Here is a 71,321-nt window from a genome sequence, read left to right as displayed (position 1 = left end):
CCACTTACCAAGCCAAGTGGGATCTGCTGTTCCGCTGATGATACTTCAAACTTGTCAAAGCACCTGACTGTGGAAGGAAAAATACTTTATCATGTCCATCTTTGAGATTCAGTGTCTGTGGCAGTCCTTAAGTGTTCTGAAGCGTCATTTTTGGGTGTCTGCACCCAGGTCAGTTCATCTACTGAAGAATGTTAAGGCTATGTATAAATTATGCCATGTCCTAGCTTGCAAAGTGGTACATGAAATACCTTTTTGTATATAGACCCTAGGCCTAAACAGCTAAGCTCCTTGCCAGGAACTATTTCAGCTTGCATGAGAACTAAGGCACAGTTTGGCTTTATAGAGTGTATGTACCACTGTTCATTTGTGTTTGATTTTTAAAATCCAGGGTACTGTAAAGACAACACAAACAGAACTTTCTGTTTGGGTACCTGTCATTGCTGTGTGAAAGACCAGAGCAACTTAGAGATGTTTTATACACACTAGAGATGTGATTTGTCCCTCTTGATCACAGTTGGTGGAAAACTTGGCTTCTGCTGCCTGGACTTGATCTTGAATCCTGGGAAAGGAAGTTAACTCTGTTAGCTAACTGTGTTAGCCTTGCAAGAGTCAAACAACAAGGAGCAGTTCAGGAGTGAATGCTGGGGCTCTCTCCATGCTACAAAGCTCATATTGCTGCTGCTGTAGGGATTGCTTTGTGGGGTGGAGCTCAGGAGGTCACCTGGGAGAGAGATTCTTCAGAATAAAAGGCTAAACAGTAAAACTGGTCTTTTGCCTTATTTTCATGAAATGTCACGTTAGCACAAACACACCAGCAGTGTGGGCTGCAGCATGGAAGCTCTGGCACTAAATCCATGGAGAGAATTTCAGAAAAAACTTTATTTTTTTTTAATTGGAATCAGCATGAATGTATGATTTAGTAACTATATTTTATATACATATAACAGCAGAAACTTTACATTCCATCTTCAAACTGCTGAAATAGAACTTCTGTTTTAAAATTTTTTTACAAGCCAGAAAAATAATTGCCACTGTTTCTGTGTGGTCATGCAAACTGTGTAAGTTACAGGTTTACTTCATCATGATGTAAAAATGCTGCTTTTAAGGAAGCAGTTGGTTTGCACTCTGACAAATGTAGCAAAATATTTTTAAATGGAGTGTAAGGCCATACCAATTTTTTCTGTGTGTGATATATATAATCATGTAGAAAAGACAGGGAGGTCCTTTTTTAAAGGTGGGTAGGGAGAAGACATGTAAGCACTTCATGATTAAGCTAGTTTAGTCTTTTTTGAAGAATTTTACCTCCTAAGTTTTAAGTACAGATACAGTACTTCATACTCTGTATTTCTCTAGTACCTCCTCTGTTCCTGAGGGGGGAGTAGCATAAAAATTAATAAGCATTGACTTTTTCCATTATTTTCTTTCAGACTTCTGTTGTTAATGAACCAGCAGAGGTACTCAGAGAGCACTTCACTCTGCCTTCTTACCTTAACACCAGTGATTGATTCTTGCTCTGTGAATACTTTTTCAAATTATCTCCTGTGAGATGCTGATAGTTTAGCACCTATCTTGCAAGGAAGAAGCTAAAACAGGGCATTGAAATAGTTCATATTCAGCTGTTTTAAAGAAGCTCTTGAAGTTAAAGGGAGAGGTGAGTTTTGTCCTCTTAACAGCAGCTGCCTCTTTTTTTCATATGCTTAAAAGAGTTGATTAAACTGGGGCAGTTTTAATGCCACTACTTCCTTCTGAGGTCTCAAAATTGAAGAATGAAAAGAAAATGCTCTGGCCTTGTTGCCAGTCCTTTCCTGATTAAGAAAAAGCTTGAGGAAAATAGCTATATTCTGATTTTTTTTCTTTTAACAAGCACACACACACAAAATAAATTGCAAAAGTAGTTCAAATCTGGATTTAGTATTTACAAAAGAGCATTGATAAATGGGCTCTGATGGATGGGGTGTGGGGAGGGTACCATCCTCAGTGGTCTGTCCTGCCCTGTTGCGGGAAGGTCTGTCCCACAGCTGAGGTCTTGGTCTGTGTTGGCAAACCCTGTGTTTTTTACCCTGAGCTCCACTTGAGAGTGGAGGGTGACTGGTATTGCCCTCTCTGGGGGGCGGGACAGCGACTGCTGGCAGAGGGATGGGGCAGCCACTAACATTTTATGCTGCGGCTGCTAAACCCAGCCCAGCTGCTAAACCCAGCCCAGCTCATCTGTTAGAGCCCCTTGGCTGTCCCTGGTATAAACAGTATCAAGGCGCTGTTGTATTTTGGAACAAATGAGCTTTAAGTCGAGCTTTGGAAACAAAGATTTTCTTCATACAAATGGCTTACAGATGGAGATACAGAAAATAGGACAAAACAATGCTACTACTTATTAGGCTTTTTTTTTCCAAAAGTTTTTTGGGATGCATTCTTTCTAGATACCAGATTTTTTGAGGTTTGACCTGTGAGGTGAATACTTCTGGGAAACTGAGGCAATGTTTATCAAGGATGCAAAACACTCTATAAGTGCTGAACTGTTCCTACTTCTATTTGGTTTGTATGTTTTCAATTAGAAAGTATTCCTGCTCTGCGTGCGTGTATCTCCCCTCCAAAGTAAAACCAAATGTGCAATGGTTGTCCCGAAGAGAAATATCTTAAGTATTTTTATTTTTCTTCTAAAGATAAATTCATTTACAAAACAATGTAAATGGGTGTGCGTTTATAGTTTGAAGGGAGAAACTCCTGGGTCTTCCCCTCCTTTTTTTTATATCACTTAAGTGTAAGTTTTTTTCATTACTCCTCATCTCAGTTTTAATATAATAAGCATGGTATGCTGTACACTGTGGTGGAATGTGAGTAGACAACACAGTCCATAAAATGTCACTGTCCACAACAACGTTATGCCTGCTTATAGCTGTTGTTTGATCTCAAGTGGGTGGTTACAAACAGCTGCTTCGGACAGGCTTGTGCATCTTCAGGATTCAAAGGCTGCTTCCAGAACGGTGTTCACTGCGATGAAATGCACTGTGACCTTTGCATGTCAGGCCATTTTTGGGTGAAGTCCTTAGGGTGTTGCTTCATCTTTACACCTCTCTATAGATCTCTTTAATTCACTGAAGTTTTACTGTATCTCAAATCCACATGCCAATGGCTTTTAGCACAGTTGCCTTCTACTTCAGTTGTTTTGAAACAGTCATCTCTTTCCTGCAGCTCGGTAAGTCCATGAAAGAGGTGAGCTCTGGCCATGATTAGTGCTGTCAGTCTGTCGTGGCCAGACTCTGGACCACACAAACTTATCTTTTTGTGTAAGAATTCTATTTCACAGTAGGCTTGAGATGCTCCAGGTGGTGCATTTTTCAGGATAATTAATTCCACGTGCATGTGGTGAGTTAAGTCACTTGGCCTTTGTGCCTTAATGTCTGTGTCTGTCACCTCGTACGCTTCTGGAGTTGGCCTGTGTCTCCTGACCTACCGCACCAGTTGCAGGGAGTGCAGTGCTGGTTGTACAGCGAGATGCTCTGACATCACAGTTAGCAGCAAGATGGAGCTCAAAGGCAGAGTTCAAGCACAACAGATCACTCTTCCCAGCGAGGGGAAGGTGGATTACATAGCCATCTCTCAAATTCTCACATAACATCACTCTTTGGAGCTTAATGTTTATTTTAAAAATTCCAGTTTGGATACTCCCAAAGCTGACAGATCCCCAAATTAACCTGCTGTCTTGACCTGATTTAAGGAAGGATGTATCAGACACATGCATTTCAAAACTCTGATTTTTCAACTGCCCTGTCAAGTTCAGTGAGTAACCCTGCTGTGCTGAAGGACTGCGAAGGGGCCATTCACCTGGGGGTGGAGATGCTGTTTTTGCAGTTCTCCACTTTGAGTAGGTTAACTTAGGGATTTGTCAGCTTGGTCTGTGCTGCTTCTGAGCTGCTTTTTGCCTGGTTACTTATGATCTAACCCTGGAATTGGAAGAATGCAAGTGTTTTGGACAGAAACATAAGCAGATTTGGGAAGAGGTGTACAGAAAGGAAACAGTACAAGTTCAGTGTAGGCAAAGGCAGAGCATTTCAAAGCCCTTGTTCAGTTGTTTCCCCAGCCTAGGCAAGCGTAAGGTAAAGGAACTTGTGCTCTCTTCTGCTAAGACTTTGTTGGCTCAGCCTCTAGCTGAGTATTTCTTGTAGAGCTGAGCTCTACTGCTGTGACCAATCGCACTGGCCACAGTTACTTGAATAAAATGGTGAAGAGAGGATATAACAATAGCCTAATTCAGTAACAGTGGGTGGCTTTTTAATTATTTCTCCTGATTAAAAAGTGGTATTGATGCCAAGTGGAGGCATGTATCTGATCAAGGACTTGCCAGGATCGTTCATTGTACTCCTGCCTGCGAAGGATGTACCAGTGTCCCTCACCTTAGCATGGAGTTGTTCAGCAAGATGCATTTCCAGCACTGCTCTTACATCACAGAGGCTGCCCCTTCTCTACTTCCTTTATTTGCTGGTTTCTTGAGCTTTGTTTTCTAGAGGTGATGCTACCCATACTGTACCATACCTCTTCCTCCATGGGACAAGCCAAGCCTCATGAATTCTCTTCCCAGCCCCTCAAAGAACAAGCAGCAGTATTTAAAACCTCAACCCCCAGGAGGAGCATGCGGACTGGGGTTGCAATTGTGACTGCATTTACTACAGTGAGGAGTAAGTACTACATGCTCCTGTGCCTTACCTGAGTCTTGATCTGCCATTCCTTTCTCATCTCTGATGCCTGCCCTCACTCTACTCTTGGGTAGGGAGCTGAACTTTTAGGACTTCTCTACTTCTAACACTGCAGCCTCAGAGGAGCAGAGCTGGCCTAGAAGCTGTGGTCACAACAAGCTTCACAAGCTTCAGAGCTGGCCCTGCTCCTCAGGGGCTCATGTGTTGGTTCTATAGCCCATCACAAGAAACCATGATGAGGATACTTTAAAAAAAAAAAGTGTAAGTGCATATCCAGGAGAGGTGGCTAAGCCACCGCCCTTGGCACAATCTGTTCAATATTGCATAGTTTTAGTTCACTAAAGGTCAATGTTTGGGAATTAGGTATCAAGTTAAGAAACACTGAAGCCCAAGCCCCAATTCTGCTATCATTGGAAGTCATGGCCTGTTGATCTCCTCAGGGCTATGACAGGGCAATGCTGACTTAAGCAACACTATTATCAGGCCTCTACTATCATAGTGACTGTGAGGGTGTCTTTGCTGCAAGGTTGATTCAGGTTTGGGCCTGGAGCTGTAACTTAGTGCCCAAATTCAGTGGTGTGCTCAACCCAAGCCAGCGGGCTCAACTGGGCTGCAGCCTAAAGTTTGATTCATGTTTTTGTCAGATGAGTAACCCAACAGTACCCTGATATCACCAAGTGCCTAAATAACACAGACATGTCCTCTGACAGACCCACTAGGGAAGGGGGTTTCAGCTTGCTACAGTGCTAATAATCCTGGGAGCAGCTTCCCAAAACCCTTAGTAGCAAAAGCAACTTGTGAGCTCTGTGCCCTTCAGACCTGGCAGCTCCAGGCCAGCTCTACCTGTCCCTACTTGTGCCAAGCTTGACTCACCTGCCCTAGCAAAGACACACTTGCAGCTCTAAGCCAGAGCACATAGTTAATGATGGTACCTTGTGCCCCAGTCAGGCTCAGCCAAGTTCCCTGGGTAGTTGAAGAGGGTGTCCTTGTTTGGCTTAAGCTACTTGTGCAATTCAAGTGGCAAATCTATAAATAGAAACTAATTTCAAACCAGGCTGATGGCTTACTTATGGTGGTATCATTCTATGCCCAGGTAAAGATGGATGATTTTATACTGGAAGTGCCAACATACTGGAACCTCAGGCTCGGAACAGGTAGTAGGGTTTTGTATTCTCTCCTTGCTGAGAACTGCTGCTGTCGGGAAGCTACTGAGGTCTCTTGCTCTTGTGTTTTTTGTGCCTGGCTGCTTACTGTTGGTAGGAGTAGTGGCAGCACTAAGCACAACCTGCAATCCCCAGCAGTGATGCTTTAAACGCTGATGGAATTAAGCCAACATGAAGCCATCCCTGCCTTCCCCCAAAGTGGCAACAGCACCTTGTGCTGAATCTGTTCCCAGTGCCTGCGCTCTCCCTGTGCGTGGCCTGGGTCAAATCCTGGCTAACCCATCTCCAGCACTGCTGGGAGCCAGCCCTATCCCATGATGGGCTTCAGCACTCTGTCTATACTAGACCCAGAAGCAGGAATATCACAAACATAAGCCTCCCTTACAATTTCTACTTGGAAGTAAAGTGCATGAGGACTGCAACTTAGGTTTGCTAAACTTGGTCATGACTACTTAATACAATCTTGTAATTCCTGCTGCCAGCTTTGACTCTTGCATCATACCTGTTAGCGCTGTCTGCCCTGGTTGCCAAGAGGAGACAGTGATGTGGCATGCAAACAAACATCTCCTATTGCTTTTTCTTTTCCTTCACCTTCTCTTCCAGTCTATGCCAGGATCCTCATTTGACAATTTAACCAGTAATTTCCTCTGCTAGGTGCTGCAATCATCCCTCTCTTTATAGACTGCGATGTGGTTTGTGTCCTTTACCATGTTACGGTACCAGGAGCTTTGGTCCTTTGCTGGCAGCATGATGCTGGGACATGGTGATAGAATGAGGGTAGAGATGAACCAGGAAAGCTGCAGACCCTACAACTGAAAAGGTCAGCCTTCCTGTGCATTGGATGCCTGCTGAAGGTTGATCATAGGTTGGGATTCCTCACTTGGCTCAGCCTGTGCTCTTCATTACCAAGCTAACTCTAGTATCTCCAGTCCAGGCTGTGCACGGCAGTGTTCCCTCAGCATGGGCTCACCTGAGGGCTGCTCGCCCCAGTGATTCAGAGGAGAATGACTCACCTAGTGCAAGCACCAGCATCTCCCCATCAGCTGCAGGCAGAGCCTGGATTAGCTGAGCGGATGCCCTGTGCGAAATGTGCAACAGCTCCTTACATGTTGCCTGGTTCACAACAGCTTATTTCTTCTGGGGCCCCCTGCTACATGCCACAGTAGAAGGAGGGAGACTGGGCATATAAGAACCTGATTTCCAATAAAGAGCTGCTATATAGCTGGGTCACTGAAAAACATGGAGCTCTACAGGGATAATAGCTAAAAAAAAAAAATCTGCTTTCTGACTTAGGCTGCTTTGCTTTCACACAGAGCATAATCAAAAGAGACCTTGTTGGCCACCCTCGCATTCCCCAGGAGTCCTCCTCATGCATGCTTTCCTATGAGAGCACTTCCCTGGTACCTCTTTTACCCTGCCTGCTTAGGAGAAATGGTTTTATTCACGTATTTTGCCCTGTATTTCCCAAGACACCTATCTGTGCCAAGCCCTTCAAAGGATGCAAAACTGAGGAACTTAGTCCCATAGAAATAAAAGTTCAGGTGGTGAAAGGAGGGAGATGGACACAGAAAAATGCAATATACTTGAAGAAAGAGACTTGTCTAGATTCATTTGAGCAAGAGTGATGTGCAACTGCCCTTAAGAAAGAATTGTTGAGGAGGGGATGGGAAGACTTAAAGGACCTAAAGTAATTTTGAAGATGCTAAAATTAATGAATATTAGCTTCTACTTTGGTACTCATCCTAGCACCCTGAAGAACAATCAAGTGTCTCAATTTTCTACTTTAGTATACTATCTCCATACAAATGATGGAAATCTATTGAAGCAGGAGCCACACAAGATACCGTTTCAGAAGAAGACAGGAGAGTGTAGGTGCTTTTTTAGGAGGGAAGGGATCAGATACTTCTGTCTCTGAACTGAGCTCTGCGGGATGCTCCAGCAGGGCAGGACCTGCTTGCAGTTACCCAGACAGATGCCCGATGTCCAGCTGGCAGGCAGTGACCCCAGACCTGCAGCTGCACTGGTAGGGTTGGATTTTGAGGGAGAAGGGGTCTGTGTTATGCTGTCTACTGCTACTGGAGGCAAGGTTTTAGAGCAAGGAATGGATTATTGAAAGAGTCTTATCCCTGTGTCTTTGGCACAAGGATAAGAACGATATTTTATTAAGGAATGGTAGTACAGTACAAAAATATGATTATATAAAGTCTGTGGAAAAATATGGCACCATTTAAAATAGCCTTTTCTCCTTTCATATGTTCCTTTCTGTTTAAAAATGTATATTATAAGTATTTCTGATCTTTTTTTCTACCAGCATTAGGCAACCAAGCAAGGTCTTCAAATTACAGTTAAGATAAAGGACAACCAATAGTGTACTTTGAATTGCCTTGGATTTGCCTTAAAGATCTTCAGAAGAGGCAGAAGAAAAAGAAAAAAAACTTCTAGGAAAGACTGGGGTAAGCAAAAAAAAAAGTTTCTGATCACAGGACTTGAGAATATTCAGTGTTGAAATTGTTTGATGCTTTTAGGAACAAAGTCCCCCAGCCCTGACCAGCCAAGGCTTCTAGGACAGGAGGAATGAGGGCACTACCAGACCCATGGAGCAAATGACCCTGCCCGTGTGTTTAAAGGCAAGCGGGTGCTTTGCCAGGGTCAAGGCTAAGCCTTGCTGTCTGTAGCAGACCATGTGTTTACTGGTCTGTCCTGGACCCTCCTCAGCACCTCCCTCCCTCAGATGGTACTGGGATCCCACATGGAAAGCTGCTTTAATCAGGAATTAAAGTGGGAAAAACTCATCTACCTGACCAAAAAAATATTAAGTTTATCCTACTTTTTTTTTTCTTTTCCACAGTTATACGTAAGGAAAAATAATTCCTGCTTATAAAGTGATACATTTCCAGCAACATCTGGAAATAATATTGTTTGGGCTAAAGCTCTTATTCCAAAGAGTCCAAGTGAATTAGGACCATGTTTTCTCTCTTTACTGCCAGATTGACTGCTGTCTGTTATATTCAGAGGATTTGCTTCTGAGCCTTGCTCTTGACAAGACCTCACTATTACAGAGTTAAGTTTCATTAATATGCCTGGAAGATACTCTGTAATACGAAATCCTGTACATTCTTACTAATAAATATAATTGCTGGCACTATTAAAGTAGCCTGCTTTGGAGATGAGATAGGTTATCAGAGCAAGTTCTGTTGCAATACAGAGATTAAACACAGCCTAGTACAAACGGAGAAAAATATTTGATTTTGAAAACTGCACAGACTTGCCAGGGACTCCTAGGACGGTCTAAGGTTTTTTCCACGTGGTGAAACTGTCTGGCAGGACGTTTGTGGGACAACCATCTCAGCACCATCAGACCTTTGCCAAGACCCCGGCATGTTTCACATTGGGATGTGAGCGCTGCTCACTGTCACCGTGCAGGCAGCCCTGGGGCTGGAAAATGGCCCGAATGGAAACTGGCTGCTTAATGAAGAGAAAATAATACTGCTTATGGTGAGCATCAAACACGCCTAGTGGTTGGCAGAGTTGAACTGGATGCAAAGGCAGGCTGGTAAGCGTGTAATTCTTATTTCAGTCCCTGAACTCCCATGGGCTCCACAAGCAGCTGAAGTATTTCTGTATGAGCAGGAAATGCAAGCATCTTCCTGATTATTTCTAGTCCTTAATTTGCCTTCCACTGGCCTCACTCAGTGCCAAGAACTGACACTGGAGCTCTAGTGAAGCAGTAACTGTGAGCTTATCTGCATCGCCAAGCAGTAGGTCTAGGATGAGCGTGGGATTCCTCTCCGGTCTTGAGGCCCTTCTCTAAGCTGGAGCAGAATGAAGTGAGGTGGGAACATGTTCCTTCTTGCCCTGGTCTTGCCCTTGGGATGTAGGATCAAAACTGACTTGGGTGGGAGGACAGTGCACAGGATTTGTTGACAACCTGTAGGCATCTCCCTAGAGCAGTTCCAGTTAGGAAGGAAACCCACAGCCCTGCAGCTGGCTGTGCCCTGGTGAGCCATCCCAGATAGCCTGAGGAGACCAAGAAGTTGTATGAACTACGACCAAATTACCTGACTCCTGGGCATAGGAGGCAGGACCTTTTTTGACCAAATGACAGTGATTTGCAGTTGTTCCCCTGTGTGAGCAAGGAGCTGCACTGCATGGGCTGCCAAGCATCTGCCCTGTTGCCGGGCAGGGAGGGGAATTCCCTGGATTTGCTCCTTCATCTCAGACAAGGACACACCGTTCAGAGCAATTGCGCAACCCACCATTGGCACAACCGGCCGTCGCGCATGCAGGGAGAGTTCAATAATTTAGCAAGCAAAACCAGAGCCAGCAGCAGATTTGGGCTCCAGCCAAGGCTCGGAAAGTTGTCCTAGCATCAAATAACGGTTCTGCTCGACAGCTTGAGATCTCCCTTCTTGGGAAAACACTGTCTGTTGGGGGAAGGAGAAATCCTCAGCCCACACGTTTTCTGCTGCTCCAATCGAGGGAAGGGGGGAAGGGGCGTATGTACTGGTTCACACTGGTATCGCATAACCTTTCCCTGTCTCAGCAGTGTAAAGGGAGTCAGAAAGCTAGGTGGCCTTTGCCAAAATGTTAGGAAATATTCCCATTTGCCCTAGTCCACTCAGTGACCATCATGTGTTTTTTCTTTTTTTTCTCTCCTTTTTTTTTTCCTTGTTGTTCATATCCTTTGTTTCTTTTTTTTCTTTTTTTCTTTTTTTTAAACAAAGTGTATTAGTGCTGGTGAAAGGTGCTGAATTGGCAACCTCGGAGATGGGTGTCCCTCTTCCCAGCCCAGGAGAGCCCTGGTGCTTTCTCTGGGCTTCCTCCTCTTGGCACCGACCCTGTGCTAGAACAGCTCGCAGGTTCCTGTGCTCCACTGCCCTCTCCCATAGCTGCCTCTTGCTGCACTGGTTGGGAGACCCGTGGCTGACCATAGGCTCTCCCACCTTCCATCCCAGGCTTGGATGGTGCTGACCTGGGCCAGACTGGACCTGACAGTGCTGGAGGGTGTTTTGCTGTGAGCTGCTCTGGGGGATGCAGCTTCTATAAGCAGGAACCTGTTTGTTCCTCGAGCGAGCATCTTATCTGCAGCCTGGGCCAGCTGAGGTGCAGTCCTGAGCATGAGACAGGAGTGATGGGAGAGGAGGGAGAGTGGAAGCACCCCTTGGGTGCCACTTATCTCTCTGTCTTCATTTAGTGCCTAATTCAGACCTGACCCCAAGTGCTTCAGTGCAGACTGATTGTCTCCCTTTCGTAGTCTCTTTTTACCCGCCTTGCTAAAGTGCAAATGAACACGACTGAACCACCCCGGGTTCTGCAGCGCAGCTCACGCCCAGGTCCCAGAGAGGCAAGTGGGGCATCAAGCCCTTGACTTGCTCACGTCAGTCCCGAGCCAGGCTTTTGAATAACACCCTGGAGGCGTTTGGCGCGTCGCCCCCAAATGCAACGCCAACCTGTGCTACCGCTTGGCCAAAGGAAAACCCCTTTGCTGACCCATTCCCACCTCCCTCCCCCCCTTCCCCATCCCCACCAAACTGTGCCAGCCTGCCCTGGGACTCTGCTGAGCAGCAGAGAAGGGCAAAGCAACCTGTTCTATCTTCCTATCCACGTTAAAGCTAAATGCAGCACCAAAATAGATACAAAAATAGAGTTTTGGGTCTATCGGCCCAGCTTCGCTATTAATATTACCGCTATGAAATGTCTGAAAATAAGAGCCGCTCTCTCTGTACACACCTTTCCCCCCACCCACCCCTTACCGACAGTATTGCCGTTCGCCCGGTCCTGTCGCAACAAGGCATGAATATGCCTGTTTTCTCTATATTTTAAATATAACTTCTGCTTTAACTCATTCAACACTTCCCCCATTGTAAACAAACATGGCAGAAAGGGGTTTGGAGACACACAAAAAAAGGAAAAGAGCTGTTTTAAAAAATCCTTCATCATTTCTAGTGTTCTGAATAGTATTTCTGACTCCTGGGACTCAAATCCTGCCAGGTCATTTAAAAGGACAGACGGTACCTGCGATTTCTGATGAAGGCCCTGATGTCCTTCTCGTGTTTCCCATTGGATGCTCTCTGATGGGGATGAGAGAGATAATGTATTTGCTTTCCTCTATCCAAAAGTCACAAAGTGTTTGATCAGCAAACCCGTGACTAAAAAAAGTAAATATATTAAAATAAACAACTACCCACAGCCTCTTTCTTAAGTTTCCCCATCTATCCAGTTTTCAAAGTGCAAAACCTAGAGACGCATAGAATTATTATCTTTGTGGTTTTTTCTTTTTCCCCTTTTGTTAGGGCTTTTCTTCCCCACGTGCTTGACTGGTATGGCCTTTCTATAGCAAAAGTCAGATAAAGCGTAATTGCAGTCGTTCCTGCACATGGAATTATGAATCATTCCAGTGACTTGAGAATCTAAGCTGTTAATAGCCTAAAAAAAAGGAATTTTTTTTGTTTATCTTTTTTTTGATTGTTTTCTTTTTGCATTATAATTAAGCATGAATATATATTAATATATTACACTGCTTGGATTGCAGCTGGAGCAATCCAAACCTTCCTATGCCGTAAAACTAACCCCCACCCTGCACTTCCCCAATCAAGAGCTTTTTCTTCTCCTCCCTGTGCTGGTTATCCTCAGTTCAAATGATTAAAAGTCCCTCCCAGCCCCCCTCCCCCCCCCCCTTTTTTTTTTTTTAGTAAATATTGCCACATTCTTAAATTCATGCATTGCTGCATTGCTATTGCACATATATAAAGGATTGCTCGCTCCCTCCCAGCTGCTCCCCTTCCCTCACTGGTTGTGCACATCCTCTCTGCGGACAATCTTGTAGATGATCCAGTAGAAAATGTTGAAGATGAGGAATGCCATGGGGAAGCCGATGCGTGAGATCTTGTCGATCTTCTTGGCTCGCTGAATGAAGAGCTTTCGCATCTCCTCGGGGGAGCGGGACGGCGGGGGAACCGGGTTGGCTGTGTTGTTGTTGTTGGCACCCTTGACGGAGATGCCATCCTTGGCTTGTAGGCAAGCTGGTCCCATCCCGTAGGCAGTGAAGTTGAACCTGCCTTCACCAGCTTCATCCTCCTGAAACAGATTCAGCATGGGACTCTACTTAAAATGAGATATAGACAGTGCACCCTCACTATAAGGCTCTCCACTGACAGCTCCCTGGTCTGCAAGGGAAAGACACCTCTGTCATGCCCCAACCTCAGCACCCTTGGACAAACCCTCTGCTCTTGAGAGATCAGCCTTATAGAGGGGTGCCAGCTGTGTGATGCACAGATGCAAATCAGGGGATCCAGGCACCCCATGGAGAACAGGACTGACTTCCACCTCATTGGGGTCTTTGACATACTTGAAGGGTTTATGGTACTGATTTCATTTTTCCAACTGCATCCCCTGTTTTGCCTCTGCCTCCCCCCTCCCCCCCCCCCCCCCCCATCAGCACCTTCTTTGCTTTGCCTGTGCGGTGTCAGCTTGCCCAGAAGGAGTGGGCTCCATGGAACTCACGTAGTGGAAGCCACAGCGTGTGACTTCCTACGGAGTTACATGGACACGCAGGTGCCGAGACCTGTCCAGGAAAAGACCTCTGCAGACAACGTGCAACCAGCCCTCCGCTCGCCTGCCCATGGGACCCCCCCCGAGCCCCACAGCCCCTCCCCACTAGCCATCTTTTAGGTGAGGTGCCCTTCTGTGCGTCAATGGTAAGCCATGGCTGCTTGTGCTAATTCCGATTACTGAGTGAGAAAAATAATTTATTTTCCAGTCTAAAGGCAAATGTTATTGCTGGGTTTTGGTGGGGACCTTGCAGGCTTCTCAGAACAATTTAGCCCTATTTTATCAAACACGGGCATGTAATCACAGGAAAACTCAAGTTTGGCCAAAGTAATACAACCAATGAGTTGCAGAGGCAGGGTCAGAAACCCAAGTCTCTTGCTACAGGTCTGTGAGGCTAATTGGCACTAATTATCTGTCATGGGGGCTGACCCACACTGTGTACCCCAGTGCTGACCTACTGACCCCCTCACACCTGCCCGGTGTGCCCTGCTGCCCCTTCCTCTCTTTTTTACAGAGTGTCTTTTCTGGATGGCCCCTGTATCGAGCGGGTAGCTGCATGGGATGGAGGAGCAGACGGGAGAGCACGCCAGCATATCTGAGCAAAGCAAAACAATCCAAATAAATTCAAGCCTTCTTTCTTTGGGTTTTTTTTTTGTTTTGGTGGTTTGTGGGTGTTTTGGTGTTTTTTTGTTTGGGGAGAGGGTGGCAAGCTGGTGAGTTGTGTGACCTACCAGCAGTTTTATTTGTTTCAGAGTCCTGGCTAATTCAAATTTGCAGGCCTTTGGGTAATTCTTTCCTGCTCTGGTTGTGTCCCCTTGGTGTATCTCTGGTCCCTGGCATCTGAGACTTGACAATCCTTAAATGTCTTTGCCTCCTAACTGCCTCTGTGAGGAGACAGTGCTCTGGTTGGGGAAACTGAGGTACCAAAAATTAGGACCCAGCTGTTCTCAGGGCTGACTGAGTCCAGGTGCTGATGATCTAGTAAGAAACACTTGGTGAGCTAGGAGTCAATGTTCACAGAAATTCTTCTCTTGGAGAGAATTTTTCAGTTAAAAGGCTGATTTTCCAATGAGAAGCTATGCAGGAGTTCGACTGTACGGGTGGCCAGAACCTGCACTGCGGAGGAGGCACCGGCATGAGGGTGGATGAGGACCTGGAGGGGTTTTGATTTGCGCGGACCTAATAAATGTGGGCATGGGCTGGTCCAGTCCCCAGCTGCCTCCACCAGCATGTACCACTGAAACATCCCACTTATTTTCAGCCTGGCATGTTATACTTAAACCAGCAGAGCTACCCAGACAAGTCAGGACATCGGGACAGAGCAATTAGGATCTTTGGCAGCTGCACTAACCCATTTGCATATTTGCAGTCAGCTCCTAGTTTTCTGATGAGCCTGCAAACCTTGCTCATTTTGCTTTTGCAAGTGTTTTTGTTTATGCTTTGTTCCAATTAAACTGCTGTGAGATTGGGTAGGGATTGTAATAGCAGCCTTGTGTTCAATGGAACATCTCTGGCAAATATCTTTTAAACTCATCTGTATATTAGTGGCTCTTTTCTCCTTATTGTTTTATCAACAGAACAATCTGCATACAACAGCACAGATCCAGAGACAGGATGTCTGAATTTAGCTGAAGAGATAAAAGCACTACGAGGCACCCGTGTTGGGTGGTTTTAGCTTTAGCTCTATTCAGCAGGCTGCATCTTCTGAACCAAAACCGCCTCGGTTGATTTTGAGATGGCAGTGTCTTGCTCTGGCCAGACAAAATCAACGAGTGCTGATGGTCTCATCTGTTACTTCTTTTCCCTTGCATTTGTTCAACATTTTTCATCCCTGGTCCTGACTGGGCTGGGGACGAGTGAACAATTATCTCCTGTTTTGCAGACAGGACAGCTGAAGCAGAAAGAGGCAAATCTACAAAGAGACAGGGATTCCTGCTCCTTGGCCCCCAGTGCCTCCTGGAATGATGGCAGTTTTCCAAGCACACACTGTGAACTGCTGTAGGACAGGTTAGACCCTGGGAAGGACTTTTAACGGCTGGGACAGTGAAGCAATGGAATGGGGGGGGTGGGTGGGGAGTGTCTCTGGGCGGGGTAGATCACGGAGGGCTCTTTAAAATACAGGGTAGGCAAATACCTGTGAGGAATATTTTAGGCAGACCTTGGTGGTCTCCTAGGGGCTCTCTTGAGATTCCCATCAGAAAAATTTTCTGTGTTTTTCTTTCTTAGCAAATTTACTGGCCTTTTAATGCTAGCTTGAGGGCAGCCTCTCAGGCTGGTGCTGAAAATTTGATACCACCTACCTGATTCTACTAGTTAATCAAGGACAATTTTTAAGTGCTTTTGCTCTTGTGATTACAATCACCTTTATGTTTCTTTCTGGTGCATCCTGTGAGGTGAAATCTTTGCTCTGGTACCTCAGCCTAAAATCTAGCAGAGTCCAGGCTGCAGGAGATGTGTGTCTGTGTGATGCATGCTGCTCGGGTTGGTGTCAGTCATGGCGAGTAAGCACGGAGCGAGGCTAAGGCTGAGAATAATGCTGTTTTCCTTCAAGAGGAATTTGCAGTCAGTCTGAGAAGCAGATGCTTTTGAACATGGAGATGACAGAATCAAAAGAGGTGTCACTTACCTCCGGGCTAATGTAGGCTGTCTTGTTGGGGGATGCTGTTCTCTGACAGACATCCCTCACACCTCCCTGCCCGCCTCCCCCCAGCCCTCACTGTGTCTTCTGAAGAGGAGAACTCAGACCAGAACATTGCTGTGTGAAAATTGTTCTGTTGAGAACAGCTCTTTTGGCTTAGACCACTTGGCTAGCTAACAAAACCCAGCTTGCTAGACTCCTGGGGTCAGCAAGACTGTTAGAAGAGACACAATTCACTGAGGTAGTGCTGCTTTTTGATGTGTGACCCTCTTTAACATCTAACCATATACTGACGACTTCCCTGGGAGGTAGTGGCTCGGTTCAGTTGACCATGTAGTGATGTTCTGCTGGGACAGATTCCAGCTGTGTCATTCATGCTTTATGTATTACCTTATGGTGCCTCCTCTTCCTTCTGAACCTGAGCAGCTCTTTGTGCTGCCGAGACACAAAGTTGACGGCAGCGTACTCTAGAAGTGCAGAGAACACAAACAGCAAGCACACGGCCATCCAGATGTCTATGGCCTTCACGTAGGACACCTAGGAGTCAGAGAGAGAGTGAGATGGTGTGGCTTCTTCACCCAAATGCCTTTTTGCTTGCTATTTTACATGTTACTCCCAAGGTAAGGCATTGATCAAGCCATTTTATAGTTCACATCTGCTCCTGGATACCAAAATCTAGCTCATTTAACATGAATGTATTATCAGGCCACTGAAACTGCTCCTGGGCTCTTAAGCAGCAATAATTCCACGGTTTTTAATTTATCCGGGTCTTGATTGTGATGGTTTATATGCAAGGAAAATAGTATTCCAATCTGATCATACCAGAAGCCCTTCATAACAGGGAAATTAAGTACTATTATAAAAGTATGATGGTCAGGTGAGTAAAAAGCTAGAATGTAGAGTGCGTATCCACGTGTGGTTGTTGCAGGGGTTTGTAAGGTACAGACCTCCTTGTTACTGGGATCTGTAGCAGATCTTGGGGTGAGTGCTGAATCTTAGGGGAAGTTTTACTGCTAGTCATAGCAACTCTGCTAAAACTTTAGCACGAGGGTACTGGAATTTGTTCTGCTTGCTCTTGAACTGGTATAGGGCAATGGCAGAAGAATGGCTCTTGCGTTGAGCAGGAAGATCTATGTGGTGACTTATTTATGTGCTGTCCCCAGAAAGTACACGTTTTGCCCCTCTGCGAAGATAAGTGTGTTCCCTACCTTGGGCAGTGATGCTCGGGAACCAGAGCTCTGCGTGGTCATAGTAAGCACTGTGGTGATCCCCAGGCCAACGCGAGCAGGTGCAGCATCCATATTGATCCAGAAGGAGATCCAGGACAGAATGACAATAAGGAGGCTGGGGATGTACATCTGGATCAAGTAATAGCCCATCTGCCGCTCCAGGTGGAAACGAGCTTCTATACAGGTGAACTTGCCTGAGAAAGATGGGAGATACATGGAAGACTACTGATACGGCACAGTGAACCTCCTGTTTTCAGCTATTGTTTGGGGACTTTCCTTGCATTGCCTAGAACCAGAGTCTTGTTAGAGGAGGAAATTAACAGCTGTTGCCCGGTTCTGAAATACAAATGTACAACAAGAAAGCTCTTGGCAGTATGTCCTTTGTCACTTAAATTTCAGCTGCTCCCTTGCATCAAAGGTAAAAGATGTTGTGAGAGAAGGTGCAGACCACACACTCTTAAACTCATGCAGATGTTACTGGGGCCAAGAAGGTTCCGCCTATTTGTGTCTATTAGCTTTATATTGGCTATATATGTGTATATTTACTGGTAACATATGTATGTGTATTCGCATTTGTATTATTCCTAGCCATGTAGGACAAGGCTTCTATCACCAGAGTGCCGTCAGACATAGCAAGAGTCTCTGGCAAATGCACAGGCCTGAATTCTTCTCTAATGAACCCAGCAGCTAAGGGTAAACAGCACTGACCTGTGTTGTAGTGCTTTGTGCAGTATCTCAAGTCTTTTTCTTCTTTGAGGATAAACTGAGGCAATGTCAGCCCATCAGCAACTTGCACGGCTCCTTTTTCTTGCCACTCAAATATGAGATCGTTCATCGTGTAGCCAACTGTTGAGAGGAGGGGACAAATACCATGTGACACATATTAAATACTGATCTAGAAAGGGACAAATTTTTAGAAGAGAGCTATGCTTGGAGGCAGGGACTTATCCTGGCCCTCCTTAGCAATGCTGTAATGAATGGGATTTGGGTTGAGACAGAACTGCTTAAGCATATGGTAAAAACTAGGGTAATGACCTGCACTGCAGCTGTGACGATGTGCAATGAATTGTCTGAGATAAATCACATTTCTTCTTGAATTTGGCTTGTTGAGCTGTTTGCTATTTTTTTCAAACTTGACCTCTTTCTCTGAATGAATTTGTTCATTGTCTTTCCCTCCTTTGGGATAAGTAACATGTACAAGGGGCAGATGTTCATTCAGAGAGAAAAATTCCCATTTGCAGCTGAAAACACTTTCACCTTTCCCCTCCACGGTGAAAGGCCAATGTAAATACAAGCAAGCCAGGGCTTCTCTCGGGGGATCTTTTCAGGTTTGGCTTCTCTAGGAAATGTCACATGTGCCGAACGGAAAATCCTGAGCAAGTGGTTCTTGAGTAAGCCTCCAGGGAAGGCTGAACTGGGAATGGGTTGCAGATGGGGATGGAGATGGCAGGGGAGAGGGAGAGGGAAAACACGTTGTCTCCTCTCCAGAATGGAGATGTACGGGGAACTCACAGCTTTCTAACTGCATGATGCACGTCTGCACGTCCATGGGGAAGTTCTTCAGGTCCATGGGGCAGGCCAGAGTCAGCGTAATCCTGAAGAGAGAAGACAGCACAGGGGAATGCCAAACAGTTTGTGGTACTGATGAGGGAGTGAACCCCCTCGGACATCCAATGTTACAAACAGGCTGGTACCTTGCCCGAGACACACTGGTGTGCTGGAGGGAATGACTCATTCACCTCTTCCCTGCCTGTGTTTTCACACGCAGTGTTGTAAAGCATTAGAAATGCCGAGCATTTGGATCTGTGATATAATTCCCGGCAGAGTCACCTGCTGCAGATGGCGTTTCATTGCAATGTTGTTTTGGACTGTGCAGAACAAAGAGTTCCCACACCAAACAGTTTCGCTGCTTCTCTCTTAATTTGTTGCCTCAGGTTCACGACAGTCTGGATTAGCAGCAAGCCAAACCCCATCCTCTGGACCCCCCCAGATACATTTCTAGAGACTGGGACTGTTTGGAAATCTTTCAACAGAATGTTTCTGTGTCAGGAAAAAAAAAGAAACAAAACCCAAACCCAACCAACTTTGAACAAGATCACATGTTGCCGTGAGGGAAAAGAGAGAGTTTGGTGGGATTTTCTGTAGGGAAAATGCCCTGTGGTAAGTCGATATGGACCTCTGTATCTTCCTGAGTTCCTGCTGTGCCTCCTGAGACCTCTACTTTTGGCTCTCGAGCTCCATTTTCCTCTAGGTGCAGGCTGTGTTTTCTGTGGTATATTGCTGTGCTGCCCTATACCATGATCTATGCTCAAAATGTTTGTTTGGTTCAACAAGCTGATATTAAATGATTTGATTCAGATAGCTAGAATCGTGTTATTTGGTTTGATAATGCTGAAAATGCTGTTCCCTGAAGTGTTTAGATTTTTCAGCTTTTTGCCTTGATGTAGAAATAGCAAAATTTCCTGGGGGACAGAAATTGAATTTTTCAACCTACTAGAAACTTAGCAGGAGGGAAAGATATTTTAACTTAAATCCTGATGTTGGAAGAAATTCTCTGCTTGAGTTTAGAGGCATGTTGGGACAGAAGATGTTGTGACAGTAGAAAGAATCCACCTGTTCAAGCTTCCTCTTTATTAAAGCGACTGCATTTTCTGTATTTAAACAAACGCCTGAGTAGAAGAGAGTCACCACTAGCCTTGGCCCACTTTGTTTTTCTCATCGCATCTCTGTCAGGGGATGCCATCTCTGATCAGAGAGATGAGCCTTCAATTAGATCTTCAGACAAGCCGCTTGAGAAGAATTTACTGTAAATATCTGCCAGATGTGAAACAGGGGTGACTGTGGCTGCAACTCAGTCATGAGGTGCTGAGCACATGCTGGACAAGTGTGTGCTGAGAAGGGATCAGAGAGTGAAATCCTCAAGGGTGATTTTGGGTGAGCACAGTGCTGACCATGCTGAGTGTTCGGTCCATGGGACGAAGTCCACCTTCTTGTAAGTGCCTTGACTGGAGTTTGACTATTGCAAATAGTAGTAGCAAAGAGCCAGTTAGAAAATGGCAGAGCACTTTAGATGGCAACTTTTTTTTTTAAGGGGAAAGACTATTTCTCCTTTTGGAAACTCTTTACATTTACATGGTGCTCTTCCATCTTCCCCCTTTTTTCTGTTTTCACAGGAAAATGTGCTTTAAAAGAAACCTATATTTTCATTTGGAAATGAGGTAGATAAGAAAGTTCTTTTTTTAAAAACAGTAAAAGTTTTTGCCTTGAAGAGAGTGATCAGCTCAGCCACATTGCTCCATGCCCCTGCTGAGTCTTTGCTCTGTTTCGCAGGGCATCCCCCGGGCTGTGGTGGCCCGTTATTCCTCCTCTGTGCTCCTGCAAACCCATCTGGAACAGGACTCTGTGCCATGCTCCCTGCCAAGATGCTGGTGGCGGTTTTACTACCTGCCTGTTTTTAGTAATTAAGAAATGTGAGGCTTCACATTCAGCCAACATGCATGGCAATTCTCTGACTGTTTTGGCCATCAGGGATCTGGTCTTTGGACTGGAATCACCTGGATGTTTGATGGAGGCTGTCTACTTTGCAGAATTAAGCTGTTTATGATCCATTTTACAGCTCCGTGCTGCTTTTTCTTCCCCATGGCTGCCACTGGGAGCTGCAATGTGAGATGGAGTGTGCGTACATTCAGCAAATTTACATTATACATGAGGTGAAAAAGTTTTCAGGATAGAGTTAAACTTTCCCTCTTTAAGCTCATGAAGTTTGATCTTAATTTCATTGGTTTGAAATAAAGAGTGGATGGAGTTGGAAGTGAAGTGAAGGTGGAGGATTGGATTGATTTCCTGTGGGAAATTCAGTGCAATTAATTCAGCTTCACTGACTGATTCTTGGATCTAGCGATAAAGGGATGAATGGGAAGAGTTATGCTGAGACAAAGCCATGGAGCTCAACTTAGCAGTTTCCCTAATTTTTTTGTCAGGAATTGCTGCCACTTTCAAAACACAGTTTTGCATAGGCTTCTACTAGTTTTCATGTCATACAGCTGGTTTTAGGCTTGTGTTACTATAATATCTCCAGTAATTTTACATTAGGGATCTTAAGGAATCTACTAGTGAGGAGCAGAAGTCCTTGGACTGAAAAAAATAGTGATGAGCAATTCCTTCCCAGACTAACCCTTGATCTCAGTATGCATGGTCTCAATATGCTGACACCTTCCTGGTTATTACTTTTCTGCCTGTTGTAGAAGCAGCAGCATGTGGTGACCATCTGGCTGAAGTAACCACAGCCTTCTGCTCCAACATGGATTCAACTACTGATGTAAGGAGGCATTTCCCATCCTCCCTTTTTCATTCAATTTTTTCTCTCCCTTCTGCAAATAAAACTGTTTCTGAAAATAAATGTCCTAGGCATAGTTGTGTCTTAGCAGATCTTGAGGACAGAGCTACCTGGGGGTGTGGAAGTAGCCCCAGCTATGCAGTCGTCTCTGCTGTCCCAGAGCCAGCCCAGCTCATGGTGTGCAATCTCCATGCCTTTTGAAAGCACCATCCTGCTCCAAGATCCTGACTTCTGGTGGGAGGCATGAGGAACAGGAAAATTTATCTCTGTTTCAAGCTCTTCATTAATGTGTGGTATAGAGTACTGCCAGGCTGCCCAGTCCTTTTGGATGTGCATCTTCTAATTTAACCATGAAGAAATATAATGGTGTTCTGCATGCTTTCTTTTAAATGGAAGCTACTAATGCAGAATCAGGACTTGAAGCTCAGGTAGCTGGTGGCTCTTTCTCAGAAGGATTCCAAACTTTTTTCAACTTCTTCTTGGGGTGGCTGCAGAAAGACTTCTTCAGTTACAGCACATGACTTTGCTCCCACAAGGATGTGCTTGGATATGCTTAGATATGCAAACAGGGAACTGTATACCCCACTGCACAGGTTAATGCTGGATGTAAAGGTCAACATGAGGAGCTGGTTAATGACTTCTTTCTTTCTTTTAGCTTGTGTAGCTGTATTTAATTAAAAAAACCCCAAACAAACAAACCAGTATTGGTCAGGAAAATAAGAATATATTTCACTTTTCAGTGATATTTGTGTGAAGGAATCTGCCCCAGAGGGAGGATGAAACTCTGTCACAGGCTGGATCTCCATCCATGAGGTATTTCAATATTGCCAGACAAAGCCACAGCTGACCTGATCTGTTGTTGTCAATTGTCAGAAGGAGGTTGCATGGGAGATCTCCAGAGGTCCCTTCCCACCACATTTCTATGACATTGTTAATTATTATGATCTCTCACTTTTAAACCCCCTCAATTTCTTTTATCCAATGGCATGCTCAAAGTCTTCACTTTCTCATTTTAGGCTTAGACAGTGGGAGTTTAGCTCTGCCCTCCCCCACCTCGGTGGAGCTCTCCACATTGAGTCACCTCACCTGATGCTGTAGAGGACATTGCCGTTTCTGGAGATCCTCAGAAGCTTGTTGTCTGTGGTAATCTCATGGAAATGGGCCCCTTTCTCATTAGCGAAGAACAGGTCAGGCTTCCAGATGGAGTCCAGCATAGAGGGGTCCAGGTCCAGAGAGTCATCAGGGTACTCATTGTACGCCAGCCGTGGGTCATTCCACTGCTGTCGCAGGAAGATGTTCACCCTGTAATCCTGCACGGTGTAAGCAGGGAGCAGAGAAATGCAGTTAGTGCTCAGAGCAGGCTGAAAGTGCTGAGAACTGGGGAACATGTACTAAAATCATTCTCAAAAACAAACCATGTCTAGGCCTTATTTCCCAAGCTATGGCAAGCCTTCTTGGCATTATTTCTCAAGGAACTGTCATTATTTTTAGCTCTGTAGCTTACAGCTATCTCATAGCATGAGCAGCTGCCTATCCTTGCATCCCTCCGTCACAGCAATCGTCAGCTGCGTGTGAAGTGTCAAGACCTCTAGTCTGAACCCTGAGGCTGAAGAAGTGATGTTCAGTTGTGGAGGTCGTAAGGGCTGGTGTCAGCATGATGATTGCTGCAGAGGATTAAGGGGGAAAGGAGACCGAAGCCAACTTCCTTTCAGTGTTGAGCCATCCCATATTGTGATTATCTATGGTTCCTCCAGACTTGTGAAAAGAAAAGGTACAGTGAGACAGGCAGTCCATGGAAGGGATATTCCCTCTATGTGCACTAATATAAGGGTAACTCAGATGAACTGATGGCAGCAGCTGCCCCTGGTGAGAGTATATGAACATGAGAGGGATGTACATGAAGTCTGCTCTCCTAATCCTAAGTGAGTGTTCTGGGTCCTGTCTCTGATGCCAAAATGCCATAAATGCTACAGATTTTATAGGATGGCCATCTTCTTTAATTGAAGCCAGTCCCCCAGCACTATGAAAAATGATATGTGTCTCATAACTGTGTGTCTTACAGCTCCTCTGAGTTCCCCAGGCCAAGGCTGGCTGCTGAGGTTGGGTTCAGACACTTTCCTGGACAATTAAAGGCAGTTTCTGTTCTCCCTGTCAGACCAATAGCTTCCCAGGGTGAACGGCTTGCCCCTTTTCTGCTGAATTTCACATAACAAAGTGAGCCAACAAATTGAAATGGGGAGAGGACGTGCCACGTATCAGGAGAGGGATAAAAGCTCCATGTCCATAAATTAATTGACATTTTCTAAGTATAGAGGCAGACTGTGTCTGAAGAGCAGCATATAATAAATCAATTTCACTGCCCTGGCCCAAACTAATAGTTGCTATCATGATTCAGGGTTTCTTTAGTGCCTTTCTAATACTATTGTACTTTGAAGACTTTTATTAAGAGACATGTAATGGAGGGTGTCTGACGTGCTTGCTGGTGTCTAATACCTGCTGCAGGCACTAGGACCTTTCTTTCAGTGAGACTATTTCACATCTCTGAGGAGATCTCCCTGTCTGTTCCATCAGGGAAACACAAAGCTCTGGAGTTGAAGGGTGCATGTGAAGGACAGTCTGATGTTGCTGCCTCAAGTGTTCACTTGACTATGAACCCACAGCCTCTTGTCTAGGAGGACATGACTCTTGTGGAGTCCAGTCACACTGGAGGGCTGGGAGAGGATTGTGTCTTGGGTGCCTTATGTTTTGGATGGGGCAGTTCATAGCCAAGCTCATGGTCTAGAATTTGGCCACTTAGTGCCGTCTGCATCCTCAGAGCACGGAAGCTGCTAATGACGTTAATGATTGTGACAACAGCAAATGGACCAAGGACTTGACACTAAAAGGAGCAGACCTCTGAACACGAGAAAGAGTTGCAGCACTCTCTCCTTCTGCTGATATTCCAAATGCCACTTTCACAAGTCCTAATGCATCCCTCTGACTTAATTATTCATCTCTGTCCATCCTGGGTAATGTGTCTTGAGAAAATGTGAATAGCTGTGGACAGCTAGGAACCAGGGGCTTAGTGCAGGACTAGCCAATCACGCAAACCTGGAAAAGAAAAGCAAACCTGAATCTCCACTTCCCATGGCATGCAGCAGCTCCCTGAACAACTTGTATACTTTCATTTCTCCCTTTTCTGTGTGTAAAGATCTGCAGCCATTGCAGTCAGAGGAAATCAATGTCACTGACCTAACAGGTAGAAAGCAAACGGTTGTTTTGCTTATTCAGCTACAAATAAGCTGGATGCTAGCAGGTCAGCTCCAGTTGGGGGCTTATGTCATGTATAACACAAATTAAACTCATGTTTGGAAGAAACTTCAGTGGTAGCTGCCCAGAAGTGTTCTCAGCCTGATGGAGTGTTGTAAGGGGGAGGGGGGAATGGAGCCAATCTCTCTACAACAGCCTGTGTTGCCACGGATAAGCTTTGTTGCTGGAATAAATTCACTGCTTCAGCTCCCAAACTTGCCAAAAGGAAAGGAAAGGGTGAGAAGAGAGGTGTAGTGTGGTTTACGTGGCCACTACAGCAGGCATAAGAGGCCATAGACAGAATGACTGCCATAGTCTTCATCACTGTGATGAAGGATCTTAATCACATGCTTGTAGGCCAAATGAAAATTAACTTCTCACAGTAGATGGCTGTGAGAAGGCCCCTTCTCACTCATCTCCAGGTGATGTTCAGCAGTGTGGTGAGTAACTCTGGTGCATGCTATTCTTTGTGCTTCTTCTTGGAGAAAAGTGTTTGCAATGGATATTTTTTGTTTTGGAATGTAGAGACTTGAGCAATTATGTTGTGATATAAAAAAAGGCAAGGCCAAAGAAATATAATACATGCACTGAATACAGTTCTCTAACTTTGCCATTTTATGGCATTAGTATTTTACTGTGTGTGTGTTTAGGAAGATCTTACTTCCCAGCGGGTTTATTCCACAGTCCCGGCCACTGAGAACTGTTGTTTCCTCCCGGATGCCTTTTCCCTTATGACAACCAGCTGCATTGCAGTGTAGTGTTGAAGGTGCTGAGCAGCCTTTTAGGTTTCTTGTGTCCAGGCTTATTTGTACACAAATGTAAAAACAAACACTGAGACTGCAAACTGGATGTGACACTGACTGAGAAGGCAGCAGAAGGCATGGAGAGCAAATGGGGTATGTCTATGGCTGTGACATAACCCAAGATAGGGGTTACAGTATTCTGTACCAGCTAAAGGATCCAGCATGTTGAATGCTTCATGCCTCGGCATTGCAGTCAAGCTGAGAGGTGATGAGCTAAACAACACTCATTCGTTGGCTACCTGGAGATATACAGTGTTCCTCCTGGATGCTGTTGTATGAGATCTTAATTAGAATCACCAAGAAGTCCACAGTTATTCTTAAATGATGAACAGAATGGACCAATTTCGATATGAACTTTCAAGCAAAAAAAAAAAAAAAAAAAAAAAAAAGGTTTTACTAGGGCTGCAAACTCAGCAAAAAAATCTCTTTCTCCATATCTTTCTTATCACTTGAGCTCCTCATTTGTGTGCCAATCACATCCAGGCATTGATTATCTTGTGCAGCCTGCTCCTCTGGCTGGCTTGGGAGTGGAGAGCAGCAACTCGGTGTTGTGAAGGCATTCAGGAGCTTTGCAGTTAGGCACAAAGGCATTTTACTCCCAAGGGGGAAATGACACAGAGCAGGAAGAAAATAACTGAAGTGATCAAAGTAGTTCAATTCGATAACGCTGAAATGAAATTCTGTTTAGTGGCCTTGCAAGGAGCCAAGGAAATGGAAGATCATTTCAGATCTTTCCTTCCCAAGATACCACAGTCTTGGCATCTGATGATGAGCGCGCTGATGAAAGCAGTGGCAGGCTGGAGGTAGTGCTGTGAAGAAGGGATGGAGGCTGTCAGGAAACTCAACAGGTTTCAGCCCCTGACTCAGGGGTTCTGTCAGACCAACATCTGCACTGAACAGTTTTGATAGGAGACTTCACTTTGGTAGATTTACATTTTGCTGATGGAAAAAAAAAAACCCAGAGTAGAGACTGAAATTCCTCAGGAGGGGATTCTGTTATCCCACCTGGACAACAGAGCACAAGGGGGTTTATGGTCATTGAGTTAATTCATTAGAAATGGAATGAACAAACATTTTTAAGGCTACTTGCCCTGCAAAGGATCATCACAACTGACTAACTGTGAAAAAACAAACAAAAAAACCCCATACTGGAAGCAGACCTTGGAAGGGTTAATAAGGGACCTCGTTTCTTTGCCACAGCTGTAGCCAAGTAGCCAGTTTGAAGCCTGGTGTGAAAGGCACAGCTGGGCCGAGGGGAGGAGGTGCTGTGAACAGTAGCTGTGTTGGAGGTGCTGCTGAGGAGGGAGGCTGTTGCTTGAGGAAGGTAAGTGTGTGGTACACGTGTAGCCAGCATCCTGAATTTCAAGTTTAAGAATTTAGAAGTGAGGTCTTGTTCTTCAGCTTGAGTTGTTTTTTTTTTGTTGTTGTGCTTGGTTTTTCTTGTGTGGATTTTTTTCCTTCCCTTCTCCATTCAGTGTAAACTCCAACCACAGAGATAGCCAAAACATTGTGGGTCTAACATTGAAACTGCAGCAGGCTGTGAGATGTGAAAACCTTTTCATTTTGTATTGCATGACTTGTTATATGCTTATCATCTCTGTGGGACTGATGGTTGGTTTCAAGAATGACTGACTACAGAAAATGGAGCTCAAAACCTAGCCTTTGCTACAGGCTTTGTGCATTGATACTTGTGTCTCTTGCTGACCTTGGGGTGAGTGGGCACAGTATTAAATGTGACCTGTACGTTTCCTCAGTTGTATTTGCTATCTGCTGCACTGTGGCTTGTGAGGCTGGAGTGAATTGCTTAGTCTGTTTTGCAGGATGGTTTGTTATCTCATTGGAAAGCTCACATACAGCTGTCTCTGAACAAGTATGTAATGTTTGGACAGTTGCAGCCTCTAGCTTCTCCTGTCCTTAGGAGATGCTGGGAGACTAATTGTGGCTGTATTGCAGCTGGCTGGAAGGTTACATTTTGGTTTGCTTTTTTTCAGATGGGATAACTATGGCATGAAATCAGCAGAAATAAATTTGTGTCTAGGGGAGCCTGTTCTGGTTGTTTTGTGGCTTTATCTCTTTACACTTGTTTGCTGCATGTGGGTCCTCTTTAAAACATGGGACTGGAAGGTGTCATCTTGAGCATTGAGTCCACCTCCTAGCAACTCTATGTGATGATATTTAAAAAAAATATTCCTCTTTCTCCATGTGCCTTCGCTGTATACAAAATGCTCCTAGCTGCCTAAGCCAGTGAGAGATCCATAAAACTGCAACTTCCATTGGAAGAGAGATCAAGGGCATTGCTTAATTCCACATTTGCTTTTTGTAGCAGAAAACTTGTTAGATGAAATGCTCAGATAATCCTACCAGTTGTCTCATGCTACAAAGAAATGCCAAAGCTGGTGCAGTTTATTCACTTTAAAATTAAGACCCTGTTCCCTAGGTGCTTGACTTCTGTTTCATTTTGAATGAAGAAGCTGTAGCTTTACTGTGGGTTTCCTACTCTGGTATGGCTGGGAGGAAGGTGCTTGTGCTTTCAAAGCACAAAAAGGACTTTAACAGCTTGTGGTGGTGGTCAGGTTTTCTTTTGTTTTGTGTTTTTAATAAAAATAAATGGATAGAGTGGATGCATTGTGCATTTGTCTTCCGGAACCCCTTGCTGTTGGATGTGCTGTTGTAGTAATGCTGAAGGTGCAGAAGGAGGCTACCTGGACTTGTCTGGCTGATGTAGCTGGTAGTATCTTTCCTCTTGAAGCACCTGTTGGGTTCACAAGGATTTGTTCCCAATTGCGGGTTCTCTTGTCCCTGGAGCTGATTGCAAGTGAGGCTGATTGATTGGACATTTATGTTGGATATAAGCTATGAGCCACAATCTATTATGTGCACCAGTAGAGGCTTTTATGTTCAGTGTCTAGTTCTGCAGGATGCTTAAAGGAGTTTACTTCCCTTGCTCTAAATCAGCTCTGCTTTGGAGGATGACTTTGTTTTTGTGGGGGATTTTTTTTTCTCTTTTCCTTTTTGTAGGAACTAACAGCCCTGCTATGGAGATATTTTAAGGGCTTCTCTAATTGCATGTCTACTATCCATAAAAACTTATGACTTTTCTCCTGCAGGTAGTAGTGCAATAGTAACCAAATATAAGATGATGTAGTACCTGAACCTGGCCAGGCTTAGGATGCCTAATGATTGAGTTTTAAACCATAATGTTGTTCTTTGTCTTTTGGCCAGTGAAGTGGCTGGGGAAGTGTTACCATCATCAGTCTCAAGGGTCAGTGATAGACTACTGCTGCCTTCTTTATGGTAAAATGTTGAATTGTGCCTCTGTCACCCAAGCTTTTTCCCTCTGCAGCTATTTGGTCACTTGCTTGAATTCAAAGTAGTCAGGTCTATGTCTCAAAATCCCTTCATGATGGGTCCTTCTGCCCTTCCCAGAAACTGTGGTAAGGAGCTAACACTGCTTCTTTGGCCTGCTGCATCGTCAAACAGTGAGGAGAGACTAGCTGCTCTGCAGAGTAAATCCCAGGTTAGTAAATCCCAAAGATTGCTCTAACTTTCTGGGCTCTCATTTTTAGATGTTTATGTACACGTGTTGCTTCTGTTCTCATCAGCCATTTACAAGTAGAATTGCTGTCCCCAAAGAAGTGTGTTATATTAGGTTGTGCGCAATGCTGCGTCAGCCTGACATCTGGACTAGCTTGTCAGAGCTGGCTTGGGTATTTCTAGACAAAGCAATGTGCCCAGAGGGTGTTCTTGAGTTCCCATGGGAATTTTTTTCTATGGAAAATAGACTATGAAATGAGTGGCATCTGGAGAGGATAGCAAGTCCCTGCAGCATGTCTTGGAGGTGAACTTCATCTCTCTCTCTCTTATATGCTAGTCTACGCTAATTTTATGGAGCATCCTGCTTACTGGGATCCTGTGGCATCTTTGTGTAACTGCTCCAATGCATCTTGCAATGTAGGACAGATATATTGGAAAACATGTCATTGTAATGTGCCCTGTACATTGCACGGGGATCCCTTGTGGGCTTGCCCTTCTCCCTTGCAGTCTGTGGATTGTCTCTGCTAGATTGTGTAGGAACAGAGTATTTATTGCCTATAACACCAAAGGAGGTATCCAATAAAATAGTACATTAGGAACAGATGTGCATTTTGGTTCTAGTTCTTTCTCTTTTGCTTTATATACAAATGAATCCATGAATACACTTATCTACGAACTCTGACAAATTCTGCAATCCAACTACAAAATATGTTTCTTTGTGCTTGGACAGAGTAAACAGCTTTTCTTTCTATTGCTGGAACTGAACTGCCCAAACCCTTCCAGAAGAATGGTATAGTGTCAAAAGAGACTTATAACCCCAGGTATATAGCTGTTGATCTCCTCTGACAGTGGTGAGCATGACAAGTAACTTGAACAAGTCAAGGGGTGTGATCTAGATGTAAAGCCTGTAACGTCCAGCCTGAATGCACAAAACACCTGAAGCTGGAGTCATGCATTCTTCATTCAATATTTTTCTAGAAAAAGAATTACCAAAGAGTAATTAAACATCTTATTTCTGGATTAGCTTTAATTAGCACTGAGGTAAGGCACTGTACCTCCAGAGTTTTCCTTTGCTGTTCACTGATTATGTCACAACCAATCTTTAATAGTTTTCAGATGGAGCAATTATCTCCTGTTCTAGTGATTCGCTGCTTCTAGTGTCTTGCTAATTAGCTACAGCCTTTAGCCATGTTCACTAATTGTGTCTGAAGTGAGCCTTAACTTGCACATATTAGTTTTGATTTTTTTTTTGTTAAAAATCATTGTTTAACAGAAATATGTCTCCAAGAATATAATCAATGGGAATCTGAAACCTGGTGCAGACTGAATTTGAGTTCAGCTGATTTCCCTTCACTTAAAGTGTTGATTCAAAATTTTGGATTTATGTGCACTTAAACACAGAGTATCTACAGCTGTCTCCGAGCTTGGAGCCTTGGGAAAGTCTTCAGAAAAGACTATTTTTTTCCTTTTCTGACCCTTATACTTTGCCTGTACAGTGTTTTTGTAGAGATGCAGGTAGAGACTGTGTTATCTTCAGCTACATGCAGTGCGAGTCTTGTGTTGACCGTTAATTTAGTCAAACCTTAGGTAAACTTGGGAACATGGAGACAATATTTTCCTCTGGTTGCACTAAAGAGGAGGGTGATGCTACATTTACTGGGAGTCCAATGAGGCTCAGCCAGTAGCTGAGCAGCTGTGCTGTGATTTTTTTACTTACCATAGTCGTTTCTGCAATCGAACCAAAGCTGTTGATGAAAATGTTGCAGCTGACATTCACTGGTGGGCCTGCATGACAAATACAGATTGGAACAGCAGCTCACCGTGTGCTTATAAGACAAAGTAGTTCCACTCCGCATTATCGAAACCTGTTATAGGAACAGGGTGACTGAAGGATGAGTATGGGAATAAGGTCTGGATGGCTTGTCTTGGTTCTGATGCTGGTTTGACATCAGACAATACTCTTGCTTCGCTTCTGTTCCCCTGTTTGGGAGAATGTTTATATATTTCTTCTGTGAACTGTTTTGATGAAAAGTAGATCACACCCAGGCAGGACAGCTCTCTAGATATTGCGGTATTGCTGTATGGGTGCCAAGCTCACCTTGAACATGACAGCAATGTATCCCAGAAAAGAACTGAGAGACTATTTACAAGCCCTCTTGTTTAGAACTGTATACTTTTTAGATACTTTAAATGAGTATTTTAATGTTTCTGAGCTAGGACCATCAGCTCCTTAAGGAGCCAGTGGAGCAGGGTGTGCTGTAGGGACGAGGCTGGGAAAGGAGGGAGTTCCCCATGTGATAATGGTGGTATCTGTTAGGGCTCACAGCTGGGTAAGAGACTTCAAGGCTCTGCCAGCAGAAATTCTGTGTCCTGTGTTGGGAGAGGGTACTCCCAGACTTTGGGCCATGCCTCTCCTGGCTTTATTTGCTTTCAGACCGAAGGCTTGCTTAGCCTGCTTATTAGAAAAGTTAAGGGGTCACCAAAGGAGGGGAGTGAGGATTAAGGGATTAAAAGATTGTGGTTAAAGGGCATGGGGGTCTGTCTGTTTGTGTGGTACTGGTGCCCAAAGGTATCAGTATGACTGGAAGTGGGTCACAATATTGCCTGGCAAACCTGAGGTGGAAATGTTGAATATGCACTGAGGGAGATGCTAAGAACACAACATATTAAAAAAGGAGAACAGTTTGGAACCAGAGCCATATCGGGTGCCTGGCAAACCAGTGGCCTGCCCACATATAACAAGAAGATTTCTGTAGAGCCTTAACAAGGGGAGGGGGGAAGCAAAAGGAGCCTCTGCTCTGGGGGGTCCCAAAGGACCTGCTGCTGCTGCCCAGAGTGTGGTGGGGAAAGGCAGCCCAGGCAGAGAGCAGAGGAACCTCACCAGGAATCAAGGTGCCCCTTTAACACTGGGGGAATTAATCTCATATCATACCTGTTACAGATGCTTCTGGGAAGATAAGATCTGTTGAAGTGGTGAGTGTGGATTTTAGATTATTTTTCCATCCTTTATGGAGATGAGGATGGTGTCTGCATTTCAAACACTGTCTGATGGCTCAGCCTTGCTTGGGGAGTGATGCTTGCCTGTTAAGGCCACATCTGCAGTCTGGCAGCTGCTGCAAGATTAAATACTTGGAGGGAGGAATGGCTTTAACAAGAGGCTTGTGCCTCTAATCAGTGCAAATTTCCTCCTGTGTGGAAATTAATGGAATATCCTGATTACTAAGTGACATTTGGAGCTTGGTTTGCTCCTCTTTGTTTCCTTTCCTCCTCTCCTGCTATTGGCTTCCTCTGAAACTTTGTGCCTGTCCTCTGCAGGAGTAGGATTGCAGCCATGTAACAGCAATGCTCTCTATGGCTGGGATCTTCTAGTTTTGAGTCCCAGGCTATCCAGGCAGGCTTCTGTCTAACCAGCTCCCAGGCAGCCCTTTGCCAGCACAGCAGCTCGCGTACTGTTCGACCCGTGCAGCTCTTCCTCCAGACTGTTAAACATAGGCATGGGCTAAAATAGCGGATATAAAATGGTGTCTCTCTCTGCTCCTCCCTTCACCAATCCCTGTTATCCAAAAGGCTTGAAAAGTTTATCCAGCAGCTGAAAGCACACTTTTGATCAGGCTTTAGCACTTGTTTTATCCCTTCCATAGTGTTCCTGCTGAGCCCAGGAGTAATAGTTTTCTTCTCTGGATCTCATGAACCATATAGAAGTCCATATGCTTGTGATTTCCCCTCCCAAAGAGCACAGCATAAGAAAAATACTGAGCTGACCTCCTAGATGACTGCATGCCCTCATGCCTCTGACATGCATGGAAGATTTTGGCCCTGTTCCTCCTCCTCCTGTGCTAATGTGCCCTAGCAAAGCTGAGTATGGGATGAGCTTGGCCCAATACACAAAAGAAGACTCCTTGGGGCAGCCCAGCTCTTGCTAAGGCACCGTGCTCTTCCCACTGTGTCCAAGGGGAGCTGTGAGCACTTTGCAGGGTTTTTTGTTTGTGGGTTTTTGTGGTGTGGTTGTTTTGGGTTTTTTTCTTAGCTTGTGTTAGGCTCTAAAGACTTCCCTGCCTGCCACTGCAAAATGCCACCTCTGCGGTGGACGCAGTTGTGAGGGAATGAGGTTTTCCAGCAGTAGGGTTAAGGGCACAGCCTGGGGGACAGGTCCCTTGTCCCACACTTGCCAGGTCCAGCTCTGTCCCTGCCTGGGTTACTGACTTCATCCTCCAACCTGAAGCAAAGAACGAATGCTTCTTCCTTGTTCTCAGAATGTGAATCCTCAGCTAAGTCCGGACTTCACAGCATTTATGAAAAAAGCTGCAATCTTTTTGTTAATCTTCCCCTCCCCAAAAATCAATCTGATATGGATCTTTGGTATTATTTTCATTTAGATCTAAGCCATTAAAATGCCCTTATGAGTTACTGCAGTTAATTTAAATGACATGCTTTGAGAGCTACAACCTCAAGCTCTGTGAAACGCCTCCTATGCCTCCCATATAAATTGGAACCTGATTTATGTGTGGGAGGCTAAGCCAGCAAAACTGCCCTGTGGGGAAGGTGTAGTTCATTGAAATAAAACTGAAATTAAATTATCTCAAATAAAAATGCAATACAGCTGCCTTCAGAAGGAAGATAATGTATACATTTCATTAAATATTAAAGTTTAATTTCTTTTGTGTGTGTGCATTACTTAGTGGTAGGCAGGTTTGCAGGGTGTTTTTTTTAACTCTTTGTGATTTGGATAAAACCAGCAGTGTTTTCTGTTGCCTAGTTGATTACTAGGACTTAGGCTTCCCACCTATCTTTGGGTTTATAAGCCCAGAACAGAGCTTATTGCTTGAAGCTGGGTGGCAGGTGCTGTCACCATGATTAGTGGGTCCTGGGAGCCCTGTGTTGACATTGCCAGTGACTCTTGGGGCAAAGAGGCATTAGTGGTAGGAAACAAAAGTAGTGAGTGAAATGTGCATTGAGGAGGGCTGGATGGTGGCAGAGAGGAGGCAGGTCCTGCTTAGTCGCTGGGTGTGAATCAAGCCCTGGGAAAGTGAGCTCGGTTAAAGAAAGCAAAAAAAGCCACAAACCCCACCCTTGTCAGAGTTGCTTTGGGGACCAAAGATGTCCTGTGGCCTTTTCCAAGGCCGCCTTCAATGCTGCCAGTATAGGGCAAACTGGGGAAATCGGGTGTGAAACGCAGCTGTTGGATGGGGGACAGTGGTGGGTCAGAGCTGCCCAGGCATCTTGCTGAATTCCTCTGGAGCTGATGGGAGAGATTTCTCTTGGCTTCAGTGGGTGTAAGGGGGGACCGTTACCCACTATGAGAAGGTGTTATGGGCAGTGACTTATGGAAAAGTAGAAGTTTTTCTCCTAATCTGTAAGAGGTTCAGTTCCTTGCTGGTCACCATTTGGTTTGGCGGGATCCCCTGTCCCTATATTGAAGCGTTTCCTGCATGTAAAGTTGTTATAAGATTGTTTCCATTCTGAGTGGAAATCAAATGCCTTTCCAGATATCTACAAGGCATCCATGTGCCAAATCTCTCATTATACATATTTCATGTGAACATACAGATTGTTCATATTCAATATACAGTTAGAGAGGCATTCATAAGGATTGCATGCAGGTTTTGGCCCCAAAATGAAACAAAGCCACAAAAACAGAGGTTTTGCATACCTTTAAAATTGGGCCTGATCCTGGCATCGTATCCTGAAGTTCGCCCCATCAACTTATCCAAGAAATCGGAAGGAGACATGGGTTTGGGGGCAGATCGTGCTGCTGCTTCAGCTTCTTTGGAGGCTGCCAGGCTGTTTTGAGTAGAAAGAAAGAAAGAGGAGACTTTAGCATACATCCCATAGTGGGGGGAGTTTGGGGTCCAGAAACCGAGCAGTCAGCATCTCATTCCCACTGTGAGGCAGGATGAGTACCCATGTGAATTCCTAATGAGGCTGGTCTCTGCTAATTTGTTTGCCTAGCCCAAACATCTCTGAATACAGAATCCCAGCTGCCACCAAAGCAGAAGAGAGATGATGAGTGGAGAAAATCCTTTTGTGAGTTTAGGTATAGCTCCTTGGCATGCCACTAAATTACAAATGTGAACTCTGGCACTGAGCTCCACAGGAAAAACACACTCTGAGCTTAGCCTTGGGCAGCAATTACTGCTTAATTACATGGCAAATAGCAAGGAGCATATTTGGTACTCTGACAGTCTAATTTTCCAAAAGGCAGGTAGGATCAGAGCAATCTGGAATTTGAGGCTGAAATGAGTGTCATGTGATTGCATAGCTCCTGCAGAACCCTTGGGACTAAAGGGGATAGATGCTCTTTTATTTCCTGCTTGTTGGTCAGTCCAGCATTTGCTATTGGTACCTGCAATGCAGGGGTCTGAGTTCAATACAGCAACGCAGTGTCTGGAGTGTGATCCTGAAATGATGCTCATGTTGGGCTGAGGATGAAAGGAAATTAAATCTTTTGGGGACCTGCACGGCCTCTGGGATGGAAAGAGTCAAATTACCAATTTATCTGTAGAAGACAAAAATCTAAGGCTGGTTTCTGACTCCATGAGAGCCTGAGAGATCTGCAGGGTGATGATCTGGGCTTAGGATGTCTCTGTTGTTGCCATCTACACAGGAACAAGTGACGTCTGGTACTAAGTGCTCATTCTCAACTTTGCAGGAAGTTTTGATTTCCAGGATGGGAATGGACACTATTCAGTTCCTTCTCTATGGTTATATTGCTTCTGCTCAAACACAGATCTGTTCCCAAGCTGAAAGTGTGATGTAAAATTGCCTAGGCTAGTGCAAAACATCCCCCCCCCAATAAAAAAACCACAACAAACAAACACACACCCCATCGGTGACATACAGTGTGCTTAGGGCAAGAGCTGTCTCTGCGGGTGGGTTCAGATGCCTGATGCTGGTTGAAGCCTACAGGCAGTATCGCAATGCAAATGTGTAAGTCAAAGAAAGCTGCTCAGGAGGAAGTTAGGCTCGTTGCTTCACCCTCTGCAAACACCTTGATTTATTTTTTATTTAAAGTGTAAAGGCTGTGTGGGAACTGTGAGAAGCCACTGTGGCTGAGCAGCTGAGAGGCCTAAACACGTTTACAACAGGCACAAGATATTTAGCTATGTGCGTCCTCAAAAATGACACCATGGAGTCCTCTTATGGTATGAGGACCTCACTTTGGGAAGCTTTGCGTTTCTTGTCGCAAGAGTCTGCAGTAGTCAAACCTGCTGTCTTTTTAAGAAGAGTAGTGCTAAGTACAGACACATAATCTAGCAAGAAGAATTTAGGGACAATTACTATATATGGCATTAACGTGACCCCCTGCCCTCAAAGACCTGTTCATACAAAGCAAGTTTGAGCTGAGACTCCAAAGACACAAATGTTATCTAGACAAAGCCTTGACAAGAGCATTTTGAACCACCAAGTTTCCTGTGAGTTTAAAAATAGATAGAATTCAAAAGGACTTGGGTGCCGTAATTTCAAAATCAGGAGTCTGTAGTAACCTGTATTGCATTGACTCTCTTCTCTAGTGTTAGCAGTGATGGCTTGCCAAGCCTTGCTTTTCAGTCCTGCAAACTCACAACTGCAGTCTGGCTTCTTTTGCAAGCTGCAACTGTATTAGGGTTCTCTGATAGATTTTCTTGTTGCAGAAGTTAAAAAAAAAAAAAAACCAAACCAAAACAGAGGAGAGAGAAATTCCAGAGCACTTCCAGCAAGAGTCTAAAACTAGGATTTCATTCACCTTCATATACTCACAATCCACTCCCACACTGGACCTTATCTGAACTGGCTGGTGCACACTCATGCTTGGAGGTGACCTGACAAGGTGTGGATCTAGCTCTTACTGTAGCCATGTGGCACTTCTTGTCTTGTTCCCATCTTTGCTCTGAGAAATTATGCAAAGACAAACAAGTGTGTTTCAGGGGTAAATGGGGTTGTGGAATGGATGATTTTTTTTTAATTTTTAATTTTTTTTTAGAGGGAAAACAACAGGGTGCAATTGATTTGCAAACTTGGAGGAAGAAAGCTGGGAGTGGGAGGATAATCAATACTGGGCTCGACTACTGCATTCCAATAGAGTGTCTGCATGGCAATGAGTCTAGAGAAAAGGTTTCAATTAAGCAGCAAATGACTTGGTAACCAAAGACTCCTGCCACTTCAGCAGCAAGATGCCAGATAGTGCAATACACTGATTTCTTCTCATTAACTGTAGACTGGATGAAGTATATGGAAGTGGAAAAGTGGGGGGCTGGGGGGAAGAAGCAATACAAATCTAATAAGCTTTAAGTGCAAAAAGATAATTAGAAACTGCAATTTCCCTGGCATTCATTTTAAAAAAATGAGGTGAAAAAGCACAGAAACCAGCGTTCAGCTTTCCTGTAAATTCAGTGCGACAACCCATGCTGAATATGTTTGCTCCATTCCAATGAGTGAGTCTGCTGGGATTTCTTGAGTGCCATTTTTTGATTCTTTCTACTTCAAAGTTGCAAGTAAAAGAATTTCATCGGCTCAGTTCCTACATGGAAGTATATATCCAAGACAAATGATTCCCACAAGCATCTGGGAGAAGATCACCCTCTCAGACCCACTGCTTTTTGTAACTTCATGCCCATCCCTATGAGTTTCTGTGAGAACCTTTGGGGATGTGCTGAAATTTTGTGCCTCGTGGTGTGTGTTAGAAGCTCTGTGAGGCTGCTGTTTGTTACCCAGGTGACCTCAGAACGATGAGTTCGAGTTTCTTCCAGTTTCTATTTAGTTACTAAACGATTTCCTAAAACTAGCTGGTAATAACTTCCCCTCTAGACTTCACAAGATAAAGGCAAGAAAGCGGGGGATGAGGGAATAGCAAAGCCTTTCCAGCAGCAGGCAGATGCGTCTGCTCTCTAGCTCAGAAGTAACAGTAAAACACAACGTTGGGAGCTACAGACAGGCTGGCCTACCCCACCATGTTTTGGAGGGGTGGATTGCATCTAACACAACCATGAAATGTTCACTCTGTGACAATTGAGCTTTGCTATGGCAGTTTAGCTTAGCACCCCAAAAAAGCTGTCGGCTTCTGCTCTCTTCCAGGTTTGTCTTGACCAGTGCTGTGCACTACCTTGGGAGCTTTCTGGGATTTTCTCCATCCCTTTGTTTTTACAGAAGCACCCTTGAAAGTCCTCTGGGACTGTTCATCTCCTGGCCTAGCAGAGACAAGGAGAGGGAAATTGCCAAGTGATTTGGAAATTATTGATGGAAGAGCATTGGAAATTTAAGGTGGGTTTTTGTGTTGTTCAGAGAGAAAACTTATTCTCCAAATAAACAAGAAGAATCAGAACACTAAAAAAACCCACCCCAAACGAACAAAAAAACACAAATGGAGGATGTAGTTTGCAGTGGTGCAAGAGCATTGTCTGAGCTGAGAGTGTCTTGGTGTATTTTAATAGCAGCCAGACAGTGGCTTATCTTATTTATGCTGGTGTAGTCCCTAGTGGATCTGGCTGAGAAAGTGCCACCAGGCAATCATCACAGCAACAACAATGGCAAGGATCTCTTCAAAGGGTCTTTGAATATCACAAATGATTATGCTAGTTCATGCTGGCATGTAAGCAGATACCACCAAGCCCCTAGGAGATCTGGCCCACCAGCAGGCATGTGAAGGTGAAAGCTGGTGGAGATGAACAGCCGAGCTGTTCAAGACACCAAGAAATGTATTCCTTAAAATGGAGCAGTCAAGCTTTGCAGACTTCTGCAGTTTGGACGTTTCAGTTTTCTCGGTTCCCCAGCTCCCTGGTTGGCTCTTTCCTTCTCCCCCCTTTTGTATGGCCCTTGTGCAATATTTTCATGGGTTTGTGGTTGGTTTTTTTTTTTTGGCTGTGCCTGTGGTTGTCCATCTAATTAAGTCCAACATCACAAACTGCCCCATTCTGGTTGAATGCCGATACTGAGAAATATCTTTTTTTCTTTGCAAAGAGTAGAGATGAAGGAATTTAATTAGCATAGGGCCTCTATTCCCCTGTCAGATAATTTAATTGTTAATCATTAATTCTGAGGGTAAAAAATAATGTCTGGCAGCAGAAGCACAAACTGTTGCAAAACAAGTGTTTACAGAGGAAATGTATCTCAGCAAAGTGTGGAAGGCCCAGGTCCCTGTGAAAGCAAACTGGTGCAACACCAGTGGCTCAAGAGAACAGCCCTGGGTTTATTCCTCTGGTTGAACTCTGTGCAGGTTGGGGAAATAGAAGATTTCTGATCATTTGCTCCAGTTCAGTGCTGCTCAGCAAAGGTTTCTGAAGTGGTTTGGTGGTTTTGTTGTGTGGTTTTTTGGTTGGTTTTTTTTGAAACACAACACAAGCCAGAAAGCTTGGCAAGGATGTGTTGGGAGTAGCATTCAGGTGAGCTGGCTCACACATTTGTCCTTCAAATGTGATGTTTTCTGTATGCTGGTATCCCAGGAGAGAGGAATGTCCATCAGACCTTTGAGGCAGGCTGAGGTGATCAGTATAACTGTTTCTCCCCACCCCATTACCCTTAAATCCAGGCCTTTCTAGAGCAGTGTGGGGTCTCGGGGACGCAGGAGAATTCATCAGGTTAGTTTTATTGACTCCAGCAGGCTCTGAGAGGCGTAGTCACAAAGACATCAGACAGTTGGGTGCAGAAACACATTGTGTCATCCATGATTAACCAGCGTAATGGTGGCTGTCCCCCTGCTCTTCTTGCCTGGGTCTTCCAAATCATCTCCCTGGTCCATGAGATGGTGCCTCTTGGGTGCAGAGGCCCCTGAGCAGGGACTGGAGCTCAGCAGAGCCCAGCCTGTGTTCAACCTCTGCTGATGCTGGGGCTGCCTGTTCCCATCTTGTCCTCAGTAGCTGGAGGGAGGAGGGACAGAGGAGAGATTTTCCTGGTGAAAAGGAAAAGGGACAGTCCTAAACTCTGTACCCAGACTATTATTTCTGACTGCATGTCAGCATGTTATCTTGAGGGAAATGCTGCCAGACGCTGGCCTGGGAAGGCTTGGCAGAGACTGCAAGCAGACTTTTTTTTTTTTTAATGATTAGATTTACTATCAAAATGAATAGTACAATCAATATTGATATGCAATTCAATTAAAAAGGATGAAACTCATTGTCTGCATGTTTTTCTCTGTCACGTTGTCTGAATTCTTGGCCTACAGCAGTGGAGGTGGACAGGATGAAAGAAGAGTGGAGGTGTGTGGGGAGAAGAGAGCCCCAGTGCTATATTTTTGGTCTGGTATGGTGCAGAGTAGAAGGAGCTCTGAGTGTTACAGATATTCTGGTTGCACGGTACTGATTGCAATCCTGTTGTGGTTTAACCTGGCAGGCAGCTAAAACAACTGCATGGCCATTTTGTATGCTCCCTCCCCACAGTGGGATGGGGGAAGAGAATTGAAAAGAAAAAGGTAAAACTTGTGAGTTGGGACAAAGACAGTTTAATAGGACAGAAAAGTGAGAATAATTTTAAAAAGATAAAAATACACAAAACAAGTGATGCACAGCATGATTGCTCACCACCCAGAGATGATGCTCAGCTAGTTCCTGAGCCACGCGCCTCCTGGCCACCTCCCCCGGTCATATACGGAGCATGACATCATATGGATATTTAGTCAGTTTGGGTCAGCTGTCCTGGCTGTGTCCCCTCTAGCTTCTTGGGTACTCCCTGCCTTGTCCCTGGCAGGCCAGTATGAGGCACTGAAAAGTCTTTGCTTGGCAACAGCTGAATATTAGTGTTATCAAATTATTCTCATCCTAAATCAAAACCACAGCACTGTACCAGCTGCTAGTAAGAAAATTTAACCTAGCCAAAATCAGGACAAATCCATGTGGTTCTGCTCAACTGCTGGTGATGACAGCCCATGCAGTATGGATGTGGGGTGTGCTACGGTGGTGAATTTGCAAAGCTAATTTTCACAGCTGAGGAGGAAACATGGACTTGGTGGTTTTCTTAATTCAGCTGACAGCTCATGCAACAGAAATATGGAGTGGACATAAATGTTGGGCCAGGACAGCAAAATAGTCATATACAGTGAGACTGGTGAAATATGGAGTTTGAGAACCTGTAAGAAAGGAGATCTTGCTCTGAAAAAGAAATGTACAATAAGCTGTTATTTATCCCTATTCATGAGAGAGGAGGGGGACAGGAAAGAAAACGTAGGCTTGTAAAGTGTTGCCATCTCTGTTCTTTGTGCTCTGTTGCTGTGAGCTGTTTAAACCAATTCTAGCTTTTGCACCAGAAGGAACTGCATTGCAGTACTCACAGGATGTAATCAGTTAAAGTTTTAACCCAAAGATCCCCAAATGCTCTCAAAGCTCCTGCACAACACCTTACCACTGGTTCCTGTGGCTGGGAAGGAGGAGGGGAGCTAGGAGGCACTTTTCCATGGCCTCAGAGAATTAACCCTCTATGTGCATTCCCATCTAGGGAAAGCCACAACACCTTTACTGGATTGAGAAAAATCTCTTCTTCAGACTGCAGCAAACATCTCTGTATTCCACTGCCACATTCCCGCAGCCCATGGCTCCTACTCCATATGGCAAACCACCCTGTCTAGAACTATAAAACATCCCAATTACACTGATTAACTCTATGGAAAGACACCAGCACTTGGAATAATTGCTGGCATTGCCTGGACAGAGCAATAAGAAAATAAATGACTAGATGACCATCTGGGGGTGAGGACGTGGAAATCTGCGCGTTGCATATAGTTCAGATGGGAAGAGCACAGGGAGACCAACAAATTGCATGGGAATAGTGCTCAGTTGCATGCAAGATCCTTGCTCTTACAAGGACTGTTGTTCAAACTCTCATATATTGCACGGTCACTCTCACTGTGTTTAAATTCAGTTTTGAAGCCACAGGTATTCTCTCTAATGACATTCTCGACTAATCCCTCTTCCAGAAGGGTCTACAGCTCTTGGAGCATAAGTAGTGACTTTCTGGAGATCTATGATCTTAAGCTGCTGAGACAGGTTTGAAAATGTAACTCAAACAATGGAGAAGCACAAGTCAATGCTCAGGTTTTAATCACTTGTGAAATAAATCCAACAAACACCAGCATTGACTTTTACATGTGCATACACTGAAGGGTTTAAAAAAAAAAAAAAAAAAAAAAAAGAAAAGTTTGTGATTGCATTTTTCATGGAAAAAACAAAGGGGGGGAAAAAAATCCCTGCAAAGACAAAAGCATGTGTCTAGCTTCACACGCACTGAATATTCCCTTTAAAGTCAAGGGGGGCTAGTCAGATATTTAAAGTTTATGCATAAACAGCCTTCCTGAATGCAGTAAATAAAGGGGGAAAGTGTCTTTACAAAGACAAGGCTTTGTGTTCTAGGTAACAATATTCTCTTCACTGATGTGCTCTTGATTTAGTGTTTGGATGGAGAGCTGTGGTGGGAACCTCAATTGACGTCAGAAGGTTTTAGATCACAGACCAGACAAGTGTCAGAGAATTACAAGAAATTGCGGATGCTCTTCTATCTATAGCTCTGCAGTCGCACTATCAGTCGCGTTTTCATCAGTTCAAATATCTTGCTATGGCAGCTTTTTAAAAATTAGTTTTAGTTTAAGGATTTATGCTGCTTGTTGAGGTGGGGTAAGAATACTGTAACTACTTTTTTTTCTTTTTTGGTAAATCAGAGGTGGTATGAATACAGGTCTCTTTTTTTTTGAGAGCTATAACATGCAGTGCAGCATGGTGGTGGGTTTTATCTTCTGAAACTTTTTGCTACAGATCCTTTGAAAAGGCCTCCTGAGCTAACGTACATAACCTACCTATGAAATCAGGGATCCCTTAGTAAAACTGGGGGTCTGACGTGTATGGTTTGTACTGTGTAAAGTGAGTTGCATAAGAGAGCTCATTTTGATATTTTCTGATAGAATTAGTTGTTGTCATTGCAACGCAAATACTCTGCTGGAGATGAATGCTCCCTCTGTGCTGTCTGTGATTCCTGGTGTGATTTATCGGTTTATTCATGAACTATAATGAAATATAACTTCTGGAACGAATGGCTAAGCTCTGGGTCCCCTGCCTGGGAGGGCTCTTCTCCTCCCCACCCCAGCTGCCCTCTGACTTTAGTCTCTTCAGCTCCCTGACAAACAAAACCCCCATCTCTTCAACCCTGGCAGTGCTGCAGGGCTCGTGTTGGTGCAGGAGAGCAGGCTGTGTTTGATGAGGCTTGTACTTTGTCAGCCGTGCTGCTGGGAGATGATTCTAAGCCCATAGCTCTGTGTCAGGGTTTGATGGATGGGGCTGGAAGCTGGAGGATGCTTGCAACTCTCAGGCACGTGGGGTGGCAGGTGAAAGGCACACATTTTGGTTTGTAAACCAAATCTTGGGAGCTCTGGTGCAGGAAAAAGATCTGTGTGTGTGTGTGGATATGCCAGGAATTGTTGCCCTGCTCAGCAGTGCTTCCGGAGGGTAAAAGCACTGGGAGTGAACAGAGACAAGACCCCATGAAAAGTCACTTTTCTGTCCGTAGCCTGTCTTTGCAGTTCTTACAAGATGAGAAAAGGCTGCCTTCACCCAGGAACTGAGAGCATCTTGCTTCCCTACTCCCAACTGCAGTGATACATGTGGTGCACAGATCCTGCTGTAGTGGGGGACTTGACCCAGCTTGCACAGGGTTTCTTGGCACCAACAAAGACATTTGGAGCTCAGGATTTTTTTTAAAGTGTGCTGATAACAGCTGACCCTCCCATGCTTTAAGGTTTTATACCTCCCCCATAAGAGAGGGGAGGAGGATCCTGTGCTTGGGGCTTTGTACAAAGCATCTCTTTACTTGCATCATCTGAAATAAAAGAAGAGAAAAAAATTCAAAGGAAATCGGTTAAAGGTGAGAAGTGATGAATTTGGTTGGATTTTCTGCATAATTCCTGGCTCAGCTGCATTTTGCTGTTGAACCAGACGTATGTGATAGTGGTCCGATCCACCATTGATCCCACTTCTGTTTCTATTTATTGACCGGTGTGTTTGCCCCAGCCCTGCTGGGGCTGGGAGACAGGATCCATATTCTGGGCGAGTGGTCCTAGGGGCAGGAATTGCTCGCAGGGCAGGCGTGTGGGGGGAGCTGCTGCCGGCAGCTTTCGTCTGAAGGCAGCGTGTGTGATGATTGATTGCACTGCAAGCCCTGCTGTTCCATGCATGCGACACTCCTTGTCTTGGCAACCTCTTGGTAGTTTTTTCCCCGCTTCACCCACCCTGCAATGAGGCACTGATAAAAACAAGAGTTCCCTGTCTGTCTGCTAAGGCGTTTGCTGGTTTTTGTTTTTTTTTTTCCCCTTAGTGGGCTGTGAGCCACAGTGGAAAGATGAAGAGGGAGAAATCAAAAGGAAAGCAGGTGCAGAAGTGTGGGTTTCTTTTGTTTCCCCCTCCCTCTCAAAATCCAAATTTCATGGGGTTTGGTAAATTAAGATTTCTCCTGCTTTTCTCAGTTGGCACTTAGATCCAGCAGAGATGTATTTACAGGATGCCAACTGTGTCTATGTACCAGCCAGATGTGGTGCAGTCCCCAAATCAGCAGCTTACCATGGTGCATTATATGGATGAAATAATTGTCTGCATAATGGGGAGTGCTCAGCGCGTGTAAATGACGGGTGCATCTGTCTCTATCTATTTCTGTTCTCTGCAGGCTCTCTCTGTGCTTCGGCCTTTACTGAAGGGACAAAAACTATATATATATTTTTTTTTTTTTTATTTTTGTGCGTCAGTTTCTTGAAGTATCAGTAGAGATTTAGGAGCAGCTTGGAGGTGTGTATCTGATCTATAGCACCAGTGGGATCAAAGCATGCAGACCTCCAGGACCAGGTGAGGTAGAGCATATCAGCAGTTTCCCAGGAGGTTAAGGGCACTATATCATTTCGTGCCAACCAGTCATCTTGGCTAAGAAATACCAATGTAAACTAATTCCCCCCAAGGGGAGGTGGTCTCTTTGTCTGGCTTTGTAAACACAAATGTAAATTGTTTGGACAATTTGGGGGAAGGGTGAGAGAAACAAAGAAAAGGTGAATTTTTAATTTTTTTTTTTTCTTTAAAGGGAAGTGATCTGCTGAATTGGCAATATTCCACTATACTGAGTGCAATGCAAAAGTTGCTCTTTTCTGGGCTATGCAAGTCAGCAGCCAGACAGCCTGATGTTGAGTTGTCTGGTCACGGATGCTAACGATCCTTCTGGTGCCTTGCACTGGAGTAGCAGGAGGAATTCCTGCTTCTCTCGCTCCTTTCTTTTTGTTCCATTTATCCCAAGTTATGTTGTTGTGTGGTTTGTTTTTTGGTTTTTTTTTTCTCCAAACTGAAATTATCAAAAGTTCTTGGAATGATTTTTTCGGTCAATCAAAAAAATTGAATCAAACCATGGTTGGGAAGGTATGCTGGAACAACAGTTTTTAGCATGTGAAAGAACATGATGAAACGTTTTTCTTGAAAAGCGTGAGGTGCATAAGTGTAACTATACTTCATAAGAATAGAAATCATTGTGCTCTTGCTGATAGACAAAGGTCAACAGAAAGTATGCAAGGTAATGATAGCAAATCAAAAAGGTAATTTACCGGAAATAGTGAAACCCTGATTTAATGTGCCAGAACAGTGAGAGTTGATACAGGCAAATAAAACAGACTGATAACGCATTTTGACTTCTACCTATCTGTTGTCTTAATACTAGTCACTTTGGGCTTCTCAGAAAAGCCCCAGGTTATAGAAAATGAGCAGGTGAAAGTCAGTGAATAGATTTAGATGATTTGACATATTTAAATATTGTGGGTTTGATTTGGATATTGTGATTCTTAAAGCATGATTTACTTTTAAAAACCCTTGTCTTTCATCAGTACCTAAATAGCAATTGTATTCATTAGGTGGTCTGATGTCTTGTTCCCAATACTGAAATTTGGAGAGCCCTTTTAGTCTACATGCTAGAATAAAATGATAACAGACTTCTCTGCTGGTCTTCTATCACAGATGAATGATGACTGGTTGGTGCTGGAATAAAAGTAATTTAATTTTGGACACTGATTAACATCTTAATTCAGATGCTGGGATCCTTTTCTATCCAGGTCAGCTCATGAGGATTTGGTGAGATGAATTTCATAAGCCAACAAGGAAAGTGTTAGCCCAAGAACAGGGGACTTGCAGTGTGCAGTTGCTTACAAGTGCTTTCTTTTGACTGGAATCACTTGGTCAGCAGCAGAATGAACTTAGCCTTTAGTCTGTGCTATTAAATCTGAGACACTTAGTCAGAGGGCCCTTTGTTGCTGACTTGCTCCATACATAAGTGTTTCCAAAACCTCTTTCGTGGGAGAAGAGGAATAAGGGAGGACCAAATTCCCATGCCTAAATTCTTGTTATTGAAGGAATTCTCTGTAGACAATCCACATGATGTAATGTCCTTACCTATAAGGGCAGGATCCTAGCATTCCCTCCACATGTTCATCCCTTACCTGAAGGGAACTGCTTCTGGAATTTAAACAGTAAATGTGTGTTCTGCCAGTGGGACCTGCTGCAGTATAGGGTAATGTTCAGTGGGACTCAAAGTGGAGAGCCAGTCTATATTACCTAAAATCTGCACAACACCAGTGTCTCAGATGAAGGATATTTATTAGTGCATGTAAGAAACAGCAACATTTTTGTCATGTTATTGTTAAGCAAGGTGATTTTCTATGGCTTTCCTGCTCATTGCACCCAACATAAGTGGAGGGAAATTGGGTTTGCCCAGACATTTGTGGACCCTTTCTTCTGATCTATCCAGAGAGCAGGTCTGGAGTTAAGACAGCTGTTTAGAGAGGAAGGTTAAGATTAGACTGTGTTAGAAAAATGTTTTGTGTAATTTATGTTGATTTGACTTAACTGCCTAAGATGCAAGTGAACGGCTGTGGATGGATGGAAGTGTGTATAAAGTCCCTGCAGAAGGCAGGGTCCCAAACACTTTGTGCTTCTACTGGGATGACACCAAATTAATCTTTCATTGTGGAATGATTTACAAGGGTTTCTAGGTGGAATTGTCTACCTCATCACATTTTCAAACCTTGAATATGTAACCCTTTTAGCAGGGTCTCTAATGGGGCTATTATAGGTTGCAGACCAAAGAAGCTAAAGAGTGTCCTTAGAGCCATCTAGTCCAAGCCTTTGCTAAATCATTTTTATTTCATGGAGGAGCTGACAGACTCGGCAGAGGCACAACAGGTCATAAGGTACAATTTATAGTAGATTTTTAGATAGCGTGAGGAAAATACTCTTTAACTACTGAGAATATCTGCTATGTTGCTTAGCTTGTGGCTCTGGAAGTCTCTGGTTAGCGCTTTGTTTTCAGGTACCTCCGTAATGCTATCTAGCACTGCAGAGCTATAGCAGAAGGTTTGGAGATAACGTGCACGTTCCTTTCCTTTTCCTTCCCCTGCCTTTTCTTGCCTTTTCAAGAGGCTGAAATCAGCACCTCTCCAATCATCTACTTTACTTGTCAAGTCTGTTTTAGGAAAAAGTGTCTGTCCGTAAAGTTAAGAGGCATCATATTCACAATGGCATTTTCTTACTGTTTTAAAAATTGGAATCTAAGAGCTCCGTTACTGACAGGAGGAAGTACGAAAATGCCAGTTAGAGCAACCCAATAAGGGCTGAGGCAGGCAGAAACTTTCAGCCTGTGAATAACTTGGAGCAGTAGCCTTGAATCACTTCTCCTAGGTGACAGATTGCTATTCAGAAGGGGTCAACTCTGATCTTGATTCAGTGAAGGTCATGCTGCTGATTCCTGATATATAGAAGTGAGTTTAGGACAAGAATCAGGCCCAAATAATTTCAAAGCTTTACAGGACAGTGTCCAGTTGGGTAAGGTGCTGGTTCTAGGCTACCTTCTGTCTCCAAACTTGTACAAGGTGTATTCCTACCCCCAGGCTTACGCAGTGGTGTTTCTGGACCACTACGGCTATCAAAATGTGTTGATACAACAGAAAGTCCAGGCAGGATCATCACAGGGTAGGGGCAGCTTTTTGTTCTGCATGAAGGAATTCACAGCTGAACCAGGGTACAAACATGCAGTTAGGCTTAGGGAGAATGTTTGTGTATGTCTCCACAGATAGAAGCAAGACATCTGGAAGTCCCTGTGTAAATATTGTCCAATCTATTTTTATCTTCAAGAAATAGCATTTTGCCTTACAGTGATATGTGTAAGGAAAAACTGGTCAAGCAGTCTGTCAGAAGACCCTCTTCGTCTCCCACCCCAACCCAGTCTCCATCCCTGCACCTACCCAGGTTCTCAGTAAATGTCTTAGTCACAGCTAAGTGACTGCAGTCCGAGAAGGCAGGTAGCAAAATGGGAAACGCTCTTCCATAAAGAAAGGCATGTCAGTATAAGCTGCTTATTGCAAATTCCTTCTAAAACAGCCCAACTGTAACAGAAACAAATATCATATTGGCAATACCATAATGTTTGCATTCACACACCAGCTGTTACTCTTTCCTACAGGGTCTTGTTTTATAAAAAGCTGGTGAAGGACATTTTTGTTAAGCAACAGATCTAGTCTTATTTCTGATATTGGCTATATCTAATTTTCCTTCAGGACTTTGGATTTTTCTTTATTTTTGTGGTGTATGTGCTAACATATTCTGGAAAGAGAATCCATTATATTTTTGACAGGCTGAGAGTAAAGCGTGGTACACCCTGCAATTTAAAGCAATGCATACTTCTATTAGGGATTATTGGATTATCAGCTCGTGAGTTTTCTAAACGTTATGTATGACTGAGTGCTGGAGTAATTGGCACACTAAATTTATGAATGACTGTTAATGAATAAACTTTGCTTACTGAAACTGAAATAGCAAAGCTATTCCTGAACCAGAAAGGCTTGTGGATTTTTGGTCTGTAATAAATTGAACACATAGCACAAAGCGGGGGAGCAGGGGGGCAGAAAAATATTGCTTAGAGTCAGTTCTGAGCAGGAATTACTGAGTTTTTCTTGTTTGAAAAATTATTGCAATGCATAAACCAATTTGGCTTCAACATCTATAATTTAAGGCATTTTCAAATTTTCTTAGATGTTAATTTTGGGAAAACTAGACTTCCAGAAATATCTTTTGTATGCAATATAACAATCATATATAGCACACATATATGCATATAATTTATAACAGTATAAACATTTACATTAGAACCTGAAGGGACTGGTTTACCAAGGTTTTGAGTGCTCAGGACTTTAATTGACGTGTTGAGAATCTGTAAGTGCTCACATATGTTGTGTGATGTGTAAGTGTGCATCATAGGACAGGATCAGCAAAACAAATATGTAACAATTGCACTTGTTCAGGCAGTTCAGAGGAGAGCTGGTCAGATGCCTTAATGCCATAGAAAACTCAAGCCTGGAAACACTCTTTATTTTCCTTTTGCTTTCTAGCTTATTTACAGACTGCATTCCAGAGCATTTGTGTTGTTCAGTCTTGGTTTTTTTATCTCTGTGCCTCAAAATTATTTAACTAATGAGTTTATTGCTCATACGTATGCTTCCTTAGTCTACCCTGCTATATTGTGCAGTGCTGCAATATACTTGTGACTAAATAAGATGAGAAAGGATGGCTCTGAAGTATTTGGTGTTGTGCATTGCCTTTCAGATATTGGTGATTTTAGTTATTTCTAGAACTTCTTTCTTGGTTTACCTAACAGATAAACATTAAATACTTTGAGTTCACATTACAATCTTTCTGTCTTTTGATTTTCTGTCGAATTACAGGAAAAGGGGGGATATCCTAAATTTTAAGCCTGGAAAGACTTTAGTGTTCAAAAGGAAAGAGACCACTAGCTAGAAAAGTCTGGCCAGTATCAGCAGGTCTTCTACTGTGATTCATAAAATAATAAGTATTACACCAGTGATGTATATGTAAATAATGTCTGTTCTTTCGTCTTAAACTATGAGATGAGACTTTGGTATAATACAGAAATGCAGAAGTAAGAGCCATGCAACTGAAATGAAGTCTAAGACTGATGAGCAAGTTCAGGTCATGAAAAAAGGTGGGAGTTTTGTGGGGGTTTTTGTTTGTGGGTTTTTTCAATTGTGTGTATATGGCATCTATCACTTGCTACAGCAAGCAGCACTATTTATGCAAATACAGAAGAGCTGCTACCTTACAATATTTTTTTTGTCCATTTAATAAAAGCACTGCAAGGAGAGATGGACCAGAAACAATTCTTTACAATTAAAACTGTTCCTTCTCCTACCTTAGCCTTACCGACAAACTGAACACATCTAAACCAGAGTCAAAATACAGCTAGTCAATAATGGATATAATTGTAAAAAAGCTCCCCTTTGGCTTTCTTCCCCTTGCAGAAGTTAAATGATGTTGAAAACAACATGAAGGAAAAAGTTGGTAAGGAAGGTGATTATTTCTTTGTTTCCAGTGACTTAGACATAGCAAGCTGAGCAGATAAGGTGAGCCCTCCTTGAAAAGGAGTCCCGCGACTTCTCTAGATACCATAGCTAAGCAGTGAAAGCATCCCACGGAACTCACCTTAACCTGCAATCTGAGGATGGGGAGGGGGCGAAGTGGGAATATTTACCCGGGCAAATTCAAGTGCAGCATTCCCAGCCGCCACTAGTTGTCACTTTGCAACCAGCCGGGGTCGGTGTTTTCAGCACTGCGGTTAGCGAGATTGCGGTGCTAATTAAACGGAGTAACTCCCCTAAACCGCCGAAAGTCCCGAGCCCGGGGCTGTGCGAGATAGCCGGCCTCAGGGAACCGAGAGGAGGCGAAAAGGCAGCTCTAGAAAAGCAGAACGCCGCTGTCCTAAGGCTGAGGCTGTACCTAGGGCTTGTGCCCCGAGCTTGGGGTGGGCACGGCAGTCCAGCCCGGCAGCGCCTGGTGCGCACACACTCCTCCCGTAAAGCTGAACCTTACCTGAAGAAAACGATCGTCTCCCACACGTAGACTCCGAGCGCGTTGACGTTGCACATTTTTCCAGCTCTCGTTGTTGGTGTTTTTTTTTTTTTGTACTCCGTGAGGGGTGGGCCGGTGGGGTTGGCCAATAAAGTAACCCGGCACTTGGGGAGAATCGCTAGGGGAAGCGAGCCACCCCTCCCGAGGCAGGCTGGGCAGCGGGAAGGTCGGGGGGGCTCCGCTCAGCACCCTGGACAGTAGCGGGGGGGCGGGGGGAAGGTGGCTCCGCACCGCGGACAGCGCCTGGCGGGCGCCCCGATCAGCACCCTGGACAGCGGCGGTGCGCGTCGCTCCGCGGGCGCTTGCCGAGCGGCCGGCGGCTCCGCTCCGGCGCTGCCTTGGCTCGTCCCTCCTCTCCGCCTGTGCCCCCGCCACCGCCACTGCAGTGGTGCTCGGGCCGGAGGACCAGGCTTCCCGCACCGAAATCTCCCTTCAGCGGGATCTCACTCCGGACATCAGGCTGGCGAGAGGGGGAGCCGCAGGGGGTGTAGGTTTGCCATCAGGGTGGCGGGGTAGGATGGGAGGTGGGGGGACACGACCCTCGACAACCCAGGGCTTTAATCTCCGCTGCTAGCCAGAGTGTCCTCCTAATTACATCCACAGGAATTTGTCAGTGTGGAGCCGTGCTGCAGTCCCGGTTGTGTTGCTTTCCTGCCCGCCGTTTGGCTGCTGTTGATTCCTGCTTCCTGGGCTATTTTCCTCCCGAATAAGTTATTGCTGCTGTAGGGAAGGTGTCCCATTGCTCAGGGCTAGAGCGGAGGGGAGCGAAGGGGAAGTTTCTTGGGAAGCACTCCCATTGTGCTCAGAAAGAAAGTGGCTCAGTGTCCTCCTAATGCATCTCATTTCCCCTCTGCCCTCTCTCCCCTGCTAGGACTCGCCAGATCTTGGGAGTTTCTTGCTGCATTAATTTACTAAACTAAAAAAAAAAAAAAAGAGGGGGGGGGGGTGAGGGGGGAGGTGGAGAAGAGGGAAGGCAGAGGGGAGGGGGTAACTCAGCCTCTCCACCATCCCAAGGCCCTCCTCTTAGCTGTGCTCATTGGTCTCGGGGCTGAAAAAACTACTCTAGGACGTGGTTGGATAAACGCATGTTGTTCAGCAGAAGCTGTTAACCTTTAAAGCGCTGATACGTTTTGGTTTATTTCAATGTTTTTAACCCGAATTGCTGTCTTTTTAAGAAGTCTCTGAAATCGTCTCCCTTGACAGGGCAAGAGTAATGTGCTTTAAGTCTCCATCTCGTGGAAGACCTGCTTGGCTAGCAGTTGCTACGTGTGGCTGTTGGCTTTTAAGGAACGCCTCTGTGGTGTTGGTTTTTTGTTTGTTTGGGTTTGGTGGGTTTTTTTTCTTTGCTTTGGTTTTTGTGGGTTTTTTTTTTCCTCTTTCGCGTTTGATTTTGCAAAGAGGTTTGGCAAACACCAGAGCCATCAAGGCCAGGGCAGGTAAGGAACATTTAGCAGTTTCTTACGGTAGGTCCGTCACCCTGGGATTCCTGTGCTGGCAGGGTGCTGAGTGTGGTGGTCGGGGCGGGGAGGAAGGGCTCCTTAGTCACTTTGTCAGCCTGTCACTCTGCTCGGCTTCTCAACAGCTCCTGACAATTGAAGTTAAAACTTAACTCTCCTAAATAATCTAGGATTTCTTTCTTCTCTCTTGTCCCGGCATAATGACATTTAAGTTCCCTTTTGTTTACTTGTTCTGTGCTTTGCAAAACTCCCTAAGGCAAAGAAAGAGTTGTTTTTAATCCCTTTTTAACTGTTTTTAATCTGTGCAAAGACTCGTCCCCTTCCACATTGGGAGGGTGGAGGTGAAAAGGACTGCTTGTTCCACTACTACTGTAGCCCCCCGGCTAGGAGGTAACAAAGTTTTTCTTCTCTCTTTGTATCTCAGAGGACATTATTGCCATACTGAAATTCACCTGATATTTTTGATCCCCTGTTTTTATTTGTTTTAAAGCAGTATGTTTAATCAGCTAAGCAGACAGAAAAATCTTTTGGGCTATCATTCAAAAGAAAAGGGAAGATAGACCTTCTTGGCTTCTAGCCATTGATACAAAAGGAGTTTAATCTGATTTACTCCAGCTACTGGGTCTCAATGTCTAGCTGGATTAATAACAGGCTCTGATTTCAACTCATGGAGATTCCTGGGGATGCGATTCCATGTAGTGTTTCCTGCCTGCTGCTTGCTGGCACCTCGCTGTACTTTCTCTCCTGGTATTTATTCCCACATGGATGAGCCTCCATCACTGTGTTTTTCCAGCCCCCAGTGTGCTGACAGACCAAAGGAGGAGCTCCAAACTGGGAGTGTTAACAGGACCTGCCCAGAAGGAGAGAAATGGTGTTTCCCTGCATTTTTGCTGGGAAGCAGGACAAAGAGCAGGAGGCAGAATCAACTCTTGGCGTCTGTGGGTTAAATCTAGAGGCTAGTCAGCCTTCTGGTTCCCTTAGAAATAGGCTCTGTAAGAGATATAACTGCCTCACGTGGTTTCTCCCTTGCTTTTAAGTTTGATCTTCATAACAAAGGAATCTGGACTTGTCTCCTCTTGTCCCCACTTTCCCTCCTTGCACTACCTCGGGCTAGGGGAGCAGGGTAGCGGTGCATAAGATTGAGAAAACGGATGAATCTGTGTGTTTATAACACAAAGAAGCTTCACAGCTATTCCTGTCAAAGGGTCTCAGAACTGCTTTTTCCAGGGAAAGAACTTAGCTGCTTTGCTGTCATCTGTCCTGCTGATGATGGTGACTGAGTGATTTGTGCGGGCCTGGGGACTTCCACTGGTCTTCAAACATTTCTTTTTACTGCAGAGAAATATTATTATTTGCTTTGATGTTTGGGGAAACAGAGGCAAATCCAGGCTGCAACAGATGTTTGCAGCAGGTCTAGACATCAAGATGATTTAGACTAGGGAGTAAAATCAAAGAAAATGTGAATGTAAGAGAGATGAGTTTTGCATGTCTTATCAGGAGGACCCCAAAGGTACCCATGCCTTCTGTGTTATGTATTTTGTTGTAAGTGGAAAAGGAAAAACTGCATAAAACTTTCCTTGTCTACTCCTCTTCCCCCCCCCCCCCCCCCCCCCCCCCCCCTTCTGGGGATATCTGCCTGTAGTTTGTATGCTCTTGTATATCCTTCTCCTGGTGCTAAGGCAGTTGTTGCCTGCTTGTCTTGGTACAGTATGTGCTGCTTGTGTATGTCAGACCTTGGTCCAGGGGACTCCAGATCCTTGGAGCTCCCATCCTCTGATTTAACCAAGGTGATTCAAAGAAAACAGCCAACCAAGCCCCACTGAAACCTATCTACAGGGAAATCCATGGTGAAGTTACCCATATTAGTTCTGTGCAATGCCTGATTTCTAGTTTCCTTTTCTTCTCTAAGAAGCTAAGGGTAGACAAACTGGAAATCAGATCTGGAGATCTAATAATAGCTGGAAGTTAATTTTATCAGTGTTACTGTAAGTAACTCTTGTCATCAGGTGCTGGTTGGCAGGACTCGTCTCCTTGGATCTGTCCTGGCTTGTTCTTACACTGGGTTTTAGCTCTCTGCTTGGTTTTGCTGTAGTGTTTTGTGATTTTTTTATTTTTTTTTTTTTTTTGTGGGGGGTGGGTGTGAGTGTGTGTGTTGTTACTTGCCAGGTCTCTTATTTGGATTCTGCTTGAAAAATGCTTTTGAAAGGCATTTGTCTTAGGCAGTGCTTGTAGAACTGACAGAATTGAAGATAACTTATTATGATATCAAATGAGGCTCTTTAAAATTAGAATTACCTGCTGTGTTTTCACATTGTTGTTTTTTTATTAGTTTCAAAGTGGATGACTCTTGTAAAACTCACTGTAGGTAAAGTTTTCTGTGAAGCTTCTATGTTGTCTTCTTTCTGGGCTGTGAGCGATGGATTCTGCTCAACATAAGACAACACAAAGATGGTTATTGCAGGGTAATTGCTGGAGTAGGATGAAATGTCCTCTCATTTAAGGGATCAGTGTTTACATCTAAACTTTCAGGTGCAGGTCAATATTTTGAAGTTACTGCTGACAGTGAAACACCACTGGTGCAACAACCAACAGATGGGACTGAATTCTGTGCAGTTCTAGGCTTACTTTATTGGAAAGGAAGTTGTTGGGGCTGCAGGATTTGGGCTGAGGACACTTGTTCTATGACAGAGGGCTAGATCTTGACTCTGTCTTAGCATAATAATCTCATTACTGTCTTTGCAGGTGAATTTGATTTTTATCCTTCCTTGTGGTGATTCAAACCTTTCAATTGGTACTGATGGCTGAGGACTCGTCCAGCCAGCGCAGCTGGTGGTTTTTCTGTTTCTCTCCACTTGTTCTTTTGTGGTTTAGATGGGCAATTAGTTTTCTTTTTTCTTTTCTTTTTTTCCAGGCATCACTGGCTTCTGATGTTTTCTATATGAGATCTTAATCTTCAGTGATATCATGGTTGGCTATTCTACAAATGCTGATTACTTAGAAACAGGATACGACTGTAATCAAGAATGGGCCACTGGGTGGCTGGTGGGATGAGATGCAGCTGTGGAGGGAGATGAACATGGAGATACGACAAAGAATTTGTGACATAATGCTTTTGCCTTGGAGTCTCTGGACACGAGGGCTAACAAAGTTAGAAGTGAGTCTTGCCAAGGCTGTGAGGGTTATGATCTTGAAGGGTTCCTGCAAGCTATGACCTTTCAAAAGTGTGAGCTGCTGTTTTATGTTCCTGGGCAGATATTGTACCCCCAGCACAGAAACATAGAACTGCCATGAGATCCCCTGAAAGTCAGATATGTAGACTGAACAAAGGGATGAGTTGAAGTCATGGTTAATTTTATAAGGCAATTGTATAAGATATCATCTCCTGGCCTATCTCTTCTCCCGAAAGCTCAATCACCATGTCTGAGGCTTTCCAAATTCTATTCTTCATAGACTGGCAGGTAATAAATGGATAATAATAATTTAGTGATACTTATCAATTACTAGTCAAAGGCTGGTTGTGATCCAGAGCAGAGTTACTGAAATGCACCTATAAGCATAAATCTCTGTTCCGGTATGTCTTTTCTTGATTCCTTGTACAGTAGGAGCAGATCAGGCCTTTTGGTAGGAAGGATCAAATCAGAATTCTTGGGGAGTGACACAGGAGCCATGGGAAACATAATACTTAAACAAAACCAAAAAACTCACCCCCCCCCCCCCAAAAAAAAAAAAAAAAAAAACCCCAAATAAAGAAAACAAACAAAACCTCTGAAACCAGACCACAGTGCTTTTAATATCTCTTTAGCACTCAATTAAAATTTGGACATACCTGTGGAAAAGGATGTGCATGAAGATTAATGTATACTCCAATGATATATCTGTCATTATGTGTACAAGTCTTTTGTGGCTAAAAAAAATCTACTTTCTAAATATGGCCTTTTCTTTCTTCATTCTTTTTCTATGTATGAGTGTCAGGGAGTATCTGCTCCCCCAGTTTCCTTCATGTGGTTCCTCCCTGATCCTTTCCCTTTGAAAAATGCAAGTGAATGTCTTTGTGAAGAAAATGAATCTTTCAATGTTCCTGGTAGTCTGTGAGTTCATTTTCACTTTGATAGTTGATCGTATTTCTTAAAGACAAGGGGAACCCAGAAGGCCTTGGAAATTGCTCTGTGATGAGATAACATGCACCCTGTACTAAGAATTAACCTAAAGCCTCATTCACAACTGCAAGTTGATTTCATTCTTGATCTGTCTTTCATCTCTGGATTTTATAGCAGGTAGAGCCATTCTTAGTTTATTTTGCTTGCCTCTTTAAAATTAAAATTCTGATAATAAAGTCATATATGGGGGTAAACTCCTTCAAGCTGAACATATGCACACACAGACTTCCTTTCCCAAAGAAATGGCAGGCTTTTCAGTGAAGAAGTGGCCAGCATAGCGGTAAAGTACACCCAGCATATCTTGGGAATACTAAATCCGTTATTGTCAGTTTGTTCTTTGGAGAATGGCTAATGAGGAAACAGTGCCCCAAGAACTTGGGTTGTGCTTCCCAAGATAAAAATTCAAATTGCTACAGCAGCACTACTTGTCTTTTGACACTGAACAAATGAAAAATAAATTTGAACTTAATATTAAATTCAGGGAATTTTGCAAAGGATTCTATAAAGTAAATTTCTGTTCAGTTAATCTCCACATGTAGTAAGCTATTTTGTTGCAAGATGGTTAAACTAAATACAATTGTCTTAAACTTAAGAACTTTTTTTAATAATTGCTGTTAAAATAACACCACAAGATGTTCCTGCAACATTTTGTAAAGTTAAGTGTTTACTCAAGATTTTTTTACTGAAAAGATATACAGATGAAAAAGAATTCACTGGAACTAATGTAAAGGTTCCTTTTTTTCACCAGAGCTCAATTTTAAACACATTTTTTGAAATATGAATAAGTTTGATAAATTGTGTTTTGATATAGAATGGATCTGTGGAAAACAACCAGTGGAGAGTTTTGCATAGGAAATTCAGCAGAACTCGCAGACTAAGGTTTGAAGGCTGCTAGGGATGGAGCTGAGGGATTTGTGGTGTAGGTGATTGATATTTTTGGCTGAAATTCAGACCAAATATCACTGTTAACAGTCTTTTGTCCCATTTGTTTAAAAATGATAGGTCTAACCATGGAATAGAACTTGTCTTAAAAAGAAGTAACAAAGACAAATTCGGTCAATACGCTAGAGCTTATTGGTTATAAAATACTCCATCGTGCACAGTGTGTCCTTACAAAGTTATCTCCTGGTCTCATAAGGACCCTTTTTTAGGAGCTGTACCCAGGGTGAGGAATGCTGAGACACACAAAACTCTGAGGTACAGTACTGGTAATCTGAGCTTGTGATGGGATGACCCAAAGCTGAAGATACAGAGCAGATGAAAAAGAGCTTGCAGGAACCTGGGGCCAGACAACTATCAACTTTTTTTTTTTTTTTTTTTAAAGCTGGAGGAGAATCTTGATACTTTGAGCTACCTTCCTTTTGAAGAAGGTTTTTGCAGCCATGCACACCCACCCACCCAAGGTGTGGTGTTGCTATATATAATATTTGTGTTCTCATCAACATGTATAATAATTAAGTAGAAGTGTCCTGTACAGAATTGGGGAGGCCTCCATATCCTCCTCCTTCCCTACAGGCTGTACAGGTTCTCATTTGAAGTACCCGCATGGTGTACCTAAGTTTACTGTCCTGTTTCTACCAGTGCGTATAAGCTTTCTGTTCATGTAAGGGCATATATATGCTGTATGACAAATGTCTTAAATGTGAAGATTCCTGCCCTGCATCATTCTCTGCAAAAAGAGCTGTTATATAGATTGTCCTTGACCTTCACATTCATGGACAATATATTTCTTGACAAATAGATTAGGGGCTGTATTGATTTCTCATCACTGGAAACGCGGCCTCCATGAGTCTAGCGATACCCAATCCATGATGGTAGACTCTTTGGAAGTGGTGTGAAGCCCTGTGCTAGGATGACTTCATGACAGACTGTATGTTTGCAGAAGGCCAAATGAAGCGTTTGCCAAGTGCAGCATTCAGGTCTTCCTGACCCAAATGCGTGTTTGCCTCTGGTGTCAGGTGCATGAATCAGGTTAAGGCAGTAATCCCTGAAAAGGAGGAAATAAAGAAGAATGGATGGTCGTTTTTCCCCTAGCAGTGATGATTTATTAATAAACTTCCATGTCTCATATGTCATATAATGACACTTGAGCTGTGAGTAGTCTTGCTGCATATCATAGGCTTGTCACCGTTATAATTTATGTAATGTTATGTAGTAAGAAAGCAGAATGGACCTTGTAGCCCTAAAACCCCTCCACTTCTTCTTTCATTAGAAGCTTGATTTGCAGGTCATAAGTTAATTATTTTCTGACCTGTACAGAATAATTACCAGATGGTCCTAGAGAGCCCAGAAGTCCTATTTCTTTCAAAGATCTTAGCTAATAAAACTTTTTTGTTACATTACTGCATGAATGAAAAATAAGCCAAAATTGCTTTTACAGCCAGTCCTGCCAGAACTTGCCAAGTGTTGAACATCATGCAGTTGGAAATACTAGCTTTTAGTTTTGTGAAGCCTATTACTCCTGCCTTAACAGCCCTCAAGTGCTGTGGGAAATGGAACTTTTCTGCTCTGTACCTGGCTTATAAATGAGAGAAACCATTTATTTATTTTGAGGTGAACAGGTACCAGGTTTTGAGATGCTTACACAGAGGTAGAAGCATGCAGGGCAGACCTAGAGCTATTTGCATGACACTTTTCATTCCTGTTTTCATGGATTTAAAAAAAACAAGGGGGGGGGGGAACCCAAACAAGAAAGAGCGAAATGGATACACCAAGAAGTGGAAGCCTTTAGAGGAACATTTTGACTGCAAACAGCAGACTCAGAAAGCAAATCAGGAGATGACAGCTAGTCATGCTGAAGTGGCCACTCAATGTCCAAGTGTTTAGATACTGAAACATCCTCTTACATGCCCCAATTCACTCATAGGACTAAGTAGCATAATTTGTCTTCTGGAGTGAAAGAAACAAGCTGCAGCTTTTTAAGCTTTTGGCAATGGAAATATTTGCATGTCAGACATCTAAAGGATAAAAAGAAGCCTTGTAGGATCTCTGTTCTCCTGATGAATAAAAAGGTCTGATCCTCTATCCACTTTAATGAAGCTTTCTGACTCTGAAGGGAAGTATGGAACTGCTCTTGTAAATTATCTCTGTTTCCAACGTAGCAGAAAGTGCTGATAATAAGGTAGGCTTTCACATTGCAATAACAGAAGAAAGGGCTCTTCACCCATCTGAGATGCCTTCAGCTTTGATGGCACTGCTGAGATGTATCAGTAGGTGCATCCCTCTGACGGAACGTGTTTCTTGCTTCAGTATTGCAGTCCTCTTGAATTGTCCGAGTTAGTGGATGCGCTTTCAGGTTATTTTACTCATGAGGAGTGGCAGCTCTGGCTGCTTCACTGCCATCCAAAGCAGTCATTCCCTAGTAGGGTAAGCAATGATTTCCTGAGAGGTCGTTAGACAAAAAGACTTATTACCTAGCTTTATTTTATTGTTTGAAACTGTAGCTCTGTGGACTTGCAGAAATTTACTTGAGCTACTTTTTCAGTCTTCATAAAAAAAAAAAAAATCTTGCTTTTACCCCTCTACTTCAGGCAGATAGCTGATGTAGGGTTAGGTTACTAAGGACACCTCTCCCCTAGGTTTACTGATAATTGTTTCTGGAAATCCTGGTGGAGGTGAGAGGTGCCACTTGAAAACTTCAGCTGGGTTGCATGCAAGTTGAGATGTGTAGCTCACCTAAAATCCTTGCCTCAGGTGCAGTATCACATGCCTCAGGTGAAAGAGAACAGAGATTTTAGCAAATGTGCTAAGTAGCTTGTCATTGCCTTGGGCTATATATTTCTTTGCAGCTTGCTGAGTTAACCCTATGACAGGTACAAGCCCTCTTTCATGCCATCTCTCAGCCTACTGTTTGCCCAGGGCCTGGGCAAAATTTCCCCTACAGGGGGGCTGCAAAGCTTGTTCGTGTGCTCAGTTTTCCACATTTTGTGTGATACTATTGACTGACCGGGTGGAGAAGGGTATTAGACAGTGTGGACTATCTGTTGGATTCGGCAAAGGGAATTTGGCAGTCATCTTCACTGACTTTTCCTCTGCCAAATCTGAGGGAACACTGGTGCAAGCTTGTATATGCTCTACTTGATCATGGCATTTGATGAGGCTCCGTCTCTAAAGGACTGCTGCTGTTAATGAATGGAATGTCTTGATTTTTCCTGAGATACTAATGACGAATAACCTTTCTCTTACACAGTGAGGCGTATACTGGAGAAGGACACTGAATCTTCTAGATAACAATTATTTTGCCTTAACTGCAAGATTGCTTTTTCTGCCAGAATCAAAATTATTTTCCCTCTTCAAAATATTTAAATAATGGTGGGTTCTAATGACTCTCAAGGCAGACGGCTTCTGTGTCTATGATTCAGCTAACACAAAGGCACTGAAGTGCTACTGGTTACGAGGTTTGCAGTATTGTTCTGTTGCTGCCTTTGCCTGCTACATGCTTGGCAAAGATGGAAGTTGCAAAGCCTTTGCAAATTCCTGCTAAGCATCAGTAGCCTGTATTTATTAAAAGGAATGGAAGTGTAAAACTTAAGATGTAAACAGAATGGATTTTTTTGGTAAAAAATATACTAGCTCTGATTATTTTTTTTTTTCCCCAAGCATCAATACAATTCTTCATGGTAAAAAAAATTGGAGTGTTATCATGCATTTTCTTTGGAAAAGTCAGAGGAAAAAAAATGCAGCCAGTTTGTGATGGTGTACTATACTAGAATTTTTCTTTTATATAGCTTTCCCTCCCCATGAAAATAGTTCTTTACCAAGGCAATTGAATTGGACAAAAGTGATTTATGTAGGCTGTACAGAGAGAAAAGGCTTTGTTAGGTTTCAGGGAAGACATGGAACACTGAGGGTGAGAAACAGCTTGGCTGAGACATGGGAATCACAAGTCTCTCATTAAATCTCCATGCCTATGACCAGACGTGGCCTCACTTTGCATTTGCTGCTTGATTACCAAATCTATGAAGCTGCTGTCTGGAAACAAAAGGCAGTAAATCAAATCAATGGGCATCTTTCAATGGGAACTGAAGAAGCTTGTGATCTTGTATTCTCCTTTGGCTCACTGTCTGAATATAACAGATGCTAAAACCTGTCCATGCGCATTTCTGCTTGCACATGGAAGTGCAAATATAACTCAACTTTTTAACTCTTCATGTAATGTGTCATGGTCTATGAGAGACTCCTACTTATGAGAAAATCTCCCCCTCTTCTCCCAGGTAACTTACCCATGGGAAAAATCAAACTTTTTGACTACTAGTGGTGAATTTTATTTGACAGTATCTTTTTCTCTTCTTTCCCCTCCCCCTGCCCCCCCTTAAACCATCTTTAGCTGTGATAGGGAGAATAAAGCTGAAACCACAAAATCTTTTGTTTTTCTGATATGTGTTGTGGAAACCTAGCATGACATCATAGCTCCCAAACCTTTGGCAGCATGGTATGTAATCCTTATATACCATTACACCTCATGCAGTGTGATATGTAACCCAGAGAGCAGTTCTGTATGTAGAAACGTTGCTGCAGGTTTGGTAGAAGTTTCCCCTTTCTAACCCTCCAGCAAAAAATGACAGATATTTCTTCCTTTCCAGAGAGGTATTTTGTTGTACCTCCAAGCTATCCACTGGAGTCTCTGACAGGGAAAATACTTGCAAATCTGGGCTGTCTCATGTGTCCCACCTCAAGGATATGCATATTCATTCCCAGAAATATTCAAGAATTTCCAAAGCCTCTTTCTCCCACATAAGTGCTATCCATCTCTTCAGAAGACCTTTATAATTTCTGGACTTTTAAACTAGAAAACAGTCCTGTTCTAAAGTCTGTGACTGCTAGATTGCTGCTGTCCTACTTGTTGAATTCCTCTGGGAAACTACTGGCATAAAGAACTGACGTTCAGATTTGAACCACTTCATGGCTTCCAGAGGCGAGTTGTCACAGAACTTACTTTGTCTTTATCCCACAATCAAACAGTCTTTGGATCCTGGAGATGGGCTGCTTCTCATTTAACTGATGTTCCTGGCAAACCCAGGCAATCCTAGAAAAAAATCTCTTGTAAGTCTCAGCATTTCAGAAAGCACCCAAAATATGGGGTATGTGAACTTGAAGACGCTGTAGGAGCGACTGCATCTGGATGTGTCTTTACTGTCCTAGGAACACGCCCAAGCAGCTGTCTAATTCCAATTGAGCAGACACTTGTGACAACTTCTATGAGTTTATGGGAACTGGGGCTTTCCAAGGACCCGTAACTTGGCTGACATTGAACAGGTCTCACTGGGAAGTGTGAGACACATCTTCCAGCCCTACTGAATCTAAATCCTCATTCAGAATTCTTGGTAACAGGTTAATGCCTATGTAAATTATACAGAGGGATGCTTTTTTAACATTGATAAAACATATTTTCCTCAAAAGTTCTGCATTATTTTGGTGGAAAGCTGAGGAGAAATCCAGTATAGAAAATCTTGTAACAGCAGAAGGTGGACAAAGTGATAAACAAATGAAAGAGGATGTTACAATGGACTTCAGGCAGTCTGAGGTATAGGCTCTGCTCCTGGCACTGGGTAATACGATGCATTGTCTTGTAAATTCCAGTTAACACTATATCAGCTACCTATAGAGGGTGTGTCTATGCTCCTGTATAAAACCTGAGACCTCTGGGACCTTGTCTGTTAAACAGTTTGTTGGCCCAATAAAATGGCTCACGTGGCAGTGCTGTATATTAGAAATCAATACAGCTGCACTTTCCTTGTCCTAGTAGAAGAAGGGAAAGCTCAGGGGACTGATTAAGTTCTCTTTGAAAAAGCTGCTGCATCCTGAAATGTTTTAAATATGTCTACAATGCGTCTACAAGTAGTTCTGCATTTAATTCAGATTTTATAAGAGGCTTGCTGTACACTAAATAAATACATCTTGATTATAAATAGCTTATTCACTGTAAACAAATGTTTTATTTCATAGATTTCTAAATTTCATTATAATACTGCTTTATAATTAGTATGATGAACTGTCATAGAGAATTGTCATTGGCCAGACTTTATTGGTGATGCTGTGTCTAAGTTCAGTTATCCATTTACCATAACAGTCTCAGAGATAGTCATTTACTTGTGGAGTGTTTTAATAAACCAGATAATGTACATGCTCCTTTTTCACTTGGCTTGATAGACTCAAAATTGTTTTGCTTTCTGTCCAAAGCCCTCAATAGCACCAGCTGGTCAGGTTCTCCCCTGGGGCTGGAGATTCTTTTAAGGAGAATCTCAACTGTCTCCCAGTTGTCGCTGGGAAAGCACAAGTGATGTGAGTGTGGAGTATATTTGACAGATTACCAAACTTGTAGGTGGCCAAAGATTTTGGTGGTGAATGGGACTTTTTAATAGGGACCAGCACGTCTTGCTCTTCTGGACTTGTGGCACCTCTGGACACTCCTGTTAATGAGGAGACAGAGTAAGGACTCGGAGAAGTTTGGCTGTGGTAGTGCATGGGTTTTTGCGTGGTGGTATTTGTGATGGTAATATGGGTACTTTCTGCCAGCTTGTGTGGTGGTGAATGCAGGTGACGTAGCTGATGAGTCAGGTCTGTCCCTAAATGCCCCTTAAGAATTCAGGGCTAAAATATCCCAGAGGACCTAGCTGGGAAGGAACTAGCCTCAGGGCCAATGTGTGTTTCTTTCCTGTTCCAAGAACCAAACTGGAAGGGTCGTGCAAATGGGAATGCATGTGCACCCCTACACTTGCATGTCTATATGCTCTACTATTTTATGTGTGTGTATTTATCACTGAGCAACAACAGCCACACCCCCCCCCCCCAAAAAAAAAAAAAAAAGATGGAGAGAATATGTTGATTTATGCTGCCCAGTAAATTACTTAGGTGAAACTTGGAGCATGTGACTTGCATGATTCCCAATACCATTCCCATAGGAGGAGCAGGAGGAGGGAGAAAAGGAGAACCTGCCTTGTTGGTAAGATGGGAGTTAATAATCATGTTAATTTGCAATCTCCAGCCCTTCAAAGGAGTTGCTAATAAGTGTTTGTCTTCTCTTTCCCTCCCACTCCTTTCCCCTAGGAGGTAGTGAGAGACACAGACAGCACTGATCACAGAAACAAAATTGTAAAGGAGAGAAGAAATCCCCAGTGGAAACTCTTTAATCTGCCTCTGGAAAGGGCAATTTGTGTTAATAGGACAAAATTGTAACGTTTAATATTAATTATAGGGATTTGGGGAGGAGCATGGGAAGGATGGAGGCAGAGAATAAACTGGAGGGAAGGAGAGATCCGATTGCAGCAGAAGTCTCTTGCTGCAGAAGGAAATAGAGCAGCCAGATGAGCTCTGTCTCTTGGGTCAGTGAGGGGAAGTTTATCTGGACCTCATACCAGTTGAATTCTGGCAGTAGAGAAGCTTCACGTGTTGCAGACAGACCCAGATTCTCTGTGTATTCCTGATGGGGATGTCAGAGATTGCTGAGTCCAGTCAGTAAATAATGGCATGTGTAAAGGATGAGGAAAAGTATGTAGAATGCATTTGATGGCATGGAAGCCCCAGCTGACTTGGACTTTGGAGTATCTCAACACATACAACTTTAGCACATTGGAAGCACTGTAGTGCATCCAGCTTTAGCCTAGGCTTCTGTCTCAAGCAGGTGCCAAAAGTGGATGCCAAGGCAGGTGTGTGTGTGTGGGGGGAGTACAAAGAGGGCAAGCAATTCAAGGTACTGCCTGAAATCTCCTGCAGAATTTCCGGAGAAACATGTGTGACAAGCTCAAGGGTGTAAAGCAGAAATCCCAGTGATCCCAGTGCTCAGGATACCCACTGTTGTCTCTTGGCCCCTTTTATTGTGCTGCATCCCACTGGTTACTGCTGCTGCTCATTTACATCAGGTCACTCTGAATTGGGAGGCAGCAATTTGCAGCTACTACTGCTTCTCTTTGTGGTCATGTCTATTCTTTGTCTGAGCCCTTTGTCAGTCTGAATGCTTCCAAAAATCCTAACTGCATTTAGGCCCAATTCCCTACAAACACACCAAGGTAGATTTACTTTCAGCTATTCAAGCCTTTGAATGACCATAACCTGAGAAAATCCATAACTGTCAACAGGTGACACTCAATTACTACGTCCTGGAGCAAGATGAGCACACAGAACCTCACTGACCTCTAGATGAGAAAAGGAAAATGGAAAAAAGGAAGTCAGCTGGCTCGTCCAGATGACCAAACACGCAGGGAACCTGGCATGGCACGCTGACTACCTCTAGATGTTCAAAAAACTGTAAATGGTGGGAACAAAACTAGGTTTAACGGTGCACGTGGAGTTTAGGCTATCTAGATGCAGCTACATTGCCGCTGCCGCCTCCGGAGTGGAAGCAGCCTTCTTCAGCACATTATGACCTCAGGGTTTCCATGGGTTATTAGCCAAACATCCTGGCTGCCTTTCAACAGTCAAGTGTTGCAGTTCTGATCTGAAAATGGGGCACTGAGGAGGGGAAAACACTCTGGTCAAACATATTGAATACCCTGGAGTTTCTCCTTTTGCATTTGGATCCCTTAGTGTCAGCAGCTCTTTCCTACCATGAAAAGCTTGTTTCTGCTGCAGTGCAAACATGCTCTTCTTTGATACAGCTTATCCCATTATGAAAAGGGAGATTTTTTTTCTCATTTAGTAACCTAATAAAACACAGGTATAAGAGCTGATATGTGGTTCCAAAGCCAACCTGTGTGGCTTGTGGGCCCCACGCCAAGCAAGGGGATGGTGTGGGCAGCTGAACTGGATTGGCAAAGAGCATCACGGGCACAGAGCAAAGGGGGACGAATGTATCTGAGTGTAGTAGTAACTTTTCTTGTGCTCCTCTCTTAGGGCTGCATTAATTCAAGCATCCATCAGTTTCAGCTCTTGCTTCTGCTGTTCGTGTCAACGCTGCGTTTCATTCCCATTTCTTTCCTCCAAAGTGTGATAAAAAGATGATAGGAGATTTAATTTCCAGAAAGGGACACCCAGGCAGGCAGCAGGATGCCAGCTGTTGGGTAGAGTAATGTGGGAAGGTTTCCTATCAGATGTTTAGAGTCTCTGTTACAGATGAGCTATTTTCCTTTAAAAAAAACCCAAACAAACATATGAACACCCCTTTGCTGATGAAGCATCTTTGTGATGTTCCATTATAGGCAGGATGAACATGAGCCGGATTTCATCTGACCTTTAAATTACCTCCATTTTATCAACAGCTCTTTAGAGAATGAGCCCCTACTTGGAATTAATAGGGTACTTAATTGCAGGAATCTGACACAGGCCTGTGAATAGCCCAGCCAGAGTGTGTTTTTCCAGAAGAGATCACATCTGGAGCAGAGTACACTGACATGTAGGAAGGGTGCTTTGTAGGGCTGGTTTTGCCCTGGTTTGCTAGTGTTCCTTACAGAAGAAAGCTCATCACAGGCAAACAGTGGCATAAAATCCTAATTCTTTCTTCTCTCTGTACTGCAGACCTGTGGGGACAGAAGATAGTTTATCTCCTTAGCATCCAAGAATGAAAGAAAATAACTTCCTAAATTCTGGAGATATAAACTGAATAACTAGGTGTGTGAAGAGGTTGGATCTGGGGATTGGTAGGGAATGATATTGGGGGTTTTTGTTTTATGTGGTGCCTAGTACTGGCTGATTTCTGTAACACCCTACCAGGGCTGACTTTGACAGTAAAGGTGGTTGGATGTGGGAGGAAAGGGAAGCAGCCACGTGTAACCCTTCCAGTGAAGTGGTTTCCTGGACATGAGCATGAGGGGTGCAGGGGCACTCTCCCTCTCAAGCTTTGATCTACCTCTTGTTGGCCCTATTTCTGGGGCATAAACAGCCCTCAGGAAACGTTGAGGCTTTGCCACTGCCCTCGTACAGCAGATCAGATCCAAGCCATGGTGGTAAATGCAATTTTAATTTCACAGAGAGATTGTGTCCAGGGGATGAAATGATGCAGAGAAGCTTACAAGGACCAAACCTGCTTGCCTGGCCATAGTGGAGCTGAGGATACGCTCTGTGTTTCTGCTAGTCTTAAATTCCAGTGGTCTTGTAAGAGACAGCTCTTGGGACCTCTATGATACAAAAAGGATGCGAGAGGTTGGCATGGGTTTCCAGCAGAAAGTTGCTTCATGTTTAGTTGAATGCTTTTCTTGACTGACCTTTTGTATGCATGGAGAGATGGCTTTTGTTATCTAGACTGTGATTTGTCATATCAGTTCCTGGCAGCCTCATCTATGGAAAAGCTAAACTTTTTTTTTTAAATTATACTATTAAAACCTCTAGAGTGAATCATGGTAATAATGCCATGTGTTTTCTTTCACAGTCATTTTTAGATTGATCCATATACTTATATGGCAGGATGTCACATCTCTGTCCCTCCCACCTTGGATCACTTTAGGGCTGCTTTAAACAATGCTGCTCCTGCATTTGGTGAGGGAGATAGGGATTTATAATGGAGAAATGTCCTGTTGATAGTAGTTAATCTCCTTTTTTTTAAAAAAAAAAAAAGACCCATTTCATCTTCTAATTTAATGATAAATTGTAGCAATTCATCAGGGAAGGACAGTTTAATAATAGATGGGCTGCAGAGAAATATGAGAAAATAGTTTTGTCAAATAAGGGGCTTAGGTGAAAAAATGCAGAGCTTGAAGTCAGAACTGAAATCTTCAGAATCATTGTTATCTCTCTGTACCCCACACATCATGACAAGGACCTTCTCTCCTTGTCTCAGACTTACTACTTTAGGTTAGACTTACACTGTAAATGATCAAAGAAGAGAAATACTCAGGGATCCCCCATATGCTCTTCAGGTCAGTGGGCATGTCTCCAGATACAGAACAGGTATGAAAATATTCTGAGACTGTTCCGAGTGAGGGGGGAAAATGAAACCATCTATGAATTTGGGTTAGATTTATGGAATTGTTTCTAACAAAGCTTCCAACTTTAAGTTGCAAAATACAAAATACTTTGTTTGATATCTGTCCCTGCAAATGATGATTGAATTTGCTGGAGACAAAAACTGGGGGTGGGATTTTCAGTCACTGACAAAGTCCTTGTTAGAAAATCTTGCTTAGGTGTGAAGATACAATTTGTATTTTTCCAAATGGAGTGGGAAAAATGATTTTGCATTTCCCCTTTTCTGGCAGGGCTTTTATTGAACAAGGGACAGGCAGAAGCTGTTACTCTTTTGAGAGCATTTACCCATTCAAGTCCTTTGCTTCGCTTGGGAGAGACCGAGGTGGAACATTTTTTCTGTAGGCCACTTGAAAGATTTAATTTGGCAGATAAATGAGATGCTTTTAAAGTTTTGTTTTGGTGAACAAAAAAAGCTAAGTTTTGATGTGTGCTGTCTTTTTTTTTTTTTTTTTTTTTTTTCCTGTTTGGGCCAGCAGCTAAACAAGTTCCCCAGCACTCAACTCCTTTCCAAGCCCCAGTAGTGGTTCTGACCGGGCAGGCTGGTGGTAGCCCAGCACTTCTGTCTGCAACGCTTGTGAACTGATGAGCGATCCTCCTGGTGCTAGTTAACAACCAGTTATTAATCATGCTTGCTTTCCATCTCCTTTGACAGAAGGAAAAGGTTGGGAGGTGCAGTACTCTGCCTCTCTTTCTCGCAGAGGAGGGGAGAAGATGGGTCAGGGAGAGACATCACCTGCTGCAGCATGGGGAAGGCTACTGATGTGTGTGATGCTATTTAAGGAAACGTAGATTAGAAGAGGGGAGGGAGAGGGAAAATCCCTCTATTAACAAACTCATTAGTGCTGGGAAAAGTCAAACCAAATTGCTCTTCAGAAAAGCACTCTCTAGCTGGATTTATTATTCTCTGTAATTAGGGCCAAACCAGGATGGAGTGTGGTACAAGCAGGGGCTAAGAGAGGAAAAAGTGGTCTATTCAAAGCCTAATTACTCAAGTTGAGACGTGACATTTGCACCAAAGAGGCAATAACATCACAGTGCTATTACCTCACCTAAGGAGCCTGTGCTTTGCTTGTAGATCAGAAACGCTGGGATGCCGGCGAGAGGAGGGAGAAGGTTTAAAGGGATTTAAGCACAACAACTGAGAGGTTGGATGCGTTTCTACACTGATAGTTAGTCTGCACCTGGACCCACACTGATGTGCATATACATCTGCATTGAGTCATATGGACCTGGCAGCAACACTAGCTCTGGGAACCATTCACGGGCTGGCAGAGGTTGGAGTTGGACATCCTCAGTGGAAGATAGAGCCTTGTGTGGAAGTGATCCCAAGCCTGTCACAGCTACTGTTGGGCTATCACGTTGCTTTCCAGGGAGGTTCTTCTCTGTTGGACTTCAGCTGAGTGCTCAGCACCCTGCACTCACTGCCCTGGCATGGAGCAGCAAGGAGAGGAGCAGAACCTCTCGTAGCAGGGAATATGCGTTTGGGCTTCATTTGTCCAAGCTGTGAGGAGTCCTGGCTGAGCTGCCAGCAAAGTTATCCTCTGCAGAAACTGATGCAGGAGGGAGAAGAAATGGGTTCCCCAGGGAAAACGGCCGTTTAGTCGCTGCCCCGGAGAGCCTCTGAAGACTGCACTAGTTGCAAAAGCTTTTGTCTCTGCCTCTTCAAACACAGCCGCCTGGAGGGTTTTCTTTGAAAGAGGCTTTTTGGTGTGTTTCTTTCAAGTGGCAGGAGCTGTGTGTTTGAGCTGCAGGTGGCCCGCCTGGAGTCGGAGCGGAGCCTGTTTGTAGGGGCTGGGCGATTTGAAACTCCCCGAGCAGAGAGGAAACATCAGAGACATTTCAGGCTTATCCGTGCCGGGATGTGGCCCAGACTTCAAAACCACTGTGCAAATTTAAACTGTTTTCGTCAAAGTAGTATAAGCCTCTGTGGAGATTCACAGCTGGCTTTAAAAATGACTTTTTTTACTGTAAGTTATTGATCGTAGTAATAATCAGCTTAGTTTGGTTTGTCATCTTGAGTTTAGCAGTGTATGTTTAAAATGTATTTAAAGCAAATAAGGTAATAAAAACTTAAGCTGGTATCATTCCTTTTCTCCAACGCCTCCCATCAGTATGTATTTGTATTCTTCATCTTGCAAATCTAGCTCGCTCTGTCCTTCTGTGGAAACTTTTTACATCCCTTACACGTTTATTTCTAACACTTTTACTTGTCCGTGGAACCTCAGCCCAATGGCCAGTCGTGGGTAGTACTGCAGTCTGAAAGCTCTGCAAGCTCTCCCTGCCTGTTTGAAATCCTCTGCAGAGCTCTGGTGCTTTCTGTTCCTTGGCTGATCCTACAGTAGTTGTTCTGAGCCGGAGAAAGGTTCAGCCATGAAATGCTAGTCTTGAACAATATTAGAAATGGATGTTTGTGGGAGAGTTGGAAGAACAGGGCAAGGGTTTCCGGCAGTTTGCAGCTCAACAGCTGCTTAAACCAGACACAATAGCTTTGGCTTGACAGAACTTTTCCCCCCAAACTTGTCCAGCTGTGTTCTAACCCTGTCAAGCATTCGGCATCCTGAACCTCCTGTGGCAAGCAGTTTCACAGCTTATCAAAGTGCTGCGTGAAGCTGCTTCTCTGGTCTGCTTTGAACCTGCCGCTTGCTAGTCCATTTGGTGCCACTTTGTATGCTGGGAGAGAGGGTGAACAATTTTCCTC

At 43.9% G+C, this 71,321-nt stretch overlaps 1 protein-coding gene across 2 annotated transcripts; it reads right to left on the bottom strand.

Moving 5' to 3' along the window:
• Window positions 1–12,640: 12,640 nt before the first annotated feature.
• GLRA1 (glycine receptor alpha 1) lies at window positions 12,641–51,134 on the bottom strand. 2 transcript variants are annotated; one of them, XM_075766283.1, is made up of 9 exons: window positions 51,079–51,134; window positions 34,884–35,014; window positions 30,951–31,018; window positions 22,695–22,918; window positions 18,785–18,867; window positions 17,981–18,118; window positions 17,252–17,466; window positions 16,434–16,580; window positions 12,641–12,955 (listed from the first exon to the last, which is right to left on the bottom strand). In XM_075766283.1, exons 1-9 carry the CDS (start codon window positions 51,132–51,134, stop codon window positions 12,641–12,643), a joined length of 1,377 nt encoding a protein of 458 aa, XP_075622398.1. The 2 variants fall into 2 exon arrangements, with proteins under 2 accessions (XP_075622398.1, XP_075622399.1); XM_075766284.1 differs by lacking the exon at window positions 51,079–51,134 and having other exon boundaries at window positions 12,641–12,931; window positions 34,884–34,962.
• Between the last annotated feature and the right edge of the window lie 20,187 nt (window positions 51,135–71,321).

This window comes from Balearica regulorum, chromosome 14, assembly GCF_011004875.1.
Source record: "Balearica regulorum gibbericeps isolate bBalReg1 chromosome 14, bBalReg1.pri, whole genome shotgun sequence".
In the NCBI taxonomy this organism is placed as follows: domain Eukaryota; kingdom Metazoa; phylum Chordata; class Aves; order Gruiformes; family Gruidae; genus Balearica; species Balearica regulorum.
This window is presented reverse-complemented; position numbering and strand designations above follow the sequence as displayed.

Bases quoted from the DNA above. Each gene is read 5' to 3' on its own strand.
- GLRA1 (XM_075766283.1), bottom strand. From the start codon at position 51,134: ATGTGCAACGTCAACGCGCTCGGAGTCTACGTGTGGGAGACGATCGTT. The intron at 35,015-51,078 runs GTAAGGTTCAGC...TACTCAAAACAG, and splicing joins GAGACGATCGTTTTCTTCAG to CCTGGCAGCCTCCAAAGAAG. The intron at 18,119-18,784 runs GTGAGTTCCCCG...TCCTCTCAACAG, and splicing joins CATCATGCAGTTAGAAAGCT to TTGGCTACACGATGAACGAT.